This window comes from Saccoglossus kowalevskii, chromosome 9 (assembly GCF_978046115.1).
Source record: "Saccoglossus kowalevskii chromosome 9, keSacKowa6.1, whole genome shotgun sequence".
Lineage (NCBI taxonomy): Eukaryota > Metazoa > Hemichordata > Enteropneusta > Harrimaniidae > Saccoglossus > Saccoglossus kowalevskii.
In genome coordinates, this window is record NC_140649.1 from 19,534,995 (window position 1) to 19,607,083 (window position 72,089).

General features: G+C 36.0%; 4 protein-coding genes, 1 long non-coding RNA gene and 2 pseudogenes across 5 annotated transcripts; 5 read left to right on the forward strand and 2 right to left on the reverse strand.

Annotated features, from left to right (window-relative positions):
- Positions 1 to 5,183: 5,183 nt before the first annotated feature.
- Positions 5,184 to 5,677, forward strand: LOC146738946 (uncharacterized; annotated as a pseudogene).
- A 10,335-nt stretch (positions 5,678 to 16,012) lies between these two features.
- On the reverse strand, positions 16,013 to 23,057 carry LOC144358428 (uncharacterized). The gene is made up of 2 exons (XM_078012121.1): positions 22,917 to 23,057; positions 16,013 to 16,942 (listed from the first exon to the last, which is right to left on the reverse strand). The coding sequence occupies exons 1-2, from the start codon at positions 23,055 to 23,057 to the stop codon at positions 16,013 to 16,015; spliced, it is 1,071 nt and encodes a 356-aa protein (XP_077868247.1).
- A 1,259-nt stretch (positions 23,058 to 24,316) lies between these two features.
- Positions 24,317 to 25,147, reverse strand: LOC144358430 (carbohydrate sulfotransferase 8-like). Its single transcript, XM_078012122.1, has one exon. The coding sequence runs from the start codon at positions 25,145 to 25,147 to the stop codon at positions 24,317 to 24,319; it is 831 nt and encodes a 276-aa protein (XP_077868248.1).
- A 6,927-nt stretch (positions 25,148 to 32,074) lies between these two features.
- On the forward strand, positions 32,075 to 32,391 carry LOC144358438 (uncharacterized). The gene is made up of 2 exons (XR_013421834.1): positions 32,075 to 32,135; positions 32,357 to 32,391. It is a non-coding gene; the product is annotated as an uncharacterized LOC144358438 (long non-coding RNA).
- A 250-nt stretch (positions 32,392 to 32,641) lies between these two features.
- On the forward strand, positions 32,642 to 45,280 carry LOC144358431 (carbohydrate sulfotransferase 11-like). The gene is made up of 8 exons (XM_085503979.1): positions 32,642 to 32,666; positions 32,762 to 32,852; positions 33,106 to 33,197; positions 40,874 to 40,929; positions 42,248 to 42,304; positions 43,181 to 43,237; positions 43,600 to 43,656; positions 44,265 to 45,280. Exons 1-8 carry the CDS (start codon positions 32,642 to 32,644, stop codon positions 45,069 to 45,071), a joined length of 1,242 nt encoding a protein of 413 aa, XP_085360105.1. The 3' UTR covers positions 45,072 to 45,280.
- Positions 45,281 to 52,772: 7,492 nt separating this feature from the next.
- LOC144358432 (uncharacterized) lies at positions 52,773 to 53,611 on the forward strand (annotated as a pseudogene).
- Positions 53,612 to 57,089: 3,478 nt separating this feature from the next.
- LOC100374541 (patched domain-containing protein 3-like) lies at positions 57,090 to 66,115 on the forward strand. The gene is made up of 2 exons (XM_085503277.1): positions 57,090 to 58,147; positions 61,027 to 66,115. Exons 1-2 carry the CDS (start codon positions 57,145 to 57,147, stop codon positions 62,694 to 62,696), a joined length of 2,673 nt encoding a protein of 890 aa, XP_085359403.1. The 5' UTR covers positions 57,090 to 57,144; the 3' UTR covers positions 62,697 to 66,115.
- The last annotated feature ends 5,974 nt before the right edge of the window (positions 66,116 to 72,089 follow it).

The window sequence follows — 72,089 nt, forward strand, 5'->3', positions numbered from 1 at the left end:
ATCGCCGATTGATTGCTTCAACCACATGGCTAAGGAACTGCAGGGTGTGTGAATGGCATCGTTTCAAATATGTGGTTCTACGTTGCCGTTCTATTTTTATTGTACATTGCTACGCTACTATGGCTCAAGGTATTATTTGTGGAACTGACCCTTTTCATGAACTGAGCTAATAGCTCTTTTGCGTATATATTTGTTTTTATATCAAATCCCCATTCCTAGGCTATGTATTTGTACGGCGCGAATTGAAATTAATTATTTATTTTAAGGGGCAAGTATTCCGAGTATTTATAATAGGTCTACTGCGTGTAATTTATAGAGTAATTAATGCGATTTGGTGGTGGTGTCTGAAACCACTGTTTAATAAGCCATTTTTCGTAAGCTGCGAGATCACGCGTGACCACGGTTCACTCACCTTATCAACCAGTTGAGTCACGTGATACAGGTCAAGTTTGCAGTTCAATATGGTAGCAACCACATTGTCCTACGTGTTGTAAACCTCTTCACGAAACTGTCCCAATGGGAGGCAAACTTAGCGCTTACGGCGAATGTAAGAGTGATTCTCGCTTTCAGTACAAAGATTATATGAATGGTGTTTTTTTGCTATTCCCTGAACCAAAAACGCAGTCTGAACAATGGGATCGATGGATCTGCGCCTGTTCTCGGGCAGACAGTTTTGGTTGACACTGAATCACCCAGAACACGTACGTTTGTTCTCTGCACTTTGTGAGAGGATAAGGTCTTACGGAGTGGCATCCAGACCAAATACCAGCGACTGTGAGAGGTGTCGAACGCCGTATATTCGAGTCGCGGAAGATTAGATCGGCACCGACGAAGAGGACATCGCCGAGAGGCAATCAAAAGAAGCGCCAGAAAACATTGAAACCTGTTGATAGGGTGAGTACATTAAGCTTTCAATTTACTTTCTCTTGCAAGTTGTACTGATCGGAACTTTACCGTGTTTGTTTTCATGCCATCAATATTGTTTTAATTTTATAATCGTGTATTTTATTGCGATCCCGAAAATGTGGTTTAGCATGGGATTTACTATTTGTTGTTATTTGAAACTCACAAGTGTACATCTTAAATTGTTAAATCATTAGTATCCCGATGAAAACCAGATTCCTGACATTACTGTTACCTCGGAATTTGAAAAGGATTTAAATGCGAATAGCTATCATTTAATAACATTATTACTACAGAGTTAGGGAATACCTCTCCTGACAAAGAACCAAGCCTGATTGTTGGTAAGTGAACTAATTCTATTACTAACTGCAGAATTAAATTATAATATTTAATACTTGTACAATTTAATATTCATAATACCGGGTTTTAATAATAGTTGTATTTAACTTCCCTTCTATATCGAAATTTGTGAATTTTCAAGCTTTGTGCTTTTAACGCATGCTTATTGTGCACAATAAGTACAGTTTCCTGTTATCCATATGATAATGTGTGAATCATACAATATTGTCCGTTTCCCGTTATTTGTTAGGAACCTCAAAAGCTGTTCACACTAGTAATGGTGAATTTAGCAGTCATGTGAAGTATGTGACTTTGATGTGTGATGCCAGTACACAGACAGATGTTTCATTTGAACACCTGCAAGTATATACAGATAAGGCACTGAGCAATACAAAATTACTGAGCTGTTTTTGAAAGATGTAGAGAAAGATGAAAATCTTGCAAATTTTACTCTGGTGGGTATTTTTAGTTTTTACAAGCAGGGTGGAACATTTGGATTTGCATATTTCACTACTATTTATTTCATTTGTTTATTCTCCATTAGTTGGTCAGCTACACTGTAAATCCAGGTAGCTAGCATAATGATATAAAAAATTAGAAAAAATAAAGTTACATTATTTACATATTTATAAATATGTGTCAATGGAAAATGATTAGCAAACGAGTCACAGTGAATTTACTCATATCTGGAGAAGCCATACAAAAGAACCACACTGTTCAGTGTTTAATATTTTATTTCCATGGTGTAGTTTTGTTTTTTACCTAACAGTACGCAAAAATGGGGGATCGTCCTCGTCGTGATGAAAAGAGAGGCAAATCATCTACAAACAACGAGACAACGTCATGCTACTTTCAAGATGTACAGAATTATACAATACATTCAGTAACAACATATTCCAAAGGAAGAGTCTTTATTATCGCAGTGGATATTATGGGTAAGCCCCGCACTGCTCCTAAAAATGAAGCCGACCATGTTCTTATTTTGGAATCCATTATTTCGTTACTTAATTCTATTACTATTCAACGAGACAGTGAATTTATTTGGGGAAGGAACCATAATTTTACACCAGATATTCTTCAAGATAGAATAGGCGGTAACCCGACACTTTGGCGCAACTCACTCTCAAAATTTGCGGATATATGCTCAGAACTTGATTTGATCGACATCTGACGATTGTGTAATCCCAGCACTAAGCGTTTTACTTGGCGGCGCCTAAGACCCAGGCTTATACAGAGCCGTTTAGATTATTTTTTAGTTAGTAGCTTTATTCAATTAGCAGTGAGTGCCGCAGATATTGTCCCCTATGTGATTTCGGACCATTCTGCTACAACTTTAACCATTGGTGATGACCGATGTAGACTTGAAACATCATATTGGAAATTCAATAATAGCCTTTAGAAGATACAAGTAATATTAAATTTAATTCAGGATATTTGTTCAACGTGGGTTGACGAGTTTGGACAAAATAACAGTATACTCTTTGGGGAATTTCTTAAATACAAAATAAAAAAACTGTACAATGAAGTATAACGAGTCAAAAGCAGTTGCCAGGAAAGACATAATACGTGATTTGGAAAATAAACTATCGTAATTAGAAAAATTGATGTCAATCCATCCAAGTATTAATATCAAAATTAGCTCGAAAACGCATAAAGCTCCCGTACAAGCTGGTACGAAAGGGGTTAAAAAAATACAAAAATGTCCTTGGGTCTTGAGCGCCATAATGCAGAAAAATCACAAATTTCTATGCTGTGATTATCAAAAACTAGAGACCAATAACCTTACTTAATACTGATTACAAAATTGCCTCAAAATGCATTGCACAAAGACTTTATAAAATTCTTCCTAAAATTGTCAATGAAACGCAGTCGGTCTTTATTAAGGGAAGATCAATTGGGGACTGCGTTTGAAAGCTTGGAATGGTATTTTATTTTCCACTCTCTTAACATTTTTAATTTTTGCCCTTCCCTTATTAACTGGATCAAATTATTTTACAATAATCCATCCAGCTGTGTGATGAACCAAGGTCTAAGCACTGGCTATTTTGATTAGAAAGCAAGTTAGACAGGGTGACACGGTTTCGCCCGCCCTCTTTATTTTGCCACTTGAATTACTTTCGAATCCACTGCAATATGTGACTCTATTCATGGAATTCAGATCCAGGGCAAGGGGGGTTAAGTATTCTGCATTTGCTGATGATCTAACCTGCTTTCTCTCGGACAAACTTTCCTGCATTAATTTCTTCTCCCTCCTTAACTAACAAATTTCAGACATATTCAGGGTTACACGTAAATTATGACAAAACAATGTGGCTTGAGTGCTGAAGGTCTCGTACGGATAAACCATTTGGGGTTCTCTGGCCATCGACTGCAATGAAAATAGGTGGTATATCTATCACAGGTACGAGAGTGCCTATCTACTAAATATGGAAGCTCTTATTGACTCTTTTAGTAAATGTTTGTATCTTTGGTCCTCTTGTAGTCCGAGTCTAATTGGCAAATTGGCAATTATTAATTAATAATCTTTGGTTATTTCAAAATTTCTCCTTATATTTAATCTTATAAATGTCAAAATGGTGGATATTAAAAAATAAAAAAATAAATAATACACTTCATAAGTTTATCTGGAAAGGCCCATACAGAATTGCACGTAACACTTTGATCAGGGATGTTGGCCAGGGAGGTCTAAATATGCTTTCTATCACAGTCTATTGTGTAGTTGATGGAATTACAATCCCGGCAACCAATTCAAACAGGTGCTAACAATATAAGTTGGAATAATGCCAACATTCTCATTTATACCATGAGTGTATGTTATTTAGATTCTATTTTAAAAGGCATTGTTTATATCTCGGACCTTTTTATTTCAAATGGGAAAATAAAAAAAATTACACAACTACAAGTAATTGGGTTTACACCCAGATAATATCTCCTTTGGCACGGCATAATTTCCGCTATACCACTAGAATGGAGAGGCTGTACTCCGTTTGTTGTAAGACCAGAATTGCCTATTGGTCTGTACATTAACAACATATTTTGTTCATTGAATATGGTAACATGTAAAGTTATACGGACAGCTCTATCATCTCTTTATTTTATTCCACCAAAAAGTAAAACTTAGCTTCAGCAGTTGTTTCAATTAATGAAATTAAGTGGGACACTATTTTCAAGTTATCCCTTAGAGTTACCATTGAATCAAAACTCCAAGAATTCCATAGGAAACTAAATCATAATGTTTTATATACGAATACTATGCTTCACCGTATGAGACCTTCTCTCGTGACCTCTAACCTTTGTTCTGATTGTCATAATAGCGATGAAACTATAACACATTTATTCGTTACATGCAACTATGTTACTGTCCTTTGGAAATCTATTTGCAATAGATGAGGTGAATTTTTAAATACCCAGAATACTTTCACAGATATCAGCGATGATCAGTTGTCAAGTTTATTGAACCATATCATTATTATAACTAAACAAATGATTTATTCCTGTAAATTAAATGGCACTCCACCTTCATTTCGTCTGGTGGAAAAAAAGTTATTAAAAAAAGAAATGTAATATTGTATATGTAGTAAAAACAGCACTATCGAATTGTTTCAGGTGAAGGGGGGGGTGGTTACCTAAGGTTGGTTTGTGCATCTTACATAAACTTTATATATAATTGGAGTTACTTGGTAATCTGTCTTCATTAGTTTTGTTTTTTATTTTTTTTACTTTTTTGTTGTAAATTACTGTTTATTTGTGTATTTATTTACTTAAGTTTCATCGGGCGTAATGTCAATTTTTACCACAGCGTGACGTCAAACACATGACAATTTAGAATGACGCGTTATTGCCCTGATGTGAGGGCGCAATTTCCATAGCGTTACGGAGGCCTGGCAATACGAGGTATATAACACTTATGTCACTTCCTGTTTTCTATAAAAAAAAACGCATTCCAAAATTAAAAAAAAAATATTGCCATAATAGACTGTACATAATTCTTTGTACAAAAACCATCCCTTCCATCATCACAAAGAACAACCTTGTTATCACACTAGCATCACAACACCTCCAAGTCTCTGATTGCAATATCTCCATGTGATACAATAATCTTTTTGTCATACTTGTGGTCAGGCTCTGTATCTGATAAGCGCATCGTCCAAGGCAGTGGTTTTATATTAAGCCAGGTCTTTTAATTCGCGATCTGTTGGCTTTGCAAGAAGCAACACTAAATATTCCTTATGTTGCTCATGGGAAGCAACTTAGTAGCTCAGCTGTGACTTAAGCTAGGAGAATTGCAAGTGCTCGCATCCATGTAGATAGGGCAATTGGACGATTGAATAACTTTAATATTCTTCAGGGTGTTTTCTTTTCCAAGAAATTTATGAATCGGACAGTAAAACTGTGTGCTCAACTATGTAATTTGGATAAGATTTTAGTCAAATAGTTTTCGATATATGTTATTGATTATTTTCAATTTGTAAATATGTATTAAATGTTTTAGCCATACAAGTTAGTTTCACCTGCAAATATATGATACAAATACTGGTACACACACTTTCAGGTGTCTGTGTTTTTTTCCGTTCAATGAATTTATAAATCTCTCTTGCCTTATTTTTGTTTACGTCCCCATTGAAGGGGCTGGTAGGTCAGTAGAATGAGGAGGCGATAATCCAATAACCTTATCAACAGTCTTGGTAGGATCTGCTGACGCGTTTTTTATCGGGGTGGCGGATCGACTTGAAACTTGTGGGAACAGGGATTCAGTAATCGTCCCCTTCCTTATTTCATACCAAGTTGGATTGTCACTTTGTCCCTGAGTCCTGTTATCAATCAGTTCAACTTCATTCCTTGTACAGGATAAACGAAGAGTAAAACTGTACGTAAAACTGAAGCGTCAAGGTTTTCAGGAAGATAAACCTTCAAAAAATCACGCATTCCATTCATCAAAGAAACACTCGACATCAACTTCTTCCTTTGAATTAGTGGTATTTGCCTTAGATTTGGATATTTAACCCATGTTTATGCTACACTTTAGACCCCTGGTTACACTAACTTGTATTCCCATATTCTGTGTGCGTTTACGCATACACGTACTTGGTTAGAGCTGTATTGCGCCCTCACTGTTGGTGGTGTCAATTATTGTTGTTTTCTCTGTGCCGACCTCTTTCGTGGGAACCTTAAGCTTTGTTGTGAGTGCAATGCAGTGTTGCTATTGTCGCACCTGTACTACTGTGTGTTATACTATTTTTAATTTTTGGAACATTTAATGAACATTATTCGTGCTGTAGTTCACCATATATCACGGGACGAGGCAGTCGTTTTTGTGGTGTACATGGCTGAGAGTAGAAGGGCTCTCTTTGCTTGTTGGGCCACACTGTCAACATCGTCTTGTACCTGCGTAAGGCTGTAAACTCGTAAAGAGAAAAGGGAAGATCGGAGGTAGATTGTGAAGCAGGGACAGACTGGGACAGAATAAACTATTGTTGCAGTGCATCGGTGGAGTGCTAGTTCAACTAGTTTTTTGGTGAGATTCGCTTGAGAAACCACAGCGAATTTCCTCGTTTGGCGGCGTGTTTGGGCAATGACGCTCTTTCTTCGGTAGACTAGTCCCGCTATTCAGTTGGCCACATTTTGGGATTGGCGCTGTAAGGTGATTTTATTGCGTGCTTATTTAAGTACATGCAAGTGTGTGTATATGTGTGAGTTAATGAATTAATATTTGTTAACCTTTTTCCATCCCCATGCCCTGCTTCTTTTTTTGCATAATGTGGGAACTGTTGTGAGCAGCATTTTTTCTATGTTCATGTTATTCCGTTTGTTAGGCACTTAGATAGGTTAACTTAGTTTAATTTGAGTTTTCCAGTGACAGTGCGCCACTGGGTTAACTTGTTGGATTAATTTAGTTTAATCATTAAGCTGGTTTAATTTCTAGATTAATTAATTGTTGGATTAATAGTGTATAGCGTATATTAGTGAGCTTTACTCTATTGCTTGTTGTATGATGAGATTCGTATTGTTATTATGTTAAATCGACAGTGTGAGTGGTCCCTGTTTATAACCGAAATACATGTGTTGGCTGAATTCTTGGGTAGCTGACTCATTCCCTGACTGTATCTACATACCAACTTCTCTACTCTGGTGTGGAATGTACTGAGATGTACAGGCGATTGCTAGATGAGAGCGAGACTGCTGAATTGCGAGGAGCTTAAACACAAACAAGGAGGAGGAACTGCGTAAGAAACGTGAACGACGCTATCATGAGATGCGAGGAAAAGTATGGTTGACTTCCCTAGCTAGAGAGCAAGGAGACAATGCCGCCACTGAGGTGGACATGTGTCACTGGCTGGGGATGATCGTGAGGATGATAGTCCAGCGGATAAGTGAATAATTGTTTCAAATTGTGATAGAAACATGAAATTTGGTACAGGTGTTCATTTTGACATGTAGATTAATATTAGTACATACATACATTTCAAAGTTACGATTCATATAAAATTACAACTATCGTTGAGTTTACTTTTGAAAGCCCTCTTTTGGGACAAAACATCAAATTTTGGTTCAAAAAACATGAAAATAACAATAAATGATCAACAAAAGTTTAGATCGATTAAGAACATACAATCTTGCACAGGTATACACTTTTATATGTAGATTTATATTTCATTGGCTCACCCATATTTTTAACTGACCCAAGAAGACTTTTTTGGTGTAAAATATTACATTTTAGTTACAAATTATGAAAATAACAAATTAATAATTTGGAAATGTTGAAATCATAGTAGATTTATTAAATTTAGTAGATATTTACATTTCCATGTGACAATTCATTTAAAATTGGAACTGTCGTTGAGCTCACTTTTAAAAGCTATCTTTTGGGGCAAAAACATGAGATTTTAGTTCAAAAATATGAAAATAACATTAAATGATTTACAAATGTGTTGATCGTTTTAGAACCATATAATCTGGCACACATATACACTTTTAATGGTTGTAATGTAGATTTGTCTACCATTCTTGTAACTGGCCCATAAAGACTGATGTTTAGTGTAAAATATCACATTTTGGTCAACAATTTTCAAAACTACAAATTACCTATCATAATTCAGTCTTGGTGACAATTTCCTGCGCAGAAACAAAGTCCGGTACATTGAAGACTTGCTTTGTAACATTTGCAGTTACCTCTGCATGTTTATTTGCATCCACAGTGAATCAGTTCATGACATGATTTGGATGCTTCTGGTAGGGTAGTCCATGTTGGTATCCAGACATTGTCTGGTGATTCCCAACCCCAGTTACTTGGGCTGGGAAGTTCTTGAATAAGAACAAGGGCCTGTCCCCAGACATGACCAGCCTGGTATGCAGCTCAAGTTCTATTAGGGCAGCTTGACTAGGTGGAATATTCTCTATAGATCTTCTACCTTGAGAAAACAGGGCTTGACGGGCTTTGTTGACTTGGCTATGAGGCAGTGTCTGGCTGCACAACAAAACAACAAACTGTTCAACTGCTTGGAGATCTTCCTCTGATATAGTTATTGGTCTGTTAGAGAGTGCCCGAAATATGGGAGTCACATTTGGATCTACATTCCATGTCTCAAATGTCATTTTCTTCCCTCTACCTGAGAAGGCAGACACTGTGTTACACCCAGTTACAGAATGGAAGAATGGAAGTGCTTCACATTTCTCTAACCCTAATTAATTTGCTATTCTGTGGACAGGAATGTATCGTTTATGTTTTCCAGTACCAAAGTCCAACCACAGTTCTTGAATGCCTAGCTTGTGAAAATGTGAAATGCCTAGTACTAAAACATCGGTATCAACAGTTGTTATCATAATTCTTTGGTGGTCATACTTTGCTCCATGTGCTATATGGAGAAGGAGTCTGGTGTCCGCTTCCTCGTGGTTGCATGGTGCAATTCCAATAGTAACAATGGGAGTTGAACTAACAACATCTTTGTGCTGACTACTTCTACTTCATCTATGTCACATATCTTGCAAAACACGTGAACAGTTCAGTTTTGTTTTCATTAACTCGCAGAAAACTCATCCAATTTCCTGGAATGAGTGAAGTCACAGAAACTCGTCTACGAACACCATGCCCTCTTGTATCTCTTGTATCTCTCGATCCCATACAAAATCCAATCGCTTTACAGGTTGTGCTTCTTTCTTAAAATGGAGAAGAAAAGCTGATCCTGCATAATCCTCGAATGTCTTACATTTTCCTGGCAGAAACATGTTGACTATGACAGCACCATCTACTACTTAAGTAAATCCATACACTTAAGTAAATCTGATTTATGAACAACACGTAGTTTTCTCTGAGAAGAGAGTGCTGGAGGGTAGGCATGGTTCTCATGTTTAAAAAACTCTTTGAGGTTTCCATTTCTGGATTGACAATATATCATCTGGAAAAAATTGCAGTCATTCTTTAATGAAGCTATCTGGGTTTTCATTCTTAACCGAGTTTTCTGTGGGGTTCCAAACAAAGGCAAACTGAAAGAAAGGTAGCTTCAAACTCTTTCACAGCCCTTGCAACCTCTGGTCCTGCAATCATCCATCGTCGTAGAGCTGCTGGGTTCTCAGTCAAACCAACAGCTCCGCCATAACCTTTAATTACTTCATTCTCTTGCTCATCATTTTGTTCTAAAGCTATAAATGAGAAAGCATGGTAAGTTTTCTTTACAACAAACTTTCCAGACTTGAACTCTCGAAAAATGGCAGGATGTTTCTCTTCCAGAATGACCATGTCTCTGATATGGACAGGCAGCCATCTGGCATAGTTATTGTGGTCCAGTGCAAACATCCATGGAACTATCTCAGAAAGTATTTCAACATATATGGAAAAGTCACCCACTCTTTGCGACCTTCAAAAGTGTAAGTTCCAACTTTAAAGTAGTGGACCAGAATTTGAAGTGAGGGTGTTTTTAGACTGTTCCTCTGTCCACATAGTGAAACCCAGAACTTCTGTGCCTTCAACAGAACCAGTATATGCTTTATATGCTTTTCTCTGTAGGCTATACAGTGCACATGCACTGACTTGATGAGCATTGCTAGAACGTGTGACATGTGAGGCCTTCAAAATTGCATCTGCTTTTCCTAGGGGTTGTGATTGCAGCTTGCACTAATGCACTTGTCCACCCGCTACAATTCAACCAATGCCCAAGCATTTTATAGGAAGTCATCTCAATGTGCAGTGCTCCCATCATCACTTTGTATTTGTCTTCCCCAAATGTGTCAGTAATATATGCCATTGAATTTGTTTGCCAATGACATACAATGGGTTATCCATGACCACAACAGGAGTCTGTCCAGGGTTGAGGTATTTCACTGAGTTTTTTATGACTTTCATTGAGTGCAGCATCATTGCTGGCGAATGTGCAGTTTCGTGGAAAGTGGTAGTAATGATGTATTACCTAATGGTCTCGATCAAGATGGTTGTATTGATGCATTGTATGCAGACCATGAAACATAATCACCATCTTCGAGATTCTCTTTTTTCAATAGCTCATCCACTATTTCTAGCCATGTATAGTCTAACTTTCGGACCTCTGTAACAAGATTTGATTGGGGTTTTACTGAACCATCAACCATAGGTGCATACTGGTTCCCTTTTGCAAGAAAAACGGGTTGTACATCATTATAAGATCCTGGAAGCTGCGACATTTTATGTTTTGTTAAATCAGGGTTGATGACAACAAGTCGCCTCTCTATTCCCTGTGATGTTAGGATTGGATGCTGGGTTAGAGAGATGGCTGTCCCATGAAATGAGTCCTTGGATGTGCGTGAACTAGGATTATGATCAATATTATCTGTTGTTCCAGTGGTGAATATCTGCTATTTTAGTTTCCTTCAGTTTCATACAAGCCGCATTGCCCATGTCAGCTGATATCTGAAGAACTCTGTCATAAGAAATTGATAGCCCTAGTCTATGAAGCTTATTCACGAGATTTCTCTTTCGAGTTTCAGCATGAACCATTAATGCAAGATAAATGGCTAGAGGAGTTTCCTTGTTAGTAGGATGACTGGCATGTGTACTATGAGACTTCACTCGATTAACAGCATTGAAAATGATTAGTTGAGACAATGTTAAAGCCGAGCCAACTTTCTCGTTGGCTATCTGATTGCCATGTCTTTTCAATATCATATTTATAAAAGCAAGTAATGTGTCAGATACTGCATTATATTGACACTCAGGGTCAAATGAGCCATCATAGCATTTCTGTTTCTTGAGTATCCCTCTCCTCACAATAGTAGCAGCCTTTGATAAATACATGGCTTCTGTGTCAGATCTGTTCACATGCGCGAATTGCAAAGCTGTGCCAATGTCTCCTTCAAAAGCAAGCATGACTTCTCTACCTTCATCATATGCTCTGAGATCGGGGATTTGAGAAAGCAGTTGCTCCTTCAGTCTTGAAGAGTTAACTCTGTTAGGAACATAAGCCCCATTCTGTTCCAATCTCGAAGTATACAGTTTCACCAAGTCTGACAACCTGAATATGCAAGTGGTGTCTTCTCCATCAGTCCTAGTTTCTTCAATGTATGACGCTATCTCAGCTAAAGCAATACTTTCCATTAACGTTTGCTTTGTATTGCACTTGGCTTGCTTGCAAGTGCGCCTAGCTCGATTGTACAAAGCCACCAGATATTTCAAATGGTAGTTGGCATCTAATGCATGCATGTCACTAGCAGCTAATTTAGCTAATAACTGTCTTTCTCATAGTTCTGTGGCACACCATTTTATCTTGTGGTTCAAATCAAGAGTACATGCTCGATTTAGGGATCCTTCAGGTTCGTCACAGAAAAAACACACTGTTGTATCCCTATTCCCACTAGAAAACCATGATTCCATGCTGGCACGAGTTTTTACAGGGCTTGCATGTGCTACAACACTTTCACTTAATTTTCGTTTTTGTGCTCTTTGGAGCTTGAGGGTGCTACAATTATTGTAGAATGACTTGTGCCATTTGGCATCATTTCTTTTCAATTACTTGACCTTCATGAAGTTTAGCTATATTAATGTTCATAGCTACATTTCCTAGTTTATGAAAACCAGACAAATTTTCAGACAGTTTATAGTATCCTGAACCTTGCTTATTTTTGCGGTTATACTGACAAATTAACTTTTCTTAACTGTTTTTGACACACGACACACGACACTGGATGGAGCTATCTTGACTATTTCGCTGGCTACTTGTACTTGGACAGGATTCTAGTTCCATTTTACTCTCCAGTTATGTAGTGATATCTAACTTAAAATGTATCTTCACCTACAAGTAAAATGATTTCATAACTATTGTGCAAATTCTACCAGAATGTCAGTATAAACTATATAACTTGTGAAAAAGTCAACACATGAAGAATATTTACTCACTTACTGGAAGTGATCGATGAAGTCGTACTATGAGAATATACCAAATTATTTGTTATGGTACAATATACATGTACATGGAATACTTCTGGACTAAATTTGTCCAACCAACTAATGTCCTGCAGTGCATTAAAGTTCTTGTTTTACTGGGTTTTCCTGTTCCATCTGATAACATGGAGACTACAACGCAAACCTGTTTTCCCAGAGGAACTAAGCGCGTGCGCAGTTTCTTTTGGCAACTTAGGGCGCTAATATTAAATAGCGTCAAGCCCTTGTTGCATTACGCCATTTTTTGGAACAACCAAGATTGCGTTTTCATTTAAACATGTTTATATGTATTAATATTCACTATATATACATGTAGTATGTTATTCAAGATGTTATTTTTTGTCTTTCAAAATGTTTTTTTCACGGAACTCTCATTTGCACTCCAATGCATTTGTATACTAATCTGCATTTACAGATGAAGTTTACAATGAAATTTATAACACTTGAACAATTATAAAAAAACAACATTTAATTTGTTATTCTCCACATTTCACTCCAAAACCCACTTTTCAGAGGAGAGTCAAATGCATGTTTAAGTGTCATATGCACTGCTTCTATAAATACGAGAGGCAGTTATAAATTTGGTATTTGTATTTTTTGACTAAAATGTTATTTTTTAAAACCAAAAAACAGTCATCACAAACAATGTCCGCTATTGCTCTCAGTGAAATATGAATCTACATATTAAAGTGCATACATGTACTATATTGTATGTTTCTAAAACGAATTTAAACATTTGTAAATCATTTATTATTATTTTCATATTTTTGAACCAAAATTTTATGTTTTTGTCCCAAAAGTCAGCTTTTAAAGGTGAGCTCAATGATAGTTCAAACTTTATATGAATTGTCAAATCCAAATGTGTATATGTGTTAAATTTCACGAGTGTACTACAATTTAAACATTTTTAAATAATATATTTGTTAGTATCATAATTTTTGACCAAAATGTAATATTTTACACCAAAAATCAGTCTTCACAGGCCAGATCTGCGGTGGGTCTCAATAGAATATGAATCTCCATATCAAAATGAAGACCTGTACTAAATTTCATGCTTCTATCACAATTTGAACAATTCCATGCTTTTTTGGGTCTTATTTGCTGGACTATGATAGGCAATGTGATGATGCAGAGAGGAAGGCAATGGTGGCGTTGTTGAAGCAGCAAGCCGATTCCATAGAACTGATGAAGGAAAGATTAATGGTCAAAGATGTGACGGTACCATCGTCTGATGAAGGTGTCCCTGCTTTCGAACCTGCACTGCGTGACAAGACCATGTAACGGCCTCCAGGTCGATGTTATGTCTGCAGTGAGTTGGGTCACATGGCCAAGCAGTGCCCAGCCATATTGAAGGAGGTCAATTGCTACACCAACGCACCAACAAGGGCAATGGTCATAGTCATGTTGACCTCCTCCCTGAAGGTTATGGCAAACGATGTGGCATACTTGCATCAAAACAGGGCAAAAAACCACTTGATGGCGAATTGTGTATGGAATCTTTTGGTTGGATCAAATCGTGAGGGTTCTGTTTTTATCGGAGGAGTCAAATGTGATTATTTACTGGACACGTGTTGGAAGGTCACGTCTGTAGGCAATGCTTTCTATCACAAACACCTTGCAGACATCAAAGCGAAGCCCCTTGATGATTCTTTTGTTGTCCCAGGAACTATTGGTGAGAGTTTGCCCTATGTAGGGTATATCAAGGTCACTTTTCTTCGCTCGATGTTTGATGTCAAGTGGGAGTATCACATGTTGGTATTGATGGCAGCCTATAATTAGTACAACTGCATAGTACTGCTTACTGCTGGTACTGCTTGACTGGTATGCGGGAAGCGAGTTGTCTGGTCAGTCCAATAGGATAATGTCCATACGAATGTCTAGACTAGGCAGAGGGACTTGTCGTGCACTCAAGCCCAGAGACAAGTTTGTTGGTCCTACTGGTCATACCGGTGAGGTTAAAGCTATGTGTAAGACGCTGCTTATGGTGCAACCTGATACTGATCACATTGTTTGGGGCAAGGTGCATGGTGGGACAAGTACAAGTACGTGTGGAGCCCAGTGACAAAACAGCATGTGATATAGCAACAAGTCCAATGGCCTGCGTGTTGAGTTGCAACAAGAAGAATTCGCACATGCCAGTGAGGATCAGTAACACTACAGATAGACTTGTGATTGTTAGATTGGGTGCGATCATTACAGCGCTGTATTACAGATAGAACACCTTGGGCGTGATGCAACCTCCCAGAACACTGGTATGGGAGAAGTTGATGACGCGAGTAAGCCATTTTATGTAAACTGAGTGAAGTATGAACTGTCCCAAGCCCAGCTCCATGCACATCAGTTAGCTGAAGTGAGGGACTGTTTTGAACACTATGCAGATGTTTTCTCCAAACACGGCCATGACTTAGGGTCTTGCAATCTGAAGAAGCATAATATGGCTGACGAATGATGAGCCAATATGCGTGTACCCCCTACCCGATATAAAAAACTAAGACTTTGCATAGAGGTGTAGAACATTGTTTGTATCATATTGCGAAGTGTATCATAACTATTTTATAAACCTTTTCTATTCAAAGCAGCAGCGTTTACTGCCTGGTAAATGTCCGTATTTAAATTACAGGATATATGTTAAGATACGTGGGGCATATTGTGAATATAGACGTATTTGTAAGTAAAATGTGCCACACTATTAACAACAGAAAAATGACAAGCAAGTTATATTGTTCTGGTGATTGTATACATTTATTAATTAAGTAATGTTATCGATATGACAATTTATTGTTAAGTAACATGTAGACAATATTTACTAAAAACTAACATGTATTTATGCTTTTAAAGCAAAACAAATCGAATGCCAGTCGGTCATCTGACTTCGATATTAAAGCAAATTAAAAAGTAAAAAAATATGAACCAATTAGGTTTAAGGCACACGCGTTCGTGTAGCTTCCCTTTTTTCGTGGAAAACTTGGAATTCTTGTCAAAAACTACGTAACACCACGGTGTTAGAGAAGTACATTTTTTGTAGGTAGGTGGGGAGGAATGAATTATAATTACATTTTACATGTATACCAAAGCAGCTAAAAAGCTTTTTTTCGAAAGAGAAGTTAAGTTTTAGTATGCCATCCACTGTTCTATTGCCTATGTCTATTGGCCTGTCATGACGAAGCCAGTTGTCAATTGAGTGAAACAAAATTAGCTTTAACAACTCGGAACACAATATAATGAAAACCAAGTAAAAGGACAAATTAGTGAAATTGCTGAAATGTTATGCGACATAAAATCATTATAAATGCAGACATAATAATAATTTGAAAACTACCATTGAAATTAAATATTGATATATTGAAAGAATAAACATTGTTAACATTAATGAATCAAGGCGGGTGATCCATAGTAAATGTATCGACACATTTCTCCAAAAGTAGTGTTAAGGTACCTTATATTTTCTGCTGTGAAGTCGTAATCGAGATTTCTTCTCCGATATTTTCGAAGGAAAACATGAATAGAAAACCGTTCATCTTGCCAGTCGTATTTCTCTAGTAAAATTTTCTGCCATTGATTCCAGGGAGGTCCGATCAGACTGGTTGGTTCAATGTGCAACAGATCCCAATGAGACTTTGCTAATTTATTTTGCATTCTGACAGAACTACATCCCCAGCAGGATTTAATGTAATTTTTGTAAGAGTTATAAAAATATCTTAAAAACCGAGAATTTTTTTCAGCGAAAATGATTCCATTACTCACAACGTCTTGGCTAGGCTTTGCAGCGACATAGTCATAATGGCGAAGTGGCTCTAAAGGCGCCAGCACAATAACATCAGTATCAAAGTATACACTTCCCATTTCTATCAATATCTGGAGCCTAGCAATGTCTGCAGAGTGTTCAGGCCATTTTGGATTAAGAGTGTGATTAAAAACGGTTGTTGGCGCAGTTCTGTTGATGACTTCTAAAACTGGTATAAGCTGTTTAGCTTGAAACCACCATTTGTTATCTGGCTCACAATCAGTGTGAAAGAGAATACGCTCAGGTCGCATACTTCTGTGAACGCTCAGTATACTAATCAGGTTCTCAAAACGAAATTTATGACAGGTAAACCAAATAAAATGTGCGATATTTGGAACTACCATTTTATCGTGTGGTTTCAAGTTACCATAGAGTGCTCCTTGTTTAGTAGAATCACCAGTTACATTACGTCTCAATAGTGACACCTTACAGGGATTACGAACAGATATTTCATTCAAACACATGGCAGGTGTGGGAGTGATTTTATTCTGTGTATTCTCACAGCGTTGCACCTGAAATTAAAACAGATTCGTCAGATAAATTGTATTTGATATGAAAAACCAACCCCACGCCCGAGACACAAAAAAATAGCCCCCCCCCCAAGACAACATTTATTTTAACTCAAAAAGTTATATTCCATGTATTTTATTACATATTACATCGTGACAGAGAGTGCGTTATGAAAATTATTGGAATGTATAGATCTTCAAACTAAATTCATCTTAAATTTGCCAATCTAACACTGGCTAAACGGGAAAGCACTTGGCCTAAAAATAAACATGACAATAAATTTGAAGGTATATTTGCAACATTTCATCCAGAATGTTATTCTTAATATATTTTAATATATTGTACTTAGGCAGAAGGGAAATAGTGCAGTGGTTTCCAGCATGTGGTAAATAATATAAAGTTCTGTATTTCTGTAGTTGTGCCTGTAGTTGTGCTTTTAAATACATCTTATTGGAGTATATATAATAAAGTATATGTAACATTTAATGTAACCTAACTGTAATTGGATAAACATATGCTCTATTGTTTGATTAAATTGGCTCTGACAGTTACGTATTATATTTGAGATTTGAATCACTTCCACTTATGTATGCGTGATGGAGAAGGTTGTAAACACAATACTTTTTCATGTATTCATAAATTAATCCCTGGATTCTTGAAAACAGTCCCCAATCCATGCCCTCGATCGAATTGGCTCTGACTGTTAAGAATTTATTTGAGATTTGAATCAATTCTACATTAATCATAATATAAATTAATATTATCAAAGCCCAACTAGACCATAATATACAATAGCGATATTCATATGTATTCATACACGATATAATGAAGAAGTGTGGAAGAGTGGCAATAATTAGTCTATATCATGTGTCACATATGTATGTCAATGTCTCCAGATTGTCAGATGAATCATGTAAACAGATAGTGTTATAACACATAACAACCTGCTGAACTTGAAATCACCAAATTACCATGTTCCAATTTAAACACAGAAAAGCACAATTATCTAAGAATTGGCATTGAGAAAAGTGAGCAAACTTAACAGTCACTGTGTACAGTCATAAACAATATTATCATATTGAACTCAGGTAAAAACAAAATACAAGACTGATTTTTGGGATACAAACCTTAAACATTATTGAAATATATAGTACTTAGTTCTATACATGTGAAAAAGCACGGCTTGGAAGTTCTGTGTATGTTTACACTCTCGCAGCAAAAACTAATATTGGGAACAACCATACATCTCTACATAGAAGTACACAATATTTTGATACACACTATCTGCCAAAATGTACAAATCCGCCAAAATCCATCACAAGGTGAAAAGTAATAAAAGCAGCCTGCTCTTATTAATACAACACAGTCAACACTCGCATTATATCCAGTCATTATACATCAAACCAATACCCTCTGATACACTTTGTCAGACGACCATCTTAAATTGAATTGTGACACATAAAACTTTTGTGTGCTAAGATACAATTGTATGTGAACTAAGTTTGGACCTAATTGAACCGCGTGAATTTGAAATATAAACAAAATTATTGCCAAACAAAAAGGGTGTTAGTCAATCATGTTTGGTAGAATCTCGACAAAAATCTTTGTGAAATAATTTCCTGAATCTGTACCAAATTTGAATAAACCTATTGATTGCATGTTTAATTGATAAGAAAAATGAACAAAGAAAGTATGTGGCTGAAAAAATAAACCGCCAGTAGACCAGATTTAATACCAGATTTTCATCTGGCGAGTATAACAAATAATTAAAATTGTTATTTGTTTTATATAAAATATATAAAATATATAAATAATTGCATTTTAAAGAAAATTCACTGTCATGATATAGAGTATTTGAAAACGTATTGTATTTCTTTCATGAAAAGTGGAATTAAACTTAAATTGTCAATTGGAGAGGAAGTTTCAATCTGAACCAGGTAAATATACTACATTGCTGCTAAAGATACGTATTTGAGGTTGAATACAGTGACAAGCTCAGTCAGTTAATGGTATTGTGGATAACTATAGCGTATTTTTTATCTCCTTAAAACACTTTAATAATAGGAGTTGCAAATCGTAACGACAATCAAAATGACTTCTTATTTAGTATTATTCTTGCAAGCAATTATTACAAACCTATCAGAAATTCTTCATTTTAATGCCATATCAAACTTCAATCATATTCTCACATAATTTGAACTTTTGGTCTCACAACAACCAAGAAAAAAAGTGTATCGTTGCATGAATGCTAGCAGTAATTTGTCAATTGTTAACTGGATTACGTGTATGGACGTTTCAAAATGATAATAAAGTTAGTTATATCATGCAAACCCTGTATTACGATTGACTACATCTCCATTTCAACGGTGCAAAAAACTGCCACACCTCAAGTCAAACCTTGAATGATTGATATTATAATTATTGTGAATATATTTAAACGACGGTTAAACTATTCAGAATAAACTTTAAAGGTTTTCATACCCGCGATAACACAAGCCAAAAACTTGTTTTGCTTAACCTAAGAAATGAACTATTTAAATCGACAATTGAAGGTATACCGTCAAACAACGTTTGGTAAAAGACAGAAAATCTATGTTTCAATCAGCCAGTTATTAAATCACACTAATTTCCCTGACAAAACACAGTTTAGACTACCCACAGCAAATGTACGGGGTATACTGCCACTAGGCGTGCCAATAGCTTCGGCCTATTACATATAATATTATAGTCGTGACGATATAAGAAATCGCTCTCGGAAGCATGCATTATTTGGTAGTTTTTCTCTATTTTCATGACATTCCACAGTGCGTAGGCTTGCATGAAGTCTACAGGTTTATTCGTTATAAAGAAAATAAACAAGAGACTGTGTGCAAATCTACCCAGTCCCCTGAAAAGTAACTTAAATAGCCATGATGCACACCATCATATCGTACTAGCCCTTTCAACATGGGAAATATAAAATGGAATTAACCACCATATTAGAATAAACATTTTCTGAAAATTAAGAATCATAATAATATATTTGTCGTTCAAGTATTCTTGAGAAACATTTGAAATGTCCACATGTTTACCATATCTGCACGTTAAGAATGTTGGAACATTCGAATATTCAAATTTACCAGTAACAGGAACCCAGTAATATTGATCAAATATATTCACTAAAAATCGACCAATGGAAAATGATTTTTTTAATTTATTTATCAAATTTCGTTGAAATCTGAGAAGGTTTTAAAATTGACTAGCTAATATGCAAATTATTTTATTAATATGCACGGATAGTAACCAAGAACTAGGTTTGTGCATTAACACAGAATAGTTTGAAATCTGTAGATATTATCAGTTATATATCATCGATATAGCATATTAATTAGGTCACACGACCATATCATATCACTTGTCTCTTCTCAACACTATAGCACGGATTGCATGTTCCTACAGGAACATTGCTTGAGATATTACAGTTAAAATATTAATCATCTGATATAATTATCATAGCTGATGTTCAATACTTTCATTATAGTATTGGTTGCAAGTTTCTATTTACAAGTGCATAAGATATAACAGTTGTGCATATTATTGAGATTACTTGACTGTATATGGTCATCTAATATTTCAGTTAAATCTCATATTTCATTCAAATACCTTCATTATAATATACTGGTTGTATACTATCTCACAGCAATAGTGCTTGAGTTATGTTATGAATAATAAAGTTATGAATATAAATGAAGACACTGGCTGACTGTCCCTATCTGTATGTAACAGTCGTGATATATTACATACATGCATATAAAGTTTGAGAAAACTCTACGAGATAATCAGTGTGTACAATGCATTTACATTTAGGAAGAAGGAGGTCAGTAACTTGAATGAACATGCTTTTGTTTGAAATGTACAATGTTTTTGGTATGTTGTAAATTGGCATACTTTTTTGACTCTCGTGTGCGAAGCACAAAAAGGAGTCTTTGCAGCTACGCTGTCTGTATGTCTGTATGTATGTCTGTCTGTATGTATGTATGTATGTCACTTTTTTTGTTCCACCGTTATCTCAAGAACCACTAATCAAATGTTGATGAAACTTGGCACATACATGCTCTGGGATAATGCGCAGAGTTGATTAGGTTTTGGTAAAATCCATGAATATTAATTACCTAATTTGCATGATAATTAACTGATTTTAAGCCGTTCCATGACTGTTCCACTGATATTTGAAGAACCACTCATTGGATTTTGATGAAACTTGGCACATGGATGCTCTGAACTAATGCGCAGATTTGAATAAATTGGGTAAAAAAAAATTTATATTAATTACCTAATTTGCTTAATATTTAATCAATTTTTGGCTTTTCCACTGATATCTCAAGTACTAATCATAATATTTCAATAAAACTTGGTACATTAATGTCATATGATACTTCACAGACCTGATAGTTTTTAGGGTAATATCAGTACATATTAATTACCTAATTTGCATTTCAAGTAGTAATGATCATATTTCAATGAAACCTGGTACTAGTACATAGTTACTTGAGGACTGTGCAGAGACCTAATTAGTTTTTGGGGTAAATATTTGAGCATATTAATCACCTTATTACCATAATTAGTTAATTTTTAGCTTTTCACCTGTACTAATTATCACATTTCGATGAGACTTGCAACATAGATCTTCACGGACTATGCAGAGACCTGAATAATTTCGGGGTAAATAATTGTGCATATTAATTACCTAATTTGCATAATTAGTTAATTATTTGCTGTTCCATGGCTGTTGCACTTATGTCTAAAGAACCACTCATTGGATTTTAATGACACTTTTAAAGAGTACTCATCATCACATTTCAATGAACCTAGGACTATACACCATATTAGTAAATACTTATGCTTCTTAATCACCTACCGGTAATTAACATAATTAATTAATTAATACAGGTATCTCAAATACTGATCACAAGATTTGAATAAAATTTGGTACATAAATACTCTAGGACAATAGACAGCCTGATTAATTTTGGGTTAAAATCTGTTCATATAAATTCTCCAATTAGCATAATAATTAATAATCTTTTGGTTCTAATCACATTTCAATGAAACTTGGTACATAGATATTATATTACGCAGATCTTATTACTTTTAAATTGTGCAGACCTTATTAGTTTTACACTTACATCTGTTGCTATTAGTTACGTTATTTGCATAAGATTTTCCCATCAATATCTCAAGTTCAAGTAATTTTGAATTAATTTTTAATGTGTCTCCATTATTCTCTGCACACGGGAGTTCTTTCTAAGCTTTCTTTGATTTATTGGTAGGCTTCGACTGGTCGGTATTTGAGAATTCTACGTTTTCCGTTTAAAATTGTTGTCTGAAGACTATTTGCAGAAACAACGTCACTTAGATTACAATTGACTGTGAAAATGAAGACCCACACAGGTTCAATGTTGTTATCTTTGAGAAATTTAATATGGCATAACAATTTTGGTGGCCATCAATGTTTTTATTAGCGGATAGTTTCTATGCCACTGATTGTACAAAAAATTTATTGATTTGTTTGATTTGGGGTTCATTGGCCACATTCCCTATTTATGGACGTTGTGTTCTTACATGTTCTATCATGGAAGGACTGTGTCGTGGCATCGCCAATTTATATTGTCGACTGCATATATCCTTCATATTGTGGTACAATTATAACAACTAGCAGTTGTCTGACAATAAAAATAAGTGAAGTAGCTTAAACTAATGAATGTTAATATATGTGATGTATTGGCAAATAACACTAAGCTAGTACAATTGCAGCCATAAGTTGGTGAAATAACAGGGCCATGTCTTCCTATCTGCCAACACGAGATTGTCGTGACGTTTGTATAGTAAGTTTAAATGACATTGTGTACCAATATAAATCCACATGAACAGACTAAATCACGGCAAAATGCACCTCGTCTCGTTAATAATAAACACGTTACTCTGTTCATTACAAACCTTGTTTAATGACTGCAGACCAACCACGTACATGGCAGCAAACATATAACACACCGCCAGACAAACAGTTGCGAGAAAAAAGACTGGTAATGTAAGTTTCCGTCGTAGCGTACGTCCTAGACAACCAACTCCCTCCGTCATTTTAGTGATTTTTACGATTGGAATGAATCCGATTACAGAAAACTGGCATCAATGGTGTGGGTTTGGGGTCCGTGTTACAGCAATCACTTACTCTGTTAATATTTAATTATGCTTATATAAGTAGTCAATTACAATGACCTCGAGAATCCGTGGCAATAGTCAGACTATGTCTGAAATAAACCATTCAATGATTCATGTTTGGTAAATACATGCAAATTATGTCCACCTTTTTACATTCACTTGATACACATTTATTTATTGCTCTAAGGAATATTTAAAATACAAGTTTGTATTATTAGTTTTAAAAAACAGTAAAATGATTGACAGTTCGAGGAGACTATCAGCGACTGCAGCTGTTTAATACTTGATCATAATTCCTTACCTCCAACTTCAAAGCAGCGCTAGCTTGCTTGTGTTTCTGGCTTCTGGGAAGTCAGTGCTAAACATTGTGAAATTTAAAAAAATTATTTGTTGATGAGGACTTCAAAATTAAATTAACGCAGCCAATTATAAAAGTTGCCAAGATGGCATATTTACCAAAATAATCAATAAATCATACGAATGGTGATGATGCTCCTCGTAATATTGCAAGTACGTTATTACTCAAAAATTGCAGTCTCTGAATTACTGATATCTGTGCACTGTTGCAACTTTCCAATAACCAAATATGCCGTCAAATTTAGTTAACACATTATTACAGCCACACACCCTTCTATATTTCATGTGAACCTGAAGTTGAAATTTATTGATTTTTATCGGAAAAGTGTGTAATAAAATCAAGATTTAATTGCTACCGATCATCTGATTCACCTATAAAAGACTAAAGCTAATGTATTGTCAATTTATAATAAATTACATATAGCAGTCAGATCACGTGACTGAACGCAAAAGCACTCTCAAACAATCAATACCTTTGGTAACAACTAAATTTCACATCAATTGCGTTACAGAGGGGGATTTAGATGCAAAAAATCCAATGTTAAGAGTAAGACACGTGACAGCTAGGATTTGTTGGCTCACATTCCAGTGTTGTAATAGAAAAATCATGAATATTTAATACAAAGCCTCATACTGTAACATAATGTTTGATACAAGCCTAACCGTGTACTGCGTTCGAGAAATACATTTCCAAATAATGACAAACTGTAAGCTTGTTAACACTACCAAATATTTTATTTGCCGAACGCATTGAATTCCGAATCAAGCATTGCAATTCAGTGTTGTCTATTCATGATAAACATACTCTTTTAACAAATGGCTTAAAATAGTTCCTTTGGGAAAGAATATCCAAACAGTTTAAAATCCATTCTATATAATTCATACAGTTTAAAGATCTCTTCTGGTGGAATTTGTGAGAAATATTTTAAATAAATATTGTCGTCAGAGCTGTTTGTAGCATGGAAATTATAATCCTTTTCCGGGAAGAAGACATTATTAACTCCAATAGAATGAAGTATATAGTTTGATTCTTCTACAATATTCTCAAAATGACCAATGAAATCGTAAGATCTTTCACATACCGCACAGATTTTGTGCTGGAAATCCCAGTGTTCATTAAAATTAGATTGTTGTTTTTCTTTTAACAGAAATCTAACAAATTCATGGAACGAAACATTTGTGCCGTTATTTTTGTCTGATTCAGAAGCATTCGGACGATAATAAGAAATTATGCGTCGACCTATTTTTCGAAAAGTCGCCGGAATTGGTTCTTCAAATTTATCTCTATATGCAGATAATAGTCGTCGGAAAGGATGGCGTACAAATAAAAAAGAGGTATAATTATTTTTATTATGCCCTAGCAAAGAAATGGTTGAATATTTGTAATCATGAAGTTTTCTGAAGCCGTAATCTGTCATTGTACTATTAACAACCCCTGATAAAACTAACAGAATTCGTTTCCAACTAGTGGTACCGATTTTGGCAATTCTGCAGTATAGAAATTTATATTTGTCATTGGAAATCAATTTTGACGTCTTTTTCGGTTTATGATAGTTTGATGTATTCCATTTCATATCTGCACATAATTGCTGGATGAGTCTAAGACGCCTTTTCTGGATTTCCATCAAGTCAGTGCTCGGTGTAAAGAACATTGATAAAGTTAATCATTAATTATTTAAACTAAAGTTAACATGTACGTAGTCGTTTTACCTCTGAGAAACAAAGACACAACAATGAATTGTAGAATGGCAGCTTACCTTAGTATCTTTCTTGAGACTTGTTTTTATTAACACGTTGAATATGGAAGCTTGAGAATCATAAAACCTTTTTAGCGCTTTACCCTGAGCTGAAAAAGAAATGGGCATATAATTTGTCATTTTCTCATACACAAATACACAAATACAGATATAAATTATGCAAATACTATACTTAAATGGTACTTTTCTAATCATAGAAATCATAACTCCGGCAGCGTCAATGGATCATGTCTTATACTTTGGCATTACATCGAAGTAAGTACAAATTTATAATATTTAAATCAACATTCACTGCAATTTAATTTTTAAATTTGTTTGAAAAGCGCAACTCATTTATAACTATGATATTACAGTACGTGTTTTTTAAGGCGTACAGTGTATTGATTAGTATAATAGTCATACGGTGGTTGCCTCGATAATAGACAGTCTGAAACACGACAACTAAAACAACACAAATCAATAAGATGCACTTTGACCGGGTTACAGTCTGACACAGTAACACTCTTTTTTCCATGTCGCCTGTAAGAGTAAATAAGTTAATTCATTTATTATTTAAGAATATTAGGAAAGCATGTAAAAGAATCAGACACTAACAGTGATAATTTGGGTTCAGATTTGATGGTAGGAGTCCTAGTCTTCTGACTGATTATATTTCCTTCCAGCTCTGAATTAATGATCTGTCATCTGTCATATAACATTGCAAGTATGAATTCAACCGCATGTGACATAGTTTACCGCAGACCATTCGTCTGGATATCATCTCTATCGCTCTACTTTGTCGAATAACACGCGTGACTGGTGTATAATACTCCAAAATGACAAAACGTTTTCTAACAACTTTAAATACTCAACACAATGTTTGTTGCACGTCAATTTCAATAACAGAAAGCCGTCACAAATTATATTTGCACCAGCCATGTACAGTAGGATATTGATATCATCGTCCGGCGAATATTGTTCAACAACAGATTACCTCAATCAAAATATGAAACCATGTGATCCTTGCACTGATGAGGGTAATTAACGCACATGGTTACAGTGATTACGAATAGTTGTTTTAGCACTAATAAATAATATAATATAGCAGTTTGCCAAGTCTTTAAATGTATGAATGAGTGTGAGGTACCTAAGTAGCCCCAAACGTGATTACACCACAGTAAGGCTAAATGAAACGACAACAACTTGATTTTACGTTTGATGTATCTATAATGGTCTTATGCCAGTTCCAGGACCAAATCATTTAGCTAGGTTGCAAATAGAACGATTCAGATGCTGAATCACAGTTGTGATTTCATGCTTTATTCACCCATAACGAAAAACAAAATTTTAATATTCATACTGTATACTCATAGCAGCTGCTAACAGAGAAAGTAAGGTAAGTCGCCTACAAGGCAATGTATTTTATTCTTAGTTAAATCAAAGTAAAAATATTCTGTTCTGTTCTCGTGTCAAACCAAATCGTCGAGCTACACAATATAGCTAGTCTTCCCTTGGCCAACAGACGTTCCCTAACAAATTGCAATTAATCAAGAATATTACGTGCAGAGATTGTGAAACCTGTCCTCTCTTGTCCACACTAATATAGTATAGTATAGTAGTATATAATCCATCTGATCTGACTGCAGTGATGGTAAGACTTAACGTACATAGGTGTAAACTTGTAGTAGTCGATAACATAGGAAGTAAAGCAAATAAATAACACCGACTTTACGGAAAAGCATACTATGTTATGTCTAAGTAAACATGTACATTGTACTGCATGCACCAAGCTTTGACTCAACCATGCTAATCCCCGTCACATCGCGTCGGTTCCACCGGTGCACGTTTCATATACTCTTAATTCTACTGGTAGTTGTAAAGCTAATGTATATTTTGGCCCTGCTCATTGTAAAAGTGCAGCTTAACAATAAACGTTGAAATAACGATGACCTACTTACCTTATATTATCATGTATAAGAATACATCTGACCAAACTTAACTGAACATCACGAGTTGGAAGGTGAAGACACTGGTCTTGTTACAACTAGTTGAACTAAAAATAAACAGTGTTTCAGGAGAGATCACATGACCGCACCCACCTGCAAGTTAGCATTTCATTGAGAGCATGATGGGTAGGAGTTAATAATTGCTACTTTGTACTGAATCATTTTATCGTGTTTATTTTGTTAAAAAAGGCTTACTAAATACATCATTTATCAGACGGAATGCCACAATCGATTGATTTTTGACTAAAACGTTGATGACAATCGGGCACCGTTGCGAGCCACATTATGCAATAATAGAAACGAGGCCACCAACTTTCGACTCTTGTTGCCCCATTCGTTTTAGTATTTCAGGTGTAATTATGACAGAAATACTAGAAATAGTTTTGCACCTGTCAAGACAGAGCTCAGGTTAGTTGACAACTACACATACCACTGGCTTGGTGTCCGAAAAAATACCCCGACTTCAGTCGTATCATTGCAATTGATAAGTTTATTTTAGAGGGTGTATACGTATATTACTTTGTACTTATTTCCTAAAAAACGTTGCATCAACCAAATACTACTAGTACTGATGTAGTAGCGATCTGGATAATCATAACAGTATTGTGTGGCCAATATTTATATACCGTTTATAGGTTCACCTGGGATTGATAATGTCCGATCTCCTTTCTGGTGATTCACCCTGTATAAGGTAAAACAGACTACATGAATACGATAAAATGAGATTATAGCCTATGATTACATTCAAATAAAATTAATCACTTGAATGTTTGCCTTACATTGTACATATTTGAAGAAACACTACAGTGAAAAAAGGCATGGCAAAAATAACATTATTATGTGCGCCGCATGTATACGTATTGTAATGTAATGTAATGTAATGTAATGTAATGTAAATGAGTTCACAATGTTGATGTATTTTATCTATGTTTAATTTATGTGTATTTAGCATTTATGTATATTTCAGGTACTATCTAGCTTACAATTAGTTACTCTGACATGATGTCAGATGCCACAGATAATGCAAAACCAATTACTCACTTGAACATGTTTTATGATATTAACGAGGTGATCTGTATCGAGTAACTTTAACTCTTTAAAAACTGAAATAAAAATAAAGAGTTGTGTCAATAGTTAGTAAAGATAAATGGGTGCACTTCATATTTCAAAATTTCGAACTGAGGAGTTTACAGGATCTGATATTTTTGTAATGCATTTATCTTTTTGAGGAACAAAAATAATAATAAGTATTTTTCTGACAGCACGAAAGACCAGTACCATTATCATGAAAAACCAACTGCAATGAAACATCACCACAAGAAGAGTCAGTACCATCACCACAAGAAGAGTCAGTACCATCACCACAAGACGGACGAGTATCATCAGCACAAGATAGACCAGTACCATTACCACAAGAAGAGTCAGTACCATCATCACAAGCCAGACCAGTACCATCACAACAAGAAGGACAAGTAACATATCATTATAACAAACTGTACCATTACCACAGGAGAAACCATTACAATCACCGTATGAGGACCACCATTTGCGCCATCACATAGGACTATCGCCAAACACGCTTTGATGTCATTTACTATTGAAAAATACTACTTAAAATAATATAAAATACTAAATAAAGACACGTTTTATCTGTTATTAATGACTAATAAATGAAGTGAACAGCAACATTGATATTGTTAGGTGGGAAGAACATGGTTTAGCAAACATGACTGCCATTTGGTAAGCTCAACATTGGCACATCTGAAATTATATTTCGGGCTTGTATATATTGTATATACATGTATAGTGTTCTTATAAATCAACCAAGAAAACTCAAGTTACGATTCACACACTACACGCTACATGACCGTCATTTACAATGGATTTATATCGGATGATGACGATGGGGCAAAGTCTGTTTTATTGCAATACGTGCTGTATTGTTGCTGTCCTATCAATGTAATGCTTCCAAATGCACACAGATCGGCCGACACATTTTTACTTCGGTAAAGAGAAAAAATGTGTACTCGTAGTCATTGGCATAAGTATTTGTATGTTTTTGGCTTTATCTGTTTTTATGTTAATCATTTCCAGTGTATTGCCATGGAAGGTCACGTGTCAAATCAACGACTCAACATTTTACAAACAGCAATTCAAAATTACATAAGTAATTATAGATATGTGTTGCCCGTAACAAGTTGTATATGAATGTGAAGGGGTCACAATGCAACGTATTTACATGGCAAATTATTAAAACCAGATATCTTGCATGATCATTTGATTATTATTTGATTATACATGTTGTCCATTTACTGTCATATCTTTGCTTATTTCGCTAAATGCACTAAACCGGGGCCCGTGAAGCAAGGTTAAACATACCAATTTACACCAATGTCACAGTGTAAGGCCTGCTTATTGCTATTGAGAGGGGCACCCACAGAACTCACATTGGACACAGGGTTCTTTCACTGCCAGAATGGGGTAGGCAAGACGATAGTGCTGGAAATGAAATACACATACACCATAATGTAAAGTTCAAGCTTGTGGCTTTAATACCTCTCAAAATTATTACAAGAAACAAAGCACAGACAAATACAATGAATAAAGTCACTAAAATATGGATTTCCAAGGGAAGTGTGCATTAGTGATAACTCACATTTCCAGGATGTAGAAATTGACGACATTCAATGGCTTCTGCAACATAACGACAACGAAATACAGGGGTCTTGCTTGCAGATGAACGATGTTACTCTAAAGGGCACTTGCAATGTTTGAGGTAATATGATAAAAACATAAAATAAAGGATGATGACCACCAATTATGATTACTTTCTAAATTTATATTAAATCAACGGCATACATATCAATGTATCAGTTGTAAAGCATTGAGGTACATAATTAAAAGGTAAATAACGAAGGAACGTTCATGTTGTCTTTCCCAGAGCTGAATCTAATTTTGTCACTTTTCACGCTGTTGTTATTGGTTATGAAAATGACATAAAATGCACATCTCCAGCTAGGCTATCGGGACATCAGATATTTATATTCAACAGAAGCAAAGCACAATGTATTCATGAATATGTTGACTAAGACAAAATAACGAACTAAACACCAAAACGGTTATTAGAGTTTTTAGTGCGTATTGGTTTCACTTTATATCACGTTTATGTAATACCTGAAGTACTAGTGTAACATCATTATCAGCGGATTGCTCGTCATTAGACTTCAACTTGATTTATAATTGGTGTATGCCAAGTTAGTTGGTCTTAGTAACTGATAAATTGCTAATTATTCTGATTGCAGATATGGTATCACCCGGTGCCGGATTTCGTTGTAGTGTATTTGTTTGTTGTCCTATAGTCTATTACTAATATATTTGCATGTTACGCAATCAAATCGAGTCTACACGCTAAGCAATATAATCGAGCCTACATGCTAAGCAATATAATCAAGTCTACACGCGATGAAATGTAATCGAGACTACACTCTATGCTATATAATCGAGCCTACAGGTTTCACAATATAATTTGACCTACAGACTATGCCATATAATCGAACCTGCAAGCTATACAATATAATTCAGACAAACGCAATTAAATGTAATTTGGCCTACATGCTGTGCAATAAATCGAGCCCACACGCTATGCAATATAATCAAGTCTACATGCAATGCTACATAATTGAGCCTACGTGCTATGCAATATTTTAGGCCCACACGCTAAGCAATATAGTCAAGCCTATATGCTATGCAATATAATCGAGTCACATGTCCCACAATATAATTCAGCTTACAAGCTAATATAATTTAGCCTACACGCTGTGCAATATATAATTCGGCATGCACGCTATGCAATGAATCGAGCTTACACGCTATGCAGGATAATTTAGCCTCCACGATATGCAATATGATCGAGCATACATGTTCCACAATATAATTAAGATTACGCACTATGCAATAAAATCGAGTCTAAACGCTATGCAATATAATCGAAGCTGTGAATGCCCTATTGACACGATGATAAAATTTGTTTGCCCCAAATAAAAATTTTGACATAGTTATTATAATCAAAAATCAATAATAAACAATGTCGAATCTCTTTGATTGCCGTGATTTCAGATTCTTTGTTTCATGGTTGCTTGATTAGAACCATGCAAATTGCGAGAACAGAAATACACAGTTACAGAAAATGTATTGTTCAAACACACATTATACTTTAGTTTTATACTTCAACAATGACCCTTAGATTGTCGACTTGCGTCAAAATTGTTTTGTTCGCAGTACTTTAACAGAAATAAAGTGCATGGACTAATTAACATGATTAATTGTTATGTGTGTTCATGACAGCGTCCCGAAATTCTCCACCGATCACGTATTTGCATGACCATGAAATGAATCCGGAAATGAACTGCAAGAATGCAATGTTCTGCTTATAAACAAATAACAGAGGAAACTCCAAACAAGTCTATGCAAGTTTACCCACAAATATTTGTTCAGTTTCTACAAAATGTTTTTTTTTCTTCGGAACGTAAAAATGTTCCTTGTAGTAGGAATTATCAAAATTATCACTCAAATATAAGTTGAATGATTGTGTCAAATGCATGACATAGGGTTGCATTGTTCTCGAAATACATAGACAGAGTTTATTACTAATTGCCAAATCATAAAGTGAATTTCCATAAAAATGAGTTAAAATTGATACAAAAAATCGTTCTCTCTTTCCACATAGTGACAGAGCGATAGCACAATACATGTAGGTGTTTAAATAATCGAGTAAAGGTAGAATACGGAGATAAAGAATATCGCCCTCTGCTAACATTTGCATGTAGTCAGCTATATTGAGTGTCCCGGATGTTAAACAGCAGGATAACACGTATCACGTTAATATAAGATCAGCACAGGTAAGGTATCAAATAGTTTATCATTTTTTTATTTATCACTTTACTGCATTGACAATTTATAACCTTTTTGGTATTGTTAATAAACTGTCATAACATAGGATTCAACAATATAATTAGTCCATATTATTATAGTCAGGTGGTGCCAGGTGGTTGGTAGTCGTTAATCACATATATAAAATCATTGCAAATAATCGTCTTCCTTTTTTTACATATTGACAAAGGAAAGTCTGGTAAGTCTAAACATTTACAGACAAGGTAGATATTTTATATCAATATTTATTATGCAAAATATAATTATCACCGAAGTCGTTAAATAATGTTTGCTAGCATGTCATTAATAACATCACTATAGCCAACTCCAGTATGCCGTGAATATTTAAATCAGTGACATGATAATTTTCCCTCACCTAATTTATCGTTATAATTGTCTGACATCACTGAAAACCACATAAAGCGCATCAAAATCTATGCATTGACTTGATTCACCTTTCCCTTAATTGACAGTCATGAAAACAGCCGCTGTCAACGTATGTACAATCACTGTATGATTCCTGTGATTTTTTTTTTAAAATAACCAAAATCATAACTGTTATTTATATTCAAATGATTTTTTACTATTTTTACAGGCAAAAATGGAAAGAAGTTATCTGAAAAATTGTTTGATAGTAACCAAGTTCATATGTTTTATTTGTGTCGTGATAGGTGTACAATATTTAGGTAATGCGACAGTACCTTTGATTGTTACTTTTTAATAACATATTAAAAATAGTTTGAAAACAATTAAGACAATGTTATGAAATATCTAATATTGGCAATCGGCATTGCTTCCCTTTCTCATTTTTATTGCATTCATCAAAGCATCTGTTACCTGTTTGTACATAGTCACCCAGTATTAAATAATTTGAATATTGATCTATTTCCCCATTCTTATGTTTAAAATGATACAACATTTTACTTATCTGTTTTACAGTTATGGACAAAATGTCAATGCAGATGCAAAAATCACAAGGTCCCCCTATCTTCGTGGTGAACACATTAAAAGGTTTCAAGAGCAATACGATAGTATGTTTTCGTTAATTTATTAATTCATGATAATGATGGATACTAAGATTGATAGCCAATGACAAATTACGAATTAAGTGTTTGGTTAGTTTAGGTTTATTCGCAATACGAAAAAAAAATCCACTCAATCACCCTGCAACCGATTTAAAGATGGTAAATCAACACTGTTCTATATTGACTAGAACACGTATAAATTCCAAACTCGGACTCTACACCTACATAAAACATATTGCTACACATATAAATCCATGTTTCAATGGTTCACAGTTAACCAGTTATATTGTGACAATTCTGTCAACCAGCGGAGACAATTTCTTGAGTGAATGGAATTATTATTATTATTATGTCAGGCAAACAAATACGAACAATTTACATGCAATCGTAATACCAGTGCATGAAAGATATTATGTTGGAAATCAGTAAATCTGAAAGGAAGCTCAAATACATATGGGAGTAATAGCCTCGTAATATATGAACATACAACATCAAATCTTGATTGCGCACAAATCTCATGCTATAATTCCCAACAACCAACTTAGCTTATATTCAACCATATGAGTCAAAATGTATAAATTACTTAAGACATGACCTCAGTAGCATGTGTTTTTTTTTACCTAAATTAAGTGAGTTAACCCTAAATTGTTGAAAAACATAATTAGAACATGAATTTACCGAAGTTACAGGAGGTGATTAACAGAAGTCATTAACTCTGTAAAAGATGGCTCAACATATTCGAAGGCCTGCAGATTATGGCCAATATCTGCTCTAAAAATAGTTGAGGTGGCAAGTGAGGTAGTACCGGCTAATTTTAATTTTGTTGTAATGTATAGGTTCTGAGTACACCAGAAACCAAAATTACCAAAAAATCCTTCAACGGGAACATACTGAAATGACGTCATCAATATTTCCGCCATTTTGTGCTGATTTGCATCCCGTTGACTAATGATTAGCAGATTATTTACATTTTTAACACACACACGTCTGTTGAACTAACACACTACCGATATATATGACATACTCTTAGAACATTTAGTGTAAAAAATGCTACCTGATTTGCATATAGTCACATGATTATCCACCATTTTGTTTTCTGAAATATAAAGGCATTGAGCATCTGGTATTCAGCACGTCTTGTTATACATTTTTTTGTTTCTAGTTTTAACGATTTCTCAGAAAGTAAATCAGGATAGACAGTTTTCCTTGTATTCATTTATTGCTTAAATAAATAACTTAATATAAACATAAAATGTTATGATGGTCAGAAATATACAATTATATATTATCTGAAGCATTGTCTACTGCTTAATCCGAGCAGTTAAAATTGCCACACTCATCATCACCCCCACAGTTGCACACTGAGAACAAGCAAGTTCGTCTTGATAGCAAAAACAACGTCGTTCTTTTTGGCATTTGGTAGCCCCACTGCAGCCACAGAAATACTCCTTTAGTTTGTCCAATGCTGTAGGCCCCTCAAGGAAAACGAGAACAAGGATATCATTCTCCATATTCCAGCCATGTCCAGCAGGCTTAGAGAGTATTGGCTTTGCCAGATGTGCTGAAGTCCATGTCTTTGTCTGTCATGATGCACGTTTAACGTGTTGAATGAATGCAGCGTCACATGGAGGAAGCTTTGCTACAGATAAACAATGTGTCGCTGCTAGACGAACACGGAGGCTGTTAAGAGATGACTGATTATCTCTACTATATTTGTTCTTTGAATCATAGAGGGAAACCACAAATCTTCTAGAAGCATTCACCGCTGAGTCCTCATTGCCTTTACTAAGTGCCTTCAGATGATTTAACTCTGTTTTGGAAAGTTTCAGCATTCTCACTGTCTTTTTTTCCAATACCAAAGAATGAGGAAACTGTATCGCAGCCAGTTAAACAATGAACTGCAGGCATTACTGAACAGGCAAGTGACCCAATTTTGTCTGCTATCTTGTGAATTCGAATCATGCGCTGCAGATCTAGAGTTTTAGTGATCCTGCCTGTCTCCATCCATACTGTACTAACAGCCTGCATCTGTGGCATATAGTGAATTAGGAGCACCATCACATCAGTGTCTGGTGATTGCACAACCAGTCTTCCACTAAGGCTATTGGAACTGATCTCCCTATCAAAGTCCATTGCATGTAGAAGCATGCGAGTGTCAGCTTCAATCTGGGTTGATAACAACTCACTTACTTCTTGAATACCATTGGCTGTAATACATTTTGTAGTGAGGGCACATGAATATCCTCTTGCAAGGAACAACTTGTGACTAGGGTTGCTGAGTATTATGGTATGTTTTGCTACATTTTCCTCAAGATATACTGAAAGATAATTCTGATTTGTTTGATGAAACACCCATAAAGTTCTTCCAGTCTGGTAGTGGCCTCTTGCCAGCAACTTGATATTTGTGGGTGCTTCCTGCACCCTGTCGACATAATTGTTCCTTGCACTTTGGCGAATGTTTATCATCATATCGGTTGAATACAAAATGAACCTTTTTTGCCTTTTCAAAAAGCCTTACAAGCTTCTTCAATGTCATCAAATATCTTCATACTTTTCATATTCAGCTGTTGCAATAGAGCCATAGCATCCACAATACGGGCAGACACGTCACTGTCATTTTCAGGAAGTTGTGACACAGACTTCTTGACACAGTCTTCCAGGGCATGGAGAAAGTCAGCTTTTGTAGTCATTTGTCTACTGCCATCTTCTTTGAAAAGAGTCTGTGGAACTGCTGTAACAGGTTAACTGAGTACTGTAGCCAGATTCACTTCTGGGCGCACTTGTGATAATGTTAGAGCTCTTTTGTAAATCAACTCAGGTGAAACTGCTATTCGCTTGGTTTTTCCAGAAATATTTACCTTTGACGTTTTCTTCATGTCTTTGAATGTCTTCAAACCTGACTTGGTAATTGTGTCATAGAATGATTTGGGGTTCTCAGAATGTATCGTAAGACGAGAAGTCACAAAATTATTCAGCATGGTCGAGCCTTTAACTACTGCATTAATAAGTGAATTGCTGATGTCAGGTGTTGCAACCAGACCACTGCCTATGTTTACAAGTAGTTGTGGATATGAGTTGGCATCATATGGGTCTGTCATGTTGTTTTCTATGTACTTCACTATCTGCTGTGTGTCAACCTCATCTCTTTGCATCATTGCAGGCATTGCAAACCCACTACGAAGATGCATTGACTCGGCATAATGACCCAATATATGTCACGCAGTTGTACCACTGTCACCTTTACTGTCTCTAATGACGGTTGTTTCTACTCCCATATCACTCCATATTCCCTTGAATTTACCAGAGGTTCGCTTTACAGAAAACTGACCTCCAGCAAAATTACTTTCTATCACAGGTGTTACATCGTCAATAGTCTCACACACAGCATCAAAATCTTAATAAGTCTTCTGTAGTTCACAGAGTTTGATGAAGACATAAGCAAACCTATTACTCTCATGGTGGGTCTCTTCCACCCAGTTCAAGAAATTACTAATAAACAATTGCATGAGCGCCTCATATACCAATGTTAGCCCTCTTGTGGCCCAGTGAAATTGCTTTCCAGCCAACATTCTTTCTACAGTGTTTAGTGCATAGACTCCTGAGTCTGCCAATATGTCCCTCACACCAGCATCACCCCAGATTTTTCCAATACAGGCAATAAACGTTGACAGATTGTGGAATCCTACCAGACATACAACAAGATTGGGAAATTCATCTGGTTTACTCAGCTTTACCATCTGTGCAATTGCATATAACTGTTGATCAAATGTGTGGATCCTGTCCACATGCATCAGCAACAGATTTACCCCTTTTCAGAGTAGTATAAACTGTAGCCATGTCTGATGATGGAGCTTCAATTGATGGCGCGTATGCTGTCACTGCATTTATGTTGACTGGTGTTGCTTTGGTATTAAAACCTGTCCAGAATGGAATCACCTGGCTATGTGCATAATGTACTCCTTGTGGAACTGGTAAAATATTTCTGGGTAATTGGCTTAGTAAGACCCATAAAATGTCTTTAATACAGTAAAATGGCTCAAATATTTCTAGCTGTTCAGTGACAACGTCTAGTGCATTCGCAATTCGTTTAGGTTCTGCACGTTGTTTTGGCTTTTCAAATTCAAGAATCTGCGAAAATGGATCATCCACAGATTCAAGAGTTTTGTGAGTAGAGCGTCACATTTTTGAAATCGATGGCCGCTGGTCTGCTTCTACGGACTGTTCTTGAAAAAGTACTCTGGCATTGAGTGATATGTATTTTTGCCGTCAATAGTTTCAACATTAACATCAATGTTATCATCACCTTCTTGGATAAGAGCACCACCTTCTGTCCTTGGAACAATTCCTGCTGGTATATAGATCCCATGTTCCATGTGCGATATCTGGTCTTCTTCAGCCGCTGTAAGGAATGCTCTGAGTTCATCATAGCTTGCACACATTCCATATGAGTTGAGAGTCTGGATAAGGTTTCTGCTACGATATTCGTGTTGTGGTTGTAACATAAGGCCAATGTGAATTGGCGGAATAACTTGCATTTTACCACGCCGACAACAGTAGATAATACATTCTGCAATTGGCAGATATTTCCGCCTAATATCATTTCTTGATATGTAGTTCGCATTCACTGAATCAAATGCTTCTTTGTCAAACAAGGATTGAAGGGCCTTTTGAAGATATTCAGCAACAAAGGCTTCTGTTGCTTTGAGGTCAAGTTCTTGAGCATTTGGGTATTTGTTGTTTCTAATTTCTCAATATCCTTCCGAATAAGTCCAACAGCATTGTGAAGAATCTGATCTTTTGATTTTTCGTCCTCATTGTCCTCGTCCTCAAATATCTCTGGGTCGATATCAGATTCCAACAATGACTGTATTTTTAGATACAGATGTATCACTGAAATGCTGCTTGAGCAAACAACATCGGGCAACCCCTTTTGACTGTAAAAAGATATTGTATTGCCATGATTCTTCTTTAACTTGTCTTTGATAATAAAATGACCTGGTCAGCTTGGCTGTTTCAGGATCAACGCCCATATTAATTAAACATTCCCTGTATTGCTTGCAAATTGTAGAAAGAGGGATTAGTATGCCATCATCTAGCTTCTCTTTGAAATCTGCTAACACAGTTAATGATGCCTTGTCATGGATATATTCTGTTATCTCTTTTGATGTTTTGCGTTTGCATGCCTCTATGTTTCTTGGATTTGTGTATGTTTGGTAGCAACTATTATGACATCTTTTGTGCAAATATATTTTCTTCAAAATTAAGTGTTGCTGTTCAATAGCAGCATTTAACACCTTTTCTCGCACCTCTTCTGGCTTCATGTTCACCCTTGAAAGAATGTTTCCATGCTTTTTATCTTCCCCTTTACGACATATGAAACAATGGTCATCCCATGAGAAAGACGAAGTTGCTTCTCTTGATACACGTTTGGGTTGTTTTGGGTTGTCGTCACTCAATTCTCTTTTAAGTTGACGTTTCTTGGCTGCTGCCCGTTTGCGTACATCTGTGTACACTGATCTACAAGATAGATGGAAACGGATCTGAGACATCTGAGATGTTTCACGCATTGGCAAAACCAAGTTAGCAACTTCATCTTGCCTTTCTTCCCAGGACTGCAAAAATGTATTCAAACCTTTTGTTGTAATCTTAAATGTTTCTTCTTTCTCAGATAAAGACCCTTTTTCCCTTGCAAATAATACAGGTGTCAGCATCGGTTTCCGTCATAATATGTACTATATTTCTGTAAAAGAAGAAGGCTTCTATTACTAGCTAATCTAAAGTTATGCCAACTGTTACCAGTATGCATATATATTTATATTACAAAATACTATTCTACACTACACTAACTCAAAATATCATAGCGATAGGTGACAATGATCCCATGTATATGGATATATACATATCAAAACATGGTGGAATATATCCATGTCAGTAAAAATTACATAGTTTATAACATGCACAATGTGATAATAAATATCTGTGATGTAGAATAGGGGTGATTCACTTACCCATAATACTACATTAAATATTAAACTGAAGCCGAAAACACGTCCTACAAACAGCTATTAAATAGTACAAAAATATTCCCAAAATTCAATGTAATATGACTCAATAAATGTATGTGATTATCGCGCGCACTAGTTTTGGAACGTAGACGCAGACGCGTCAATATAATTTGCATATGAATAGCGCACATTAATCTACTCTTCGATAAACAACATAATATTTTGCATCGTATTACTATGTTTGCATCTTGTTACTATTTTACTATGCAGGTGATAAATAGATAATCGCCTGCGGCTCAGAGTAAATACACATACTGACTGTATGTAATCACTTACTCATGTGACAAACTAACAGACAATATCGAGAGATTAAGTATATGTTTGATATATAAAACATCCATAAATGCTACCTAGTACTTGTATATTGTTTTACTGCCCAAACAATGAGTCACGAATCAGTTACCTTTTGACCAAATTGTGCAGGACAGTGATACTTTCCAGTTATCGAATCAAATTGGCGTCGGTGACGTAATTTGCTGACGTCACTGACCATGGTCATTTTTTTACAGTCTTGATAATATGTGTTTGTGATAAACAAAACGTTTTTCTGTCAACAAAATAAAATTAATTGATATTGTACAGCGTAACCTAAAAAACTAGGATAATTAGAATGGCGGCCATTTTGATGACGTCATTTGATAATGTTGCCATTTGGTAATTTTTGTTTTTCAGGTATTCTGTACCCATACTTTAATAACAAATCAAAATTAGCTGGTAGTACTCCACTTGCCACCCCACCTCTAAATGCTGGCCTAATCTGCAGGCCTATCACAGTTGAGAACCGAGAACTGCGCCATGATTAATGGTGGTTCCTGCATTATAGATATCATCTAGAGACAATACGTCATTCTCATCCATGTACATTGAAAGTGTGCATTATTGTTTTTGGGGAACCACCTTAGCGAATCCTGACTATGTTCAAATTTATATTCGCTTATTTGTGTTCACTTGACGTATGTTACGAACATGGATTTGTTTAGCTGGTTCACAAGGAGACTAGTTGCTGTCTTTCCATTTAATGACTGTATGCTGTTAATTAATTAATTAAGTGACAAGAGATGCCTGACATAGCATGGATGATAGCCTATGACTCCCTGTACAATGGTTCTGTAATGTATTATCTATGCCTGTATATAACTATTCTCATCACTCCTGTGTTTAATTTGATTGGCGGCTAGAACTTTGACAGTGATTGAGTAACGTTACGCAGTTCAAGTGTGGTTTAGTCACGGAATATTCTCTGATAATAATTTTTGATTAACAAATGCTGTAAATCTGGACACATACTGTAGTGCACAGTATTGAGTTCAAATATATTAATAAGAGTGGTAATATTGTGTTATAATAAGGCTTTGTAGATGAGTATGATTTAATCAATAACTAAACGCGACATGGCAGCATAGATCTTGTCATTTAATATATTATTGTATGATAGTCTTATCAACCCATTCAAATTGTTATTCTTGAAGGCAGGGTGAAAAGTACTTTGCCAATCATTTGTCACAAACCTAGGGTGTCTGGATACTACACAAAATGTACCGGCCATTAAAATATGGGCATATTAAATTTGTATTACAGTATAACGGCTTTACTAATTGTTTGTTTGTTTTTACACAGACAGTGACAAAACAGAATGCCAGAATAAACGTCAGAATCTTATGCAGCAGGCGTCGGTAAGGTGTATTTTATTGCGTAAAGTTGTGTTATAAGAAGAGATTTATCGTGCTTTGGCAATTACACAACAGTAGTTATGCCATGGTGGATGAAGCTCAAATTAATTGTGTGGTTGTGATGTGTTGTCTAGAGTTGAACCCACGCTTGATGACGTAGCTGAAGGACGATATGATTAACATATTCGGTCCATGCCTCGTGTTGTGTGATGACTTGTGTGCAGTTCATTTTTTCACAATCTCAAATGACTGTATGCAATAAGCAAAAAAATTAACTAATTAAGTTACAAAAAATGCTTTGAAATAAAATAGTATGATATAGCTTATAAGATAATCTGATCTAGGTTTATATAACTCCCTGTACAATGAATTGTGGTTCATTCACGAACTAATATATGCGAATTGTTTTGAGTTCACAATGCTGTAAAGCTGGACACATGGTGAGTTCACTTATATATTAGTAAGCAGAGAGGTGCCAGAGAGCAGAGCAGAGCAGAGAGTAATAGTTTGTGATAATAAGGCTTTGTACATGGGTATGATCTAACCACTGACTAAACACGATATGACAGCATAGATCCTGATATGCAATATCTAACTGTATTTCCGTCTATGACAATTGAAAGATAATCCTATAAACCCATTCAGTTGGCGCTCCTGAGGACAGGGTGCTGAGTGATTTGTCGAAAATTTACCTCGAATTTGACATTATGACCAAATAGATGATTTCAATTTCACTATCATCAATTTTCCAATCCTTAACATCAATATACCTGTTTCCTCCGCTTATGGCGTTTACATATCTCAGCTTATCCGTTATGGCAGAGCATGTAGTATGTATTCTGATTTTTTACAACGACATCGTCTTCTCTGTTTTAAACTATTAAGTCAAGGGTTTATAAAAGAAAGACTGATCTTGTCATTTAAAAAGTTCTATGGCAAGTATCATCAGCTGGTGGACAAGTGTCATGTTTTTATGAAACAGATGGTAATAGAAGCGCTCGATGTCAATTGTCTTGCACGAGGATGACCTAAAATTCACGATTGTGACTCAGAGAGGTATATGTAGAGCAGGATGCGCTCACTCTTTTCGAAACACCTGACATCACCTTTTGGCTTGTGCCTTGAAGATCAGGTATCTTTCTCACCGATTTGACAGTGTGTTGTTTGTTTTGTTTGTGTGTCCCCTGTGTGTTCTCGGATTTGTAAATATTGCCTTTTGACATTGATTGTTTGGATTATAGTTGGGTATTGTTGCATGAATTTTCACAATCAAAGACTGTCTGGATTTACTTTTACTGGTCATTGACTATTTTTCACACAGAATAGTGACAAGAAAGAAAACCAGAGAAAACGCCAGGACCTCATTGAGCAGAATTCGGTGAGTTGTATTACATTGAATGAAGTGATGTTATCTAAAGGGATGCTTGGTGCTTTGGTAATTACTGTTACTGACTGTTATGAGACTGTTACTAATGATGGGCGTAGTGTACAAATCAAAGAAAGTTGATATTGAGTGTGACTGGGACTAGGCTACAATGTGTTGTTCTGGTATCTGTGACTAATGTTTGTGTCTAAAGAACGTCATCCAATACAACTATTTAACTTTGGTAAGACTGTTACTGCTACATAAATTGAGATGCTATCAGCATCTTCTTAAATATTGGTAATTATTGGGAAAATTCAACAATATATGTGAACAAGTCACAGATGGATTAGTGATGTACTAGATTGAAGTTACTTTTTATGTGCAAGTTAACATGCTCGGGTATGTGGAGCAATGCATAGACGGCGGTGGCACCACTAAACAGAATGACGGTTGTCTTAATACACATGCTGAATTATTGTTGTTAAAGTTGTGTTTGGATATTCACACTATAGGGAAAACGTGGCATGTCTTGGGCAATTATGAATGGTGATGTTCTGTTGAATATGAGGATTTGAGGTTTTTCCCGAGCGTGTTGAGATTAACAGATTTATGTTACCATAATTGCACTAATTTGTCAGTGGTTGAAGTAATTTTTATACATGTGCTTTAGTACAATTACGCGGTTGAATTGTGGTTCAGCCAAAGAATAACTATGAAAATCGATTTAAAAAAACGTTTAATAAAAAAAAGAAAGCCCTATGAACCCAATTGCCACTATTGAAGACAGGATACAATATGAATTACAAAACATGAGTGCCAGGATCTTAATCAAAAACTGGTCATTGAAATATAGATTACAGTATAACTTCTCAAATCTTTTTAACACAGAACAGTGACAAAACAGAAATCCAGAAGAAACTTCAAGACCCTATTCAGCAGAAATCTGTAAGTTCTATTCCATTATCTGAAGTGATGTTATGAGAAGGGATGCCGAGAGATATCACATATCAATAAGCAAATAACTTTGAACAGAGAGTGGTAATATTTTGTGATAATAAGGGGTATTGTAGATGGATATGATATAAACGAACATGGCAGCGTAGATCTTGACGTTCAATATCTAACTCTATATTGAAAGATAATCAACCCATTTAAATTGTCATTCTTGAAGACATTGTTTGCAGTGATTTACTGATCATTTGGCATGTGTTACAAAACAAGAGTCGTAATCTTACTCAAAAATGTACTGGTCGTTGTATTATGAGCGTGCATCACAATATAAATTACCAAATGCTTTTTTTACACAGAAGAGTGACCACAAAGAAATCCCGGGCAAACATGGGGACTTTATTCAGCAGACGTCGGTGAGTTCCATGTGAAGATGTATTGAGATGAGATGTCTAGTGCTTTGTAGTGACACCAATGCAGTTATGGCATGGTGTATTAGACCCACACTGAATGAGAGGTTGTGTGTTGTGTATGATTTGGTCCAACATTTGAGGATGTGGCTGAAAGATGATATGCTTGTCATGTTCGCACCGTGCCTCGTGTTGCGTGATTTAGTTTATCGTTGAATATACTCTGTCGAAATAAACGAACTAATTTACAAGGACTGCTTTACTATAGCATGGATGTTCGCCTATACGATAATCTGAACTGGATTTATATGACTTACAATGTACAATGATTTTTTAGTATATTATTTTGCATATATATTATATATATTATATTTGATTTGGCGTACAAAACTAAGTAACATTACGCAGTTGAATTGTGGTTCAGTCACGGACTAATATTTGAAAATTGTTTTGAATTATTATTGCTTTTAATCTTATATTTATACTATTGAACAAAGAGCGGAAATATTTTGTGATGATAAGCCTTATAGATGCATATTGTATAACCGCTGTATAAACAAACATGTCAGTGTAAATCTTGACGTTTAATATCTGTTCGTTGTTTTTTTACACAGATTAGTGACATGGAAGAAACCCAGAGAATACGTAAGCACCTCATTCAGCAAACCTGTGCAAAAATGAAATGGAATACCACATACTATCATGAACCGAATAAGAACTCAAAGATAATCATCATTGACAAATATCATTTTCTGTATTGTAGAATTGCAAAAATAGGTAACACTAGTTGGAAACGAATTCTTTTAGTGATATTAGGGGTTATTGATAACATAGATTCAGAAATTAGCTTCAGGAAAATTCATTATCGTGATTATCCATCCATCTCTCTGATAGAACCTAAGAAAAATTACACTTCATTTTTATTTGTACGTCATCCTTTTCAACGAATATTATCTGCATATAGGGATAAATTTATAGAACCAGTTGACTATGATTTTCGGAGAATAGGACAGCAAATAATAAAAAGATACCGTCCAAATGCCTCTGTGACTGACGAAAATAGTGGAACTGACGTGTCATTCCCTGAATTTGTGAAATTTCTGTTAAATCTCAAACGCAATTTAAATGATCACTGGGATTTCCAGCACACACGCTGTGCTGTATGTGAACGATCGTATGATTTTATTGGTCACTTTGAAAATATTGTAGAAGAATCAAACTACCTTCTTAATTTACTTGGGATTAATACAATTGTTTTTCCGAAACATGAATATAGTTCCCATGTTACCCGTAGCTCTGACAAAGACATTTATTTAAAATACTTCTCGCAAGTTCCACGAGAAGACATTCTTAAACTATATGAATTTTATAGAATGGACTTTGAACTGTTTGGATATTCATTTCCACAAGAACTATTGTAGGTCTTTAGCTTGTACAAGCTGTTTGTTTTATGATGTACTCGGTGCTTATTACAATGTTTACATGGGCTTCTTTTGTGGCATATTTATCTCATGCACATACATATTTACATGCAGTATATTTATCTTAACTCTTAGACCTTGATTGTATCAGATAGATATTAGATAGAACAATACAAATAAATAAAACAAGATATAATAACATATAATAAGGTGTTGTGTGCGTCCTTTCATATCCGTTAGTGGAAATGTTCTAAAATCAAATCAAATTAAATGTATGTTGTACATCGCATAATATTTCTAAAAACAAATCTTTGTTTCATTGGCTATGACAATAATTTTCTTATAAACCATTATAATGTGTGATTATATTTAACTCAAGTTTATCATAAGCAACATCATAAACAGTAAGTAGATCAAATATGGAGACAAATGGAAACATTTTCTTTCAAATTCGTGAAGACATTATGAATGTATTTCGTGTATAACTATGACATACTAGATCATCAACACATTATTTAAAATAATTTGAATATTTATGTGGTCGAATTCCCTTTTTTTCAATCTAAAAGTTTCACATGAGATGTTATTGTCCTTTTCAAATGGCCTGATTTTAATTTCATATGAACCTAGAGCATCTGTTATATAATCATATAAGTTAAAATATACAACTCTCTCATGCACACAAGTAATCGCCATGTCTATATTTATGTCAAGTAAGGAGTGTTTTGAATAGTCAATAGACAACCTCTTCAAAATATTCACACTCGTAATCTTTGTCAAGAGGTTTCACCCTCTTGTGTGAGTTTTTGTTACCCCAGGACTCAAAATGTAAGACTGAGAGTAAACAAGTGATTATTTCATAGACCAGTTCATACAAAGATGCAAGAAACACATTTAAATAAATTATACAAACATTTATTATGCACAGCGTACGCACACATAAAATCAACCGAGCGTTAAACAACCAACATGGTAACTGCTGGCTGACAGCATAACGTAATAAATACATATACAAAATGGTGAGTTAACATCTCCCAACACCAATAATATTTGTTACGATAAACGCCCATTCTGAACTGGGAAATATGGTGGTGTTTGTGTGGGTGTGCAATCTTGTTTTACCATGTGTTCATCCATCTGAATGTTGTGTATTCATGTTAGCATGGACTGGTTGCATGGTCGGATCTGATGTAATATTGTACAAATTACAATTCAATGATTTCACAGCTGCACACAATTGCTTAGACAGTTCACCAAGCACACAACAGATGGATTTACAGTTCATTCAGAGTATCTGTGACATATATATTTGTCTGGCTACCTAGGGATTCTCAGTTTCAAAGTAAAGTTTTGATTAATACAATGACTCACCATGCCAGAATATAGCGCCTGCATTTAGTAAAAATTAGGTCACGTATACTAATGTTGTTATAAAACTCATTTTTTTTATTAATTAATAATAATTAATTGATGGTGAAAATCGAAATCCCATTTAATTTTATTTTATTTTATTTTATTGAATCGTCAATGGCGAGCCCAACGTAAAGTGATAACGAATCAAAGATATACGTGATATTAACAGTAAGTTTAGTTACTTGAGAAAGTATTGAGCTCTACCAAATTTACCGGTGCATTTAGCACTTCATCTAAAATGCGAACATGAATATAAAATGTTCCAGCTGTTACTCAATAATTGCAAACACTGAAGTGAATTTTCAAAATGGGATAACGATTTCGAGTAATAGTGATAGTGAATACAGTTTAAATGAATGATGTGGCTGGAATATATACATTTCGACCACACGGCCAGTTGATTTGTCGCTTGGGAATGGGGATTGTTGTTGTTCCTTACAAATTCCTATTGTTGAAAGGGGGTGTCACTTCGAGATCCACGGCTAAACGTAATTACTTCTAATTGTAATTAAAATTATGCCAAGAATCAAATTGTTAGATTCTGGAAGGTATAATAAATGTACTCATGTCCAACAATGGATGCTTGCACCTCATTTGACATATATTATATGACACTGGAGCTGATAAACAATGAGTTAATACCGACAGCATCACATACCCCACATAATCTACCACACCTTCTGCAATGTAGAAGTGTCAGCATTCTTTATTCTATGTTTTTGTCATATTACCTCAAACCCTGCAAATAGGAGTGTGCATAGAATCATGGGAAGAAATAGTGTGCATTGTCGTGTGATAACTGTCATAATGGTGATTGACAGATCATACTTGTTTACAACTTTGAAAGGACAATAGAAATCTAACAGGTGTGCTCTCGATTTACATAACAAACGATGTTTACGATGTACTGACTTGCCTACGGAGACAGCTTTCAGCAAGATCACATTCTGATTGACTATTGTGGAAACCCAGGTCAGCCCGGCCGAATCTGAATCTGACCATTTATGCCTATAAATGGGCTTGACTGAGGGCAATTCTTGTCCTCCATTTCAACTGAGTACCCTGTGTGTTGCTGTTGCGATATTGTGAGACAAGTAATACAGGCTTCAGCCATAATTCTGTGATACTTGTATGAACTGCTCTGTGATCCCCTGCTATCAGAGGTGCCCTCCAGAATTATAACAGCGTTCCTCTGCAAGCAACACTTCTGTATTTCTTCGTCATTGTGTTGCAGATGCCATTGCCTGTCATCGAATTCCACATTCTGGAACTGTGTATGGAACTTGCGCGTAAAATTTAATGTTTTAAGAGGTAAAAACAAAAAAAACAAAATTCTAATAATTATTTCCAAAACGTTCGCAAACTGGTAGAAAATAAAAACTGCATTGCCTGTTAATCCGCCACAACCCAGAATATGCCCGAACCACAAATGACGTCAGTGCTCGATTATACATGGCAATACGTGTCAATGTATTTCTGTTCTAGCGGAAAATTGGTAATGAGCATAAATCCAAAATTGCACTAACATAATTATTAATCACATGTTATGAATTACTACGATGGTATTTTTAGACATAGCTTTTGCTATGGTTAGATAGACCTTTGTAATGTATCATTGTGATTTGGAGGATAATTTCATTCGACCACTTGTTGTAAAGAGTAAATTATTGTTTATTTGAGAATGTTGATGTGTGTTACCCATGAGTTTGGTTTAGGGTCCTAAACATTTACACGTCATAAATTTCAGAAACATGTGGGAAAATTGGTAATGACCACAAATCCAGAATCGCACTAACAAAATTATTAATCTTCTGAATTACTACGATGGTATTTTGAGACATAATCTTTGCTATGGTTAGATAGACCTTTGTAATGTATCATTGTAATTGCATTCGAGCCATGACCACTTTTATCGGGCAATTGTTGTAAAGAGTAAATTATTGTTTTTGTTTTTTTGAGAATGTTGATGTGTGTTACCCATGAGTTTGTGAATAGTTGTGAATAGTTGTATAATTTATAGTATGTGGTGTTGGGAGTTGTGTGGTATGATGATGTCATTTCTATTCCAATATGTTGGATTCATTCTTTCAAAATCTTGATAAACAAAAGCGTGTTCCATATTTTTTCAACCCCGTGCACTGCACACGACACCCTCATTTTTTTGTCTCTGAGCAAGTGTGGGAGCCACTGCATGCTCAAAAAAGAGCAATTAAAATACTCATCTATAATAACCTGGCATGGGACAGCATTCAGTACTCGACAAGCACTGCAAATGTGCATGTATATAATAGTCACAAAATGTCACAGTTTCGGCATCGACAGCAATACAAGCCCCATGAAAACATCCACCAACAAGTATAAATAACTGAAAGAATTGAGACATCCGCCCCTCAAAATTGCATTTGAGTGTTTTCTAAATAAAAGCAAAAACAAATTGATCAGATATAGCTGTGGATGGCAAAGTTGTAAAGTAAATATATTCAGATTCAATCTGCATATGAAAACAACACTCACCTTCATTGGATGATGCCATATTGAGAAGAAGTCTGTACTACTAGAGGGCGCTCACCCAATATCTGCCCGTATCAAATGCACCAAGTTACTTTGCAAAGGGTCAGCATACATTAAAAATTGTTTTAAAAAAGGAGCAAGATTGTTACTTAAAGGATAAATAAAAGGAACAAAGAAGAAATGTGGGAAAGGCACAAGTTCATGGTCACGCAAATATATATTGATTGAGTAACGTCAATTTTCACTATTCTACGATCAAAGAGCTAAGGTAACAGAATATAACAAGTAAGCAGATTCGAAAGGTGTACACTAAATTTAAACGAATAATTCTATATTTACATTACATTTCGTCATCGATGTGTTTACTTGGCGTAGCGGTATTTATTGAGATTGAATTTCGGGACATGGCAATTTTTACCGACTTGCTGATCGTGTAATATAATTTAGATGTTTCTGTGATACTTTCTAGAAATGCTAAACCCGATAACAGTAAACGGACACTTGACACAAGTATGTGCAGAGAATACTTCTTACATTTTGGAGATCTATGCTACCTTTTCTTCTGGAAATCAGTCACTGTGCAACTGCCAATCTAGTTAATCAACAAACATGAATGTCAGTCATACTAACAACTATAGATATTGCATTCATATGTTATTAGAATGATTGATTTTATATGGGAATGTTGCACTTGCGAAACTGAGAGTATTCTTCAAGAATGAAAAAGTGGTTTTAAATGAGTTCCAAACCGCAGTCCAAGTCACGGATAACATGGCTTTGACTCATACAAAAACAACTTGTGCAATGGATTAAGTACCTCAATTCAGTGTATTAGTGAAGAGCACAGTTAAATAGTTCTTAGGCTTTGTACATAAATGACCACTTTAAAGAATCTATAGCTTTTTACATTGTCTAAAAATAACAGTGCTCCCTGATTTCCGGTTACTTCGCACAATTACATGGTGGCGCATTATCCAATTAAATACGTGCATTCATGTATTAGATTGACCATATATTGCAGATATGGTGCCTATGAACTCAATGTTACCTTTAACAAAAAGCGCGTTGTGATTTCTCGAGTTCCTAGCGAATTTATATCAGCGTTACACAAATCATTGAAATGTGTATTCAGTAAATGTAAAACGGCAGCCATTCTGATTATTCATTTACTCAACATAATTTATTGGCCAATCGATAAAACATACAATTTTGACACAGTATTAAAGATCGTTGAAGATAAAGTTTCATAGGCGTTGTTAAATATTAATAAATATTACTGTTTACTTCCTTTTCCAAATACTTCACAAAGTAACTAAAATGGGGAACGGCGTTGGTTGTATCAGAGGAATGCAACGGACTCCACCATTACCGACCATGTTTGTCACAGTTGTTTGTCTGACAGTGTGTTGGGTGTTTACCAGTATGTACCTTATAAATGTTCAGCCATTTACCAAGGTTTGTAAATATAGCAAAGGCTGCTGACAATTTAGCAGTGCCAGTGATATTTTTTCCTGTCACTTTCGTTCTTAGTGACGTTTTCCTATTGTTGGAAACATATTCTCATTGTATATATTAAGTCCAGATGAATGATTTTCTATTTACTCTTTTATATGAAAATATATATAATTGGTTTGTTTTGTGGTCTTTTAAAGTTATGTAAGCATCTCTCTTCACACTAACGTATATTCGGTCGTCAGTTTCTAATGACGACACACCTAATTCCTGCTATCACAAATTGAAGCACGGTCAGAGAAGAACATCCAAATCTGTCTATACAGAGATGACGGTTTAGTCGCCTTAGACTCCACACCTAATGAGTCGGAACAGATCAAAAAATATATCTATCGAGTATTTAAAAAAAAACAAGGCCTAAAGATCGCGATCGAAGCAACTAAGAAAATAGTCAACTTCCTTGATGTCACGCTAAACATCATTGAGGGTTCATGCAGTCCCTTTACAAAGCCTAACGACCGAAATTAACGACCCAATAAACGTTAGTGCGAAGAGAGATGCTTACATAACTTTTGAAGACTACAAACCAACATTCGCAAATAACCCACCGTTCAGACTAATTAATCTTTTGTCATGTTTGCGCCATGCGAGTAGGCTTTCTCACATTGCATTGCATATATATCTAAATCTTAAGCGTGGGAAATGTAACACCCACGCACCTTCTAAATTAGACAAATAACCAAATTTATGCAGTGTGATAAGACGCAGGTCTAAATTGACATCGATAACAGGGGTTAAAGGGGAGAGATTGGGGTTTTGGGGGTGGAGCGATGATGTTGGCAATTAAAGACTCTACATGTAATTATACACAACTAACTGTGCGTGAATGACTTTGGTGTTCCGTCTCAATATCTAATGGTACCCTCATACTAAAAGCGAGTATTCCCTGATATTCCCTTGAATGGCCAGAGCGTGCTGACTGTGCGTGAATGACTTTGGTGTTCCGTCTCAATATCTAATGGTACCCTCATACTAAAAGCGAGTATTCCCTGATCTTCCCTTGAATGGCCAGAGCGTGCTGACTGTGCGTGAATGACTTTGGTGTTCCGTCTCAATATCTAATGGTACCCTCATACTAAAAGCGAGTATTCCCTGATATTCCCTTGAATGGCCAGAGCGTGCTGACTGTGCGTGAATGACTTTGGTGTTCCGTCTCAATATCTAATGGTACCCTCATACTAGAAGCGAATATTCCTTGATATTCCCTTGAATGCCCAGAGCGTGCTGACTGTGCGTGAGTGACTTTGGTGTTCCGTCTAAAGATCTAATGGTACCCTCATAATAGAAGCGAGTATTCCTTGATATTCCCTTGAATGCTCAGAGCGTGCTGACTGTGCGTGAATGACTTTGGTGTTCCGTCTAAAGATCTAATGGTACCCTCATACTAGAAGCGAGTATTCCCTGATATTCCCTTGAATGGCCAGTGCGTGCTGACTGTGCGTGAATGACTTTGGTGTTCCGTCTCATTATCTAATGGTACCCTCATACTAGAAGCGAGTATTCCCTGATATTCCCTTGAATGGCCAGAGCGTGTTCCTTTTCTTATTTCACACTTTTTAAAACCCATATTTTTTAAATAATTCAGAACAACGAAAAGTACTCCATCTTTAATATTAATATAAGGGTTTTTCAGCCTATGTCACCAGGCTAGATTTTGAGATATTGCATAATATCTCTGCCATAGGAACCTATGGTAAAAGCATTATGCCAAAGACTTTCCACTAAAATACAAGCATCAATTTCTCGAAAATAAAACTGGTGATACCTAACTTTTTTTAAGTCAATATCCTTGGAGTCCAGTGTATTGCAAAATGAATAAATTCTGGGTATTTTATGTTATGAGTAGGCTTCTACCTTAAGTCCGGACGAACGATTTTCTATTCGGTGTAACTTGTGAGGATATTGTTTAGATGATATGTTGGTGATTATGTATTCTACTGCATGTTACACGATTATTCAATTTATCACCTTAAAGCGGGGGAGTCGTCACCTTCACATGCGTCAGGTGACCACAGCGTGTCATTGTTCACAATCAAGCGTCTACCCACGAGCCCTTGTGTTTTTAGCATGAGTTGTTATCATTGCTTGGGATTCAATTCTCGCGCATGCGCATGTGACGGCCTATCCACTTTAATTACTGACATTTATTTTGACATCATTCTCTCTCACTTTCAGGTGCAACACTCTCAGCATGAACAAACCATTTCCCAACATGACTCAGTGATAAATCGTTCCTTGTTTTTTGATGCCCATAATGTCTCAATTATGATACACAATGTAACTAGTGACTCTGACAAGCAAGGGAAACTGTGTGGATTTTTGAAACCGCATTATAGAATGGTTGTACCAAATATCGCACATTTTATTTGGTTTACTTGCCACGAGTTTCATTTTGTAAACTTCAGTATACTGAGTGTTTACAGAGTTATGAAACCTGAACGTATTCCCTTCCACACTGACTGTGAACCAGGTAACGAATTGTGGATGCAGGCTAAACTAATGATACCAGTTCTAGATGTTGTTAATCGAACTGCAGCAAGATAATCTTTGGGAGAAAATTAAATCCTAAATGGCCGCAGCATTCTGCCGACGTTGCCAGGCTACAGATTCTGATGGAGATGGGAGTTGTATACTTCGATACGGACATATTTGTCGTGGCACCGCTTGAGCAACTTCGTTACTATGACTACGTGGTTGGACAGCCATCTGATGCTATTTTGAATAATGGTGTCATTTTCGCTGAGAAGCATTCACAGTTTTTAAAACACTACTATGAATCATATCAGAATTACAGAGGCTCGTTTATACTTGTAGTTCTGTTAAGAAGCAATACCAACTAGCACGGTCACATTTGGATATGTTGCATATTGAACCGAATAGTCTGATTAAACCAACATACACTGATTGGGAACAACTTTTTCTTCGGAAATTTAAATGGAGAAATAAACACTTCACGATTCACGTTATTTAAGAGGCTATCGTAGATATAAAGAAACTAACAACATCACAGAAGAATTCACGCTATAGATAACATCAAATCTTTAGACACTGCTTTTGGTGAAATGTGCCGTAACATCTACTATGGAACGTTTAACATTGTATAAAAATAGAAACATCGTAACCATGGCATCATCACATCTTAAACCGCGTTATCATTTTAATTTGTGGGGAAGCGGGTTAAAGTTAGGTTTCGTGGTCAAAGTATCACTCTTTTAAAACAAGTGTCAAAAATGCCACGATTTTATGAATATATTGTTAATTATGCATACGTTCAAATTTGTACTAATTGTGATAAATCCATCATTAATATATTTGAAAAATAACTTGTACTCACCCATCGCCTCGCTATTGTCTTCTTTGATGCACAACATCTGACTGTTTTCCTTGATTGCCGCAATAACTGTTGAATGATAAGCCAACAAACATGTTAATTAATTTCAATGTTTCACTGGCGTTTGAACAATTGTTGCCACAACTTTGAGAATAGATTTGAAAGGGCAAACCTAGCGGAGTGCACCGGCAATATTTTCAATAGAAGTTTGTTCCCAACTATGACATGTGACCTATGCGTTGTACGACGTTATTCAGAAAAGAAATGTGTTGTACAGCATATACTCTCGGGTTATAGCTCGAGTTATGCCCCAGACTAAAATTTGAAAAGTGTAGTGCATGACTGCCATTTCCGCACACTTTGCTGTAACTGCTCTAAACGATAGTTGTTTACATGTACGTTATTTAATCCCAACTCAAGCTGTTGAAATCAACTCAGTTTAATTGTAGTGTTCAGTTTAAAGTTAATTTGCCGAATGTGATTATTTCAATTTTAGAATATTTTTTTTATATTACATACTAAAATATACACTACATTATTAATACATAACAGAGAGCAAAAATACCAAAATCTACCTGGGGTAAACCATGTTATCAACATGCGGGGGTCTACATTGGAGTTCCATCTATCACGGACGTTCTGACTGGCGTGTAGGATCATTCGTCATTGCACTGTATCGTGTTCAATGCGCGTCTCAAGTGACGTATATAACACGTGTAAAATATACTGTTTGTTTACATGAAATTCATGTGTGTGTGTTTGAACGGGGGTAAAGAAAAGAGACACAGGAATAAGGAGAAAAACAATTATAGTTGAGCATATTAAATTTTTAGATTTTCTGTATCAAGCATCTCCTATGTTAGTGTTGTTGCGAGATACGACAATACTAGATTTATATTCCAGAGAATGATTTTTTCTATATACTTTAATTGCATGTCCTTCTATTAAGGGTCGTCCTGACGCCGTTAAACTTATTAAAATGTTAAAAACGTCCGTTGGACACGCAACACTGTAAGAAACTCTGTGTAATAAAAGAAAAATATTTTGCCCAGGCATGTTGCGCGATTTGTAAATTTAGTAGTATAATTTGGAAGCAATAAACCTACGTATATTGCGTTATAAATTTCAGGGCAATATTTTTCCATAGAATCTTCGCTGAACAACTACCGAAATTCCCTATTGTATTATCAGTCACAGTACGCAGCGTCAGTTGTATAATTTTATTTAAAAAAGAGAATATAATAACTGAAAATGTTGGTCTTATTATTGAGGATATGCTGACAATTTAGGAGCAAACTATTACAGTTACACGTATATTTTTTTTACTACCGGTGAAATGTACCTTTAGTAAAATAACATAACTTTGTCTTTATTTATAGTTTCGCCGTTGATGGCGTCCTCTAAGAATCATGGCTTAACCAGCACCGACAATTTTGGGTGCCGGTTTGGGTGTTGCCTTTTGGTAGTTTGGTATTCAACATTGACTAGACCTCAGAAACTAATACATTTATTAGTTGTCTGAGACTAGGCGCAGCGTTCAGATATCTTTCGAGTTCAACGTTAGTTGAGGCAACTTTATCACGACACGAACACGACACGAACGTGACGAAGTCGAATTCCGAGTCGGCCGATTCGAAAATTGAATCTCGCTGAGGATGACGTGAGTTTTTAAATTTGGGGTAAATTCAGGGTGAATTCGAACCCTTCGTCCTGTAGTTGAGTGATTCAGGTTAGATAAATTAGTTGCTTGAAGTTCACTTCGCTTTGAAAACCGTAGAATCATGATTGTGTTGTTTGAAATGTAGCACTCGCCATTTTCATGGCAGTAATAACAATATCGATGATACAAACAACTTCTATTAACGTCATAATGTTTGTGTCAACATATTTAATACATTTTTTAAAATTATTTTTTCGATACTTGCTTTGTTGTTTTTAGACCAAATAAACTTAATTTGCTAATGCCCACAGACCTTGATAAAAAAAATTTGAACATGTTTGGACGAATTCTGCTGGTTTACTTTGTCAAAAGCGACAAACGTTATGTTTGGCGTCGGTACATCAAGGGCGCTCCATTCATTCACATTTACGCTGAGTCGTGCAGTGTTGTTTTCGCACGTATAATGATTTTGGAATTAGGTATATATTACAATTAAAAAGATGGCTTAAATAGTTTTTTTTTCAGGTAAAAAAAAGGGGAACGGACAAAACGATTGTTACTTGCAGGAAGTGACGTCATAACGTTCATCGTGATCATGAGTATAATTAAGAAATACGAAATGTAGTATAAAATATAGTGCATTATAACATAATGTTCACCTTTAATTTACAGCAGAAATGCAATCTTTCAAACCAATGAGATAGACATTGCATATGAGGGCAACACACTTTCTATGATGTCAACACACTTTTGATCGCCGCTTGTGTTCCATTGTGTCGCCACCTATGCTAAATATAATACGAGTACGAATGAGACAACTAAGATAAAAAAAAGTAGATAGAATTAGTAATACGAATAAAGTTACTTGGTTCTGTTTCCTGCAGAGTGTCGTCCATTTGTAACTTAATCCCGGAAACTATAAAGGAAATCATTGTTTCACGTCCTTGAAAACCACTGAACCTTTCAAGATGTTTTATAGCAATTGTTGTGTCATCCCAATACTAGCTAATAATAATGATGACCAACTCACCCCGCACAATACACCTGACATACAAAATCCGGGACAAGGTCATGGAGCACTTGACGATCTCAGCAATGTATAGCACATATTTGTGACAGCTGGAGCTTCTCAGCGTGCAACCAACATTCTGAATTGAGCTAAAAATCATGTTCAATATTCGTTAATGTCAGAGTTGCGTGTTAAACTCAAACTGCCCTGAAACGTGAAAATTGTTTTAATATATTTGTGTGTTATACGATTATTTTCAAGAAATATATTTTATTTAATAATTCCGTAAAACATGCAAATAATTTGTACATGTCCTAATTAAACTATGAAATGATAGCGTGAACGATGCGATTACCATAATGTCGGTGGCCTTGAAATGTAGTATATGTACATATATGGCATGTGAACTTTTTTGAAGTTAAGACTAGAAGTGTTTATGGCGGCTGCATGTAGTATTGATATCGAAATAATAGCGGAATAATTGGTGCCGAGCTTCTTTTTTTTTAAAGAGCGCCACATACGGTGAGATTAGTAAACATCATTGTTATTGTTCCAGCTGACCTCAAATCATACTGGCGCGGGCGAGCAGCATTCTGCAGGCAGCCATCAAACCGTGAGCACGGTGTGAAAACAAGGTATGGTTATGATGAACTGCATCGAGAATAAACTGTCCAGCCTTTTCCATCGGCATGGACGTTTACTCGGAAAATATCCACTACCGTACGTGTTGTGGCCAATTATTTTAACAGCGATTTTGGCAGCCGGTATGACATACCTGAAGGACGACTCCGACCGAGCTACCATCTATACACCGGAGCATGGCCCTGCGAAACTCCACCGGGATATCGTTAAAGACCTCTTCCCGATGAACGACGACGGCGAGTTTCTTCCAAGTAGGATCGTGTCTGAGGGTCGAAACGGTCGCTTGATTATAATGGGGAAAAACTGGCGTGGTAACGTGTTGCATGAAGATGTTCTGGATGAGGTGAGACAACTCCACGCCGAAATCTTGAACTTGACGGTAACTATCAACGACGAATCCTTTCAATACGAGGACATTTGCGGTCGATGGCAAGACAGTTGTATTGAAAATAATATTTTCGGTGTGCTTGATTATATCGCCAGCAAACCGTGGTACGAGCGAGTTCATCTGACTTATCCATTTGCTCCGTCGCCGACTGGGTACCCGGCTTTCATCGGCAATAGTTTGGGTGGCGTGGGAATAATGGGCGACAATGTTGTGAAGTCGGCCAAGGCGATCCAGCTGTTTTATTACCTGCGTTCAGACGACGGACAGGACGACATTCTGGCTAAGAAATGGGAGGAAGGGTTTATGAATCTCTTGGAGACTTACCACTCCGACAAAATAAGTTTCACCTACTACTCGTCACAATCGCTGGACTCCGAAGTAAATAAAAGCCTCGAACGTCTGGTTCCCCGTTTCGTCGTTACTTGCTGCGCTGTCGTTCTCTTTTCCATCATGTGCTGCTCCTCGTTCGATTGTGTGGTGAGCAAACCGTGGTTGGGTTTACTTGGAGTCTTGACTGCATCTATGGCTATATTATCTGCTGTTGGGTTACTTGGTTTCTGCAAAGTGGACTTCATCAGTGCTGTCGCATCAATGCCATTTCTCATTCTCGGTAAGTCAGTAGCGGCATTCGTCATCTTAGGTCAACAAACTATTGTTTGAGTGTGTGTGTTTCGCAATCTAAGTGGCTGTTAGTATTCAAGGCGGTAAAACACAGCTGCCACGAATTGGCGCGTTGTAGCGTGCATAACGTGGTCCTTGCAGATTTAAAAGTAGTTGGACTAGCGGGAAACTAGCTCTTCTGACCAAAAAGATATATATATCAATACATTTGGCGGATAAATAATTATACTCATAATGTACTACTTTCATTTCGTGAAACTAATACGGTGTCCGTTCTATGTCAAGTTCATCTAAGTTCACCAAGTAATTGTCGATTATTATTCAAATTGATCTGCCAAGCGTAAAGACACCCAGCTGTGACCTCAATTTACGAGTATATATTTGAATATTAAGATTTGTCTTAAATTATGCAAGAGAAAATTCAACATTGAAATAACGAGATTGTTTCTGTTCGTTTCTGCTTATTCAGATAATTTATTTCAAGTGAACGGATTGCTTTGTTTTTTATTTTTTTTTTCATTTAGCAATTCACTCCTTTGTGTCCCAACTCCCTCACAGTACTTATGTTCAATGAGTGAAAGTTTGTTCACCTCTATAACGTCAATTGTATTGTCCTATCGGATTTCTGTTTTGTGATATTCGTTCTGTACTTATAATTCTCTGTTTCATTGTATTTGCCTTTTTCCTATGGAAAATGTGAACAACACGTATAATAAACGGTATAATATGTCCATGGGCGTCTGAATTATTAAACCCCTTTCATCATATATTAATTAAAATTTAAAGCATAACATCTCATTTTCGTAATATAATTATTTCAATGGTAGACCCACTCGCACATTTTTCGTGTTGACCTTAAATTACAGTGATTAGAAATGATCCGTATCAGATCATTCATATGTTACAGACCACCTAATTATATTGGAATGTCCATGAAACCATATGTGAAGTAAATATAGTATCTAGTAAGAGATGAAATGTACACATCTGTAGTTTTTGTGGAAGCCATCATGCAATCGGAGCATCTCAAACTGAGTCTTATTTTGGGAAACTTAGTGCATGAAAGCCGGATTGCTATATTGCGTTCCATGATGACTCAGCTGGAAGCAAGCCAACTAGACTTATCAGTGGTTGGACTAATTGTTATGCAGATTGTCCGTCATTTCTAGACGTTGTGTGACCGCGAACTAAATATGATTATGGAATTAATCCCAAGGTGCCCGGTCTGTTGGTTAGACCATGGAGCTATGTCTAGACATGACAATCCAAAATCTACGATTTACATGCAAATGCCCTTGTACTATTGTATGCTAATTTAATGTATGCCATTACAAGGCTATAAGAACAAGCTATCCATCTTTTCCTTAAAAAAAACACAGAATGCTAAACAGTTAACTAGAAAACGCCACAGTCGCCCATCGGCGTACAAAATGTCAACTGGCGTCAGCAAACCATGTCCACTATTGATGGGAACAATTGCTGTTAATTTTATCAACAAATATTTAATCTATTGACTTTAGTTTCAGTATTTGTTTAGACTTTTCATTTTACGGCTGTCGTCACCCTGCGACTCGTGAAATATTGGGTTATGTTTCCGTTCGAAAATCTCGCGATTCCAATGCTTATTCCAGTTTATATGCGTTGAATGATTCCTTGTGGATTATTAGACCCCGATACCTTTCACTTTCTTTGTTCATAAAAATACAACCGTTTAATATAGAGCCGTAAATTTCTAACAGACTGCTATTGTGTGACAACTAACCTGGCAAGTGAATGTTGTGGATAACCAGGTCAGGAAATTGGCACGTGACCCCGCTACATCTACCACTCAATAGTCGATCGACACGTATCAAATGTTATTAGAAGATTTTGTTACTTGTCGAACACGATTATCACCCCTTCTCGATTCTTTTCAGTCTCAGTGATGATTGAACTAAAATATATGTTTTAATGTATGTTTTTTAGACGTGTTTAAAAATTCAACAGCTTCTGTATAATATACGTGTTTTTTTTTTTTCGTGCACGTACAGCGAGTGCCGGGAGCGAGTGCTGCCGTCGACAATGCACGTAGCATGGAAATTATCTTTACTCCGCCAGGTATATTTACAATTACTGGTTTTGAAACTTCTAATGCCACTGAAAGTTGCAATTTAATATCGACACGTATCGACAGGTCGAGAAAATCATCTTATTAGCACGAAATGTAAATCTCCCACCGTTTCTATGCGATCTGGCGAAGCTCGTGACGTATGTGCGCAGTAGGTCCCGGTAGGTCTGCGCTCTTTTTGTTGAGGTGAACAAACTTTCCCGAAAGCGTGAGTCATCATGTAAAGGGTCAACACACTTTCGACGATGAGAGCGAATATGCCTTGTATTTTAAGGCACCAACTGTGGCTGCCAGAGTTGTATGTATGACGTGTTTGCCAACAATTAATTTTTATTGGTTAAATTATTTTTTTTTAACCGTGAATGAATTATCTGTTATTATATGTCTTATTTAATTTATATCATGTAATAAAATAAATATATTATAAACACAATACTGCCATCTTGTTCCCACATTTTTTTATTAAAAAAAATGTAAACATGGATCATTCCAAAAATAAATGTTTTTTTTTTTTTTATATTTTTCAACTATTTTTATTAACATCTGGCAGTTTCAGATTTATTTTAGCTGAACTTCTTTGCTAATATTGAGCTGAAGGAAATGTTATATTCCTCTAAATCCCTTGATTGATCAATAGTGTTGTAATTGCAATGTTTACTTGATTTCAATTTTAAAACTGTCCTGTGTTCTTGTAATCATGTCAAAAAAAAAATTTGACATAAATTTAATTATAATCATATTGTTTTCGTCTTTTTTTTCAGGAATTGGAGTGGATAACATGTTCATCATGGTAGCTGCTTGGAGAAGAACTCCTTCTTATCTGCCTGTAGAAGACCGCATGGCGCAAACATTCAGGGAAGCTGCTATGTCTATCACAATCACCAGTGTCACCGATGTCCTGGCCTTCTGCGTTGGGGCTATCTCTGATTTCCCGGGAGTTAGGATCTTCTGTCTTTACACTGGTTTGGCCATCATCTTTGGATACATCTATCAGATTACTTTTTTTGGTGCGTGTCTCTCCGAATTTGGACGCTTGGAAGCCAAAAATGGTCATTGGGCTACTTGCCAGAGAGTTTTAGCTCCTGATGAAGCACCATCCTCATTATATCGAGTGTTCTGTGCAGGAGGTATCAGTGAATCCAACCCCAAAGGCTCTACTCCGGAGCACATAGTTGCGAAGTTCTTTGGTGATTATTATGGTCCTTTCTTGACCAAGAGCTGGGTGAAAGGACTTGTTGCGTTGACATTTCTCATATACTTAGCCTTCTCAATATGGGGTTGTATTAAAATACAGCGAGGTATTAAATTGAAGAATACTGTTCCTGATGATTCCTATGCTAGCAAGTTCCTCACTTTAGAAGAGGAGTACTATTCCCAGTACGGTTTGCCAGTATCCGTGATTGTCTATCGTCATGCTGAGTATTGGGACAAGCAGGTTCAAAACAAGATTTCTAGAACTTTACAAGAAATTGAAAACACTCAATACTTTCATGATTCTCGGTTCACGCAATCATGGCTTCATGACTATTTGAACTATCTAAACCAGACTGGTCGTAGATCAGATGTTATGGGGCAAGAGACCTTTATTGATGTTCTTCAGGAAGAATTTCTAAATATTCAGGCATTCCAAAGACATAAGGCTGATATACGCTTTGCCAATGGTGCCATCCTCGCTACACGTTTCAGTGTGTTGACAGAAAATGCAGACGATGCTAACAAACAGAGAGAAATGATGGAGAAAGTGAGATCAATTGCCGAAGATTCTCCTATACCCATGATAGCCTTTCATCCAGCTTTTATATTCTATGATCAATACACAGAAATTCTGCCGAGCACACTTCAAACAATGGGTATCGCGGCTGCGTCAATGCTTCTTGTTTCTCTGCTTCTAATACCCCATCCGATATGCTCGTTATGGGTGACATTTTCTGTTTTCTCCATTTCGGTGGGTGTCATAGGCTTCATGACCCACTGGGATATCTCGCTAGATGCTATCTCAATGATTAATATCATTATTTGCATAGGCTTCAGTGTAGATTTCTCAGCACACATTACCTATTCCTTTGTGGTATCGCCAGCAGCTACAAACAATGAACGTGCCATTTCATCATTGCGAGCTCTTGGTATGCCTATTTTACAAGGCGCCATATCTTCGATCCTGGGAGTAGTGGCATTGTGTACCGCCGAGGCCTACACCTTCCGCACGTTTTTCAAAACAAATTTTCTTGCTATCGGGTTCGGAGCATTGTTTGCACTAGTGTTTCTTCCTACGTTTCTCACTTTCTTTGGGCCTAAGGTCCAAGAAAAGGACATCCCCAAAGATGTGAAACAGGCAGTCAAACTTGCGAAGGAACCTATTGTCTCAGTTAAAAACCCTGAAGCTCCACATTGTGAATACATAGTATATTTACCACCAGTAACTGTAGTATGATGAAGACCATTTTAAAAGCCTCTTCAACATACTATCGACACAACATACCCATTTCTATAAATATTTATAAATTTCAGCAGCTGTTGATCCAAACTGCCAACCAGTGTGAGCGCAGTGTGCAAAGACAACAATTAAAAATGTACTATTGTTATTCCATGGATCAATAGAAACCTCTTATTTTATCTTGAATTGTGAAATTTGAGAAATAATTAATGGGAATAGGTTTGTTGTGTCAAGGGTAATTTTAGGATTTATTTCTGCTTGTTATTTTGTTTATTTTTGTTGTTGAAAGCTACATTCTGAAAAACAGTCACAATGTTAGAAAAAGAGTATGATTCATAGGAATGTATAACTACTTCCGGGTTGTGCAGTTTAATCCCTGTTTTTTTTTTTTTACTTTATAATTAATCATTCCATACTGTGACTGTAAATCAAGGTGCTCTCGTAAATGTCTGTTATTGTTGTATCATGATGGCTACAGTACCACAGCATGCGAGTATCACTATTCTCCCAATATAGTGGGTGTACCATATATACTCTACAGGAATTGTGTCTTGAATAGAAGTGCACACAATGATATACGGTACATACGATTTATCTTATACTGGATTACATTGGAAATTATTGACTTATTTCGATCGCCACTGTATGCACTACTAATAGTGTAAATACGGAAATAGCTGTATACGTACAAATGTATTGGTTGCAAAGCTTTCCAATTCTGAAAAATTATAAACTTTCCGTTCTGGGCAACTCCTTTTCTCTGAACCAACTTTGAAATAAATGCTGGAATTTTCCAATGAGTTGTTTTTTGCAATAGGATTGCCTGCATAAACTAGCATAGTATGAAACTATGCTCAGTGTTCTGCTCATGACTGGTATGTTTTTGTGTTAAGGTAGAAGCCTACTCATGATTTCAAATACCCAGAATTTATTATTTTTTTAATAAATTGTACTTCCTGGCAATATAAGAATATTGCCTTAAAAAAAGTTGGGGGTCACCAAGTTAATTTTTGAGAAAATCATGGCTGTATTTTAGTAAATAGCGGCCATTTTAGCAGTATTATAGTGCTTTTATCATAGGTTCCTATGGCAGGGATATCATGCCATATCTCAAATTATGGCTGGTAACATATGCTAAAAAAATAATATATTGTTACTGATGGGGTACTTTTTGTTTTCCTGAATTGTTTCAAAAATCTGGGTTTTAAAAAAGCATTGAAGAATGCAATTTTTGTTTAAACATTGCGCTCTATGGAATTGTTCCAAAAATAGCTATTTTTGAAAAATATTACAAGTTTCTCAAAATACGTCACTGTAACACACAATAGAATGCTATTTCATGGTGCCATTGAACAATAGCTTCATGATTTTACATAATAAACCAATGAACACTGTCATGCGATTTATGACCAACTTTCTAAAAAATTATGAGTAGGCTTCTACCTTGAGCATTGTTTACTTCTAAGGCACTTTGGCATTAGTATATTATTATCCCACCCCTCTCAAGTTTATAAGATTTCAGTTTTGTATGTCAGCTGTTTATTTAAATTAAGCCTGTTCACATTCCTGTTTTGCTTATTCTTAGATGTAATTTTGTATGCATATTATTTAATATGTATTTTTTTTGACACGCTCATAAGTTTTATATGTTAAGTCAATGTTGCATTTATTTGCATATCTAGTGTTCAGTAGAATGGTAAGGGTCTGTAATATTTCTGCTATGGGGTGCAGATTTGCAGTTTATTCAGTGAATGTCTGGAGAAATAAATGAGAGTACAACCCCAAATATTCAAACTAGGATAAAGTGGTATTGATCATCTTGTATTAATCGTGGAAAATCATGAACATTAGATAAGTAAACTAAAATGTGTGTATAGTTAGTTACTGTAAAAGCATTAATTATTCACTGGGTTTTAATTTCTCTATTTTTTGTTGCTAAGTGAAATTCGCTAAATTAAATCCATGTGAACTGTCAAGTTCATGAGCTTTAAAGCCAAGTGAAATTGCTCAAAATAATAAAATAGTGAAATTAAATGTCGGTGAAAATGAACGGTTTTACAGTATTTTGATATTTAAGCCAAAATGTTCATCTGGAACATGGCATTAGGAGGTGGGAAGGGGTCATAATGCATTTCAGGGAAAATTTCTTGTATTTTATTTCATAGCATCTTTGTTCGAATAATATTCTTTATTATTATTATTATTATAAGTAAGCATTTTTGTTGCAAAAATTTGACCCATAGTTCGTTGTATTTGAATGGTGATATTGAGTGAAATGACCATTACAAAGTTAAACCACACCTAACGAATGCAGGTGTTGAACTAATGACTTCTCAAAAATTTACATTTTTTTGAATTTTGAATTACAACTGTTCTCCTTCGAATTACCCTTAGTTTCAGGTTTTTGGTAATATTTTTGTATTATCAGCAACACTGTTAAAAACCTCAATTATATTATTTTTCTTAAACAGAATTATTGTTATGCTGGATCATACTTTTTTTTTCATTCAACTACATCTATCAAGTTGATATTTACATAATTGTTTATTGCAGTGTATCCCCCCCCCCCTTATTTCTATAACTATCTGTAATAATTTTTCAAATTTAAAAAGAGTTGCATAGTCAATCTAGGATTCCATACACCAGCAATGCATGAATACAGTTGTTTGTTTTTTTTAGGCAGTTGTGTGATATTGTAATACAGGGGAATTGGTATAGCACAAACAATGCATTGATTTGAATGGTATTTTCTGGAATCCATTAAAATGTTTTTTTTTTTTTTCTGCAGCCATATTTTTTTTGTTCTGCGAGTCGAGAAAGGAGAAGTATTAAAGGAATCAATTTTAGGCATGTGCAGTTATTTTGTCATATAGTAGCTTTCCTATATATGACACCAATTATAGCATTCAGTTTTATTTGTGTCCTCTGAAATATTTTGCTTGAGTGAAGTCACATACTATTCACACCTATTTTGGTTTTGCGTTTTGGAAGCACATTACGCATACCCATGATAATTTTCCATCCAACCCGGACAGCTTTGGGCTTGGACATTGATCTGATGAACTAGCACTTATCTGCAATGAAGAATAGGTATTAATAAAGAGTTTATATTGTATCAGATGATTAGTTTATGTTTATACAAAATGCTTGTTTATGAAACATTTCCAGTTGCTGGAAATTACTCTCTGACGCAACGAGCATGCGATGTTGACGTCTTGTGTTCGAAAGTATCCACCGGGTACATCAAGGTCCTGCCAAGGGCTGCATATATAATTAAGTGTTTAACTTATTAAGGATAACTTTGGAGACATGTCAGCCTTGAAATGTACTGGCTTTGCATTCATGCTACAAACATGTAAAGTGTAATTTGGATACACTTACACGATAAACTAGGAATAAATGCATAATTAATATGATGTTGTGTTTTGTCTCGATTTCTTTTTCTTCTGTCTGTCTGTGTGGGGGGTGTCATTTGATAACTGTATTGACCCATGTACGTGGGTATTCAATTCGTTGAAATTAAAGCGCGGTGGTCGTCGCGCGTGTTCGAATTTCATGTAATAAACAACACGCGTTGGATGCGTCGCTATGAGTCCCATATCGAACAGGACGCGGCGCGACGACTGTCACCCTTCAATATTCACATGAAGTTGAAAATTCTCTCTATTTAAAAATGTGCTGTATAGCCAACAGTATATTGAACCACCGTCCATCAACGCCGTTTAGGAATGGTATGGAGAGGTTGGAGAACTAGGCAGGCGGGGGGGGGGGGCAGTCACAGAAGTAGTCGTCGCGCCACGCATGCGCGAGATATGGATCTCGTATAAACAAAGATGGTAACTGGTGCAAACTGAGAAGTTACCAAGATTTTGTTTTAGTGTTTGGAAGGTATCGAATGGGTCGCGGGCGGTAATTAGTGCGAATGGCGCCTAGGGCAAAACTTTTACTCGTGATGTCATTAGAAAAGCGCATTGGATTGTGAGAAAAGCAATGTTTATCAACACAAATGTCGCACATGTGCGGCGCAACGACTACCGCCCTTTAAACACAACACAACACATACATCACATTACATTCAGTGAGTAGGCCGAATGAATCGGGTGGGGGGCAAAAACACATAGATACATGTCTAAAAAAATTACAGTAAAGTTGCATGGGGCTACACTTTTCATCTCAAATCCCGGCATCCACCGGGCGCACTTATAGAATTCATTTTCATCTAATATTAAGTCTTTTCCCACTGTCACGTCATTTAAAAAAAAAAACACATAAGAAATACTTTTAAATTGAATTTTATAATTTGTGTATTTTTTTGTATTTGCTAGTACTACTATATTGTGTATGATTTCATGTGAAGTGTTGTTATATATGTAATGTTCGTTTCTCTCCGCTTGCTTATAAATAAGTACTAGGCTACGATTATAATTAAAATCAACTGAGCTGACGAACACGAAGCACGCGGATACGGTACTTGATCCAGGTCCGGCTGATGAATGAAATCTCCCGGGGCTACTTTTCAATACATGACTGGCTGTAAATAAACGCTTCTGGATTCGGACTTGTATGAACAGGTATTCCGTCACTGGTGAATGCTACGTGTCTTATACACCGAGCAATACATTGTAAGTCTTGGTTGGTTGAGAAAATGGTCACAATCAAATGGTACAAAGACAAGGTTACTTACTCCTACTAGTAGTACCTCGTTTACGAACAATGAATGATATTGAAGAAGCAGGCCGAATAGATAGGAGTAGGAAACCCACGCGGTCTTATTTTTCTTACTTCTGAATTTTTACATTATTTTTATTGAAAGTGCCCTCACCATGTTAGTATAATCACGATCGGGTGTGCTTACCAGGATGTGCCGCAAGCATCTCAGACTCCTCCCTCTTTTCAGAAAGCCTCGAATTGACGAAGTGCGAAAAATTATACCCCTTTTCAATGTTGCTGAAAATGTAAACCACTTCTCAGACTATGAATCTTTTTGACACGAGTGATAAATTAAATGAGTTATTTTTATGCAAGAATTGCCGTATTACGACGTTTGTGTGTTTTTGAGCTTTATATATGTATTTATAATTTTGGTAATGAATGCTGAAATTCCTGACACATAGGGATACAGCTATGAGTACCCCCTAGCCTAGGGTGTAATTTATGGATTTTCTTCTTACTGGCTAACAAAAATAATACCGGATCTAATGTGTTCATGCATGTTGACTGTGTATGTGTTTTGTATTGCACCAACCGAATACCTATTTGTTTCCAGAGAATTCGGCCACGCTTGGTTCATTTGGAGGACAATGACCAGTCCCACTTGTCACAGGGGATTGAACGCATGCCCCGTATAATGGCAGTTCACCAATTTGCTACGGTCTGTCGACACTCTCATACCTTATGCCATGTCAGTTCAGGTCACTGCACCATAAAACAATGGGCAACGGTATCGCCATAATCGAATAGCCTCGTCTTCGGAAAATCATGCCAAAGCTTTCACTTGACGCTATAGAGTACCTGGTTTACCTAGTTGAGATTTGCATATTATGAATAAAACGTAAGCGGAGCATGGGCCGTTGAAAGCAATCCAATATAATTTGTGGGCGGTTGGATATGTTTTATTCGATTCAGCGGATTGATCTGATTTATATACTGAGGGCAAATCACCGACTCACTGGCAATATTCACGTTAAGCGAGAATACTACAGATGCGTGCGCAAACATGGCCAATACATGGATTTTTTTTTCATAATTTGATTCGCTCAATATAGACGTGTTTCTCTGTCCACGGTTACAACATTCTTTTCAGCTCCATGGTTACAAGCATCCTTACACTTGCAAAGTACCAATTTTAACAGAGTGAGATATCGATAAATCAGTCAACACCGCGTCCTTGAATAAAAAGTGGTAAAATATTAATTTCACTATCTTTCAAATAAACAAATTTTTCATGGTCGTGACATTACTTTGTTGTGCTTATTGACTTTCTTTACGGAATGTAAATACTGACCGTACTACTCAAAAGGTCGTATATAATAAGCAGCGTACTTTTATCGCCGTGGCTGTCTTTCGGTTTTGTCGTGATTAATAGATTTATTGGTGTCATTCATACATGCCGGATCTAACACGTGGCATTCTGCTATACGGTTATACTAAGGTATCCCAAACTGGAATCTCCACGTGTACCCCTTACACGACCACGTGGTCGAGGACTGTTTTTATCCTGCAATAAACTGATTTTGAAATCCACACGATTATACGTGTAAATATATGTACGGCCGCGTTATTTTTTGCTTGTTCTGACAAAGATTATAACACGAACATATTGTTTAAATGCGTCGACCTTGACAAATCATCCTGGTTCGATGAACAACATCTTTTATCTACGCCCACAAGACTGGCAAGACTTGGCCTTTCACATTTGAATTTATCTAGAATCGAAATTGTGATTTATTTGTAATCGTTTACCGACGAGGCGATAACCTATTATTATGTCTACATGAGTTAAGGGTTATAGTTTGGCCCAAAAACATCGTAAACTGACACCCCTGGAGCACCCAGCCATGAATAATTGTTTATTTCATCTTTCCGTCAGTGTATAGCAGTAGAAATATTAATCAATACAGAAAAATAAAATAAAATATAACAGGTTAGTAAGAAGAATTTAAAAAAGTAAATGAAATATAATAAGTTCAAATCACATGGTTTTTTTTGTGCGTTGTTGGAATTCCATGAACTTCAAAATAAATTGTGCAAAGTACTTAATTGAGGTTGTGTCTGTTGTTTTGTCTATGACCATGGCACGAATCAATTTATGTGTCAAGCACTTTGCGCCCATATTGAATCTATCCCTGAGATGGGCTATACCTCAGTCCCTCTATAGTCTATATAGGGACTGTGGCCTTACACAACAGCATCTTATACAGTAATTTCGGTTATCTCACTCTCCATAAAGAGCTTTTCCAAATTGTCGACTTTTGTGGAGTGTAGGTGGTGATTTTATTTTTACTGTGCGTTTTATTTAACAAAATGGGAAATATTGACGTATTTGAATGAAGTTTGTGTTGTAACATATCAAAGCTTGGTGCATCAAATATTTCAATAAATTAGTCAGGCAAAGAAAATGTGTTGTGCTTGGTTTATAAATTTTTGACAAAAGTTATTTTACTTAATATTGGGTGGATGTATGGGACTACATGAAATACCGTTAATTTTGGGGTGAACTTTGTGACAATTTGAGTCATTGTTGAGATTCGTAAGCCGACACATCCGACGTACCTGGATCAGAGTTCTCATAATCCTTTCCGCGTATTTAAAAAACACACACAAAAAAAGGAAATACATGAAATAACTGACCATATCTTTAGAGTTGTGTGTGTTAACGCCACAGCGTCGCGCCGCGCAAGTAAATGAGTCCACGATAGAATTCTATTACGCACAGAGATAATGTTTTCTTTGTAGTTGGTGCATTCCAGTCATACTAGGGAATTTATCGTAAAATAGCACCACGTGAGACGTTAAAGTAAAAGCAGGTCATATAAATATAACATCGATGTACACCGGTGACGCACAGAACGAGGCGGAACCATTTGACATAAAGTAATATAGCTTATTTTTCTTTTCCCCGTCTGTTGAAAGGTCTTCGCATGAAAAAAAAAATCTTCGAATTTCTATATTTAGTATTCTTCCACGTGTAGGTATGCCACTGGAGAATATACTAGTATATTACAGGGGTGATGAGAGGGTGATTGGAGGGAAGGATAATGATTAGAGGGAGGGTTGAGAATGTAGAGGGAGTTCGGATCTGAATTCAGATTTACACTTGTGCTCCTGAGTATATGTACAAAGCCATATGGCAATATGATGTCCATTTCTTATGATTCATATAAACAAATATTAATATTTTCTCCACAATGTATGAAATCAATGCAGAAAATAAATCTACATAATTTGGCTATTCTCCAAAAAAAATCCGATATCCCCATTTTCTGATTTCCGTATGCTAATGGAATAAACCTCAAAATCCGTGTAAATGTGATTTTCTATATCCCGGTCTGTGTGTTTTTAAACTGACCCGTTATTACGATTTATTTTATAGACACCATAAAACGATGATTTTCATTACGTAACGCGTGTTTCTATTGGCTGCGTATGTAAGGCTTGTCAAGAAGAAAATACCTGTATGCATGGCAAGTAATTTAATTCACCGTGACGCAGAAACGAAAGAGTTAACGCATGTCGCTTTGGAATTCTTTTGTAACTCGGCGATAAATTTTGAATCACCATAGTTTATCTAATGGACGGTTAAATGAAACCTCCCCGAGGGTCAACACCTCTATTCAGTAACGTAATGTCCATTGCATGTACTGTTATTATATACATGGTCGTAAAGATATTCGAAGAGATAGCTTGGGGTTCAGATAAAGGAAGTCTTTCAGATCAAAGCCTGAATATAGTCGATATATGCACGGCTTAATGTATACTGACACAATGTCTATATGCAAATTAGTCGTCGCGACGCTGACATCACCCGTGACAGTCTTCGAAGTGTTTCCATTTTGATGCTATTAACAAACCGTGACGAGCCCACTAAGTAAGCCTGTGCCAGTCGAACGTGCTCATATGTTTAATTTCACATCCATATTAGCGTCTCCTCGATATTAATGATCTCAGAATAATTCTGACGTAAATATTTAAAATAAACAGTCCCAAATGACGCAATGTTTAATAACACATTCTACTGTTGATTATTTTCAGACATGTCCTGCTAATTATATGTTTTATTTTACTTAGTTATTAAAATGCAAGGTGCAATATGGTTACGTAACCCTCCGAAACTCGTAATTTCCACTGGTAAATGTAACTTTCGGATCGACAAAGCCGACCCGTAGAAATCTCCCATAGGTCAAAGGTATACTAGTATATAAATATAAATTTAAAGACGCACAATCTGGAAACAATGACCTTTCTATTTTAATATCTTCCAATCATCAACTTCCTCGTAATGGTGCGGTTCAACAAACTATCCGCAGTTGAACGAACTATTGTGAAAACATTGCCATGATCCCTTTGTGTTCAACCATTTCACACAGAAATGAAACGTATACGCGAGCGCTGCATGACGGGTAATGTGAATGGGATTGTATTGACTACAGTTTTGTTCACGACCGCTTATTTGCTCGATTTAATGAAACATACACATTTTAAATATGTAGCCGTTTCAGACACAAAAATGCACCTTGTATTGTGTTCAGTCGCAAAATTAATTTGTTCCGCGCTGGTTATTTTTTGTCGTGAAATTTGCTGAACATATGGACTAATGGAGGTATACTGTCACGTGACCAGTATTTTATTATATTTTCGTACTCTGCCGAGTAGTTAATGTCCTAGAGCCAC

Coding starts and splice junctions, on each gene's coding strand:
- LOC100374541 (XM_085503277.1), top strand. CDS start 57,145: ATGGTTATGATGAACTGCATCGAGAATAAACTGTCCAGCCTTTTCCAT. Junction 58,148..61,026: donor AATGCCATTTCTCATTCTCG/GTAAGTCAGTAG, acceptor CTTTTTTTTCAG/GAATTGGAGTGGATAACATG.
- LOC144358431 (XM_085503979.1), top strand. CDS start 32,642: ATGAAAACAGCCGCTGTCAACGTAT. Junction 32,667..32,761: donor AACAGCCGCTGTCAACGTAT/GTACAATCACTG, acceptor CTATTTTTACAG/GCAAAAATGGAAAGAAGTTA. Junction 43,238..43,599: donor ACCCTATTCAGCAGAAATCT/GTAAGTTCTATT, acceptor TTTTTTACACAG/AAGAGTGACCACAAAGAAAT.
- LOC144358428 (XM_078012121.1), bottom strand. CDS start 23,057: ATGACGGAGGGAGTTGGTTGTCTAGGACGTACGCTACGACGGAAACTT. Junction 16,943..22,916: donor GTCTGCAGTCATTAAACAAG/GTTTGTAATGAA, acceptor TTTTAATTTCAG/GTGCAACGCTGTGAGAATAC.
- LOC144358430 (XM_078012122.1), bottom strand. CDS start 25,147: ATGTTCTTTACACCGAGCACTGACTTGATGGAAATCCAGAAAAGGCGT.